General features: G+C 53.1%; 2 protein-coding genes across 3 annotated transcripts in view; one reads left to right on the forward strand and one right to left on the reverse strand.

Annotated features, from left to right (window-relative positions):
• The first annotated feature begins 12,755 nt into the window (after window positions 1–12,755).
• LOC132833983 (C-X-C chemokine receptor type 3-2-like) lies at window positions 12,756–51,205 on the forward strand. Of its 2 annotated transcripts, none has more exons than XM_060852692.1 (2): window positions 12,756–12,825; window positions 36,321–38,564. In XM_060852692.1, the coding sequence occupies exons 1-2, from the start codon at window positions 12,784–12,786 to the stop codon at window positions 37,377–37,379; spliced, it is 1,101 nt and encodes a 366-aa protein (XP_060708675.1). In that variant the 5' UTR covers window positions 12,756–12,783; the 3' UTR covers window positions 37,380–38,564. The 2 variants fall into 2 exon arrangements, with proteins under 2 accessions (XP_060708675.1, XP_060708676.1); XM_060852693.1 differs by lacking the exon at window positions 36,321–38,564 and adding an exon at window positions 50,001–51,205 and having other exon boundaries at window positions 12,761–12,825.
• Window positions 51,206–59,192: 7,987 nt separating this feature from the next.
• The window catches only part of LOC132833987 (fish-egg lectin-like), a 16,674-nt gene continuing 5,074 nt past the window's right edge, over window positions 59,193–70,792 (reverse strand). Inside the window, exons 2-4 of the mRNA XM_060852698.1 lie at window positions 67,341–67,568; window positions 61,595–61,934; window positions 59,193–59,461 (exon numbers count right to left, since the gene is read on the reverse strand). Of these exons, the coding sequence (XP_060708681.1) occupies window positions 59,320–59,461; window positions 61,595–61,934; window positions 67,341–67,568 (710 nt within the window). The 3' untranslated portion in view covers window positions 59,193–59,319. The remainder of the gene's footprint in view (window positions 59,462–61,594; window positions 61,935–67,340; window positions 67,569–70,792) is intronic.

Consider the following 70,792-nt stretch of genomic DNA (forward strand, 5'->3'; position numbering starts at 1 on the left):
CCTTCTCTCTCTCTCTCTCTCGCTATATCTCTGAAACACTGCATTCTCTCTCTCCCTTTCTCTCTCTCTCTCTTTGTGAAGCTGCATTCTCCTTCTCCTTCTCCCTCTCTCTCCTCTCTCTCCCTCCCCCTCTCTCCCTCTCCTTCTCTCTCTCTCCCCATCTTTCTCTCCCCCATCCCTCCCTCTCTCCCTCCTCTCTCTCCCTCTCCCTCTCTCCCTCCTCTCTCCCTCTCTCCCTCTCTCCCTCTCCCTCTCTCCCTCCCTCCCTCTCTCCCTCTCTCCCTCCCTCTCTCTCCCACCCCTCTCTCCCTCTCCCTCTCTCCCTTTCGCCCTTTCCCCCTCTCTCTCCCTCCCTCCCTCTCTCCTTCTCCCTCCCCTCTCTCCCTCCCTACCTCTCCCTCTCACTCTCTCCCTCCCCCTCTCACTCTTCTTCTCTCCCTCTCTCCCTCCCCTCTTTCCCTCTCTCCCAACCCTCTCTCTCTCTCCCTCTCCACCACACTCTCCCTCTCCCTCTCTCTCTCTTTCCCCCTCTCCCTCTCTCCCTCACTCCCTCTCCCTCTCCCCCCTCCTTCTCTCTCTCTCCCTCTCCCGCCCCTTTCTCCCTCTCTCTCTCTCCCTCTCCCTCTCCCTCTCCCCCTCTCACTATCTCCCTCTCTCCCTCTCCCTCTCTCTCTCCCTCGCTCCCTCTCCCTCTCCCCCTCTCACTATCTCCCTCTCTCCCTCTCCCTCTCTCTCTCCCTCTCTCCCTCTCTCTCCCTCTCCCTCTCACTCTCCCTCGCTCCCTCTCCCCCTCTCACTATCTCCCTCTCACCCTCTCTCCCTCTCCCTCTCACTCTCCCTCGCTCCCTCTCCCTCTCCCCCTCTCACTATCTCCCTCTCTCCCTCTCCCTCTCTCTCTCCCTCTCTCCCTCTCTCTCCCTCTCCCTCTCACTCTCTCTCGCTCCCTCTCCCCCTCTCACTATCTCCCTCTCTCCCTCTCCCTCTCTCTCTCCCTCTCCCCCTTTCTCTCTCTCTGGATGGCCAACTGGTCTCTGCCACTGACATTATGGTCTCCTCAGAAGGCCCCAGAAGCTTCCAGAAGAAAGCTTTGCGGGTGAATCCTGTTTTGATCCCTTTTTTGATGGTTTTCTGTAACTTCCTGTAATTCTGGCCAATCAGGGAGATACAATGTTGTACATTGAAACAAGATGAATATGAGTACTGCAGATGCTGGAGATCAGAGTCAAGGTTAGAGCGGTGCTCAAGAACAGTCCATCTTCCATAGTTACACCGGCACCACTCCCCACCTCTTCCTCCGCTACGTTGATGACTGCATTGGCGCCACCTCGTGCTCCCACGAGGAGATTGAGCAATTCATCAACTTCACCAACACATTCCACCCTGACCTTAAATTTATCTGGACCATCTCTGACACCTCCCTCCCCTTCCTGGACCTCTCCATCTCCATTAATGACGAACGACTTGACACTGACATTTTTTACAAACTCACCGACTCCCACAGCTACCTGGATTACGCCTCTTCCCACCCTACCTCCTGCAAAAATGCCATCCCGTTTTCCCAATTCCTCCGCCTCCGCTGTATCTGCTCCCAGGAGGACCAGTTCCACCACAGAACACACCAGGTGGCCTCTTTCTTTAGAGACCGCAATTTCCCTTCCCACATGGTTAAAGATGCCCTCCAACGCATCTTGCCCACATCCCGTACCTCCGCCCTCAGACCCCACCCCTCCAACCGTAACAAGGACAGAACGCCCCTGGTGCTCACCTTCCACCCTACCAACCTTCGCATAAACCAAATCATCCGCCAACATTTCCGCCACCTCCAAACAGACCCCACCACCAGGGATATATTTCCCTCCCCACCCCTCTCCGCCTTCCGCAAAGACCGTTCCCTCCGTGACTACCTTGTCAGGTCCATGCCCCCCTACAACCCACCCTCCCAGCCTGGCACCTTCCCCTGCCACCGCAGGAACTGTAAAACCTGTGCCCACACCTCCTCCCTCACCTCTATCCAAAGCCCTAAAGGAGCCTTCCACATCCATCAAAGTTTTACCTGCACATCCACCAATATCATTTATTGTATCCGTTGCTCCCGATGCGGTCTCCTCTACATTGGGGAGACTGGGCGCCTCCTAGCAGAGCGCTTTAGGGAACATCTCCGGGACACCCGCACCCATCAACCACACCGCCCCGTGGCCCAACATTTCAACTCCCCCTCCCACTCTGCCGAGGACATGGAGGTCCTGGGCCTCCTTCACCGCCGCTCCCTCACCACCAGATGCCTGGAGGAAGAACGCCTCATCTTCCGCCTCGGAACACTTCAGCCCCAGGGCATCAATGTGGACTTCAACAGCTTCCTCATTTCCCCTTCCCCCACCTCACCCCAGTTCCAAACTTCCAGCTCAGCACTGTCCCCATGACTTGTCCCACCTGTCCATCTTCCTTCCCACCATCCACTCCATCCTCCTCTCTGACCTATCACCTTTACCCCCACCTCCATTGCCTATTGCACTCTCAGCTACCTTCCCCCCAGTCCCACCCCCTCCCATTTATCTCTCCACCCTGGAGACTCCCAGCCTCATTCCTGAAGAAGGGCTTATGCCCGAAACGTCGATTTTCCTGCTCCTCGGATGCTGCCTGACCTGTTGTGCTTTTCCAGCACCACTTTAATCTTGACTTTGAAACAAGAGTCAATGATTTGGACAGCTTGCTTCTGTTGGCCCTTTGTGGAGTAGGACCTGGTCTCTTTCTGTCTGTGTCCTCCTTTGTTGATAATTTGATGGGAATATGTCTGTCCAGAATAACGATTGGCTTTTACATTATGCTCACGTCGTTAGCACCTGGTTACTATGTTTACACTGTGTGTGTGTGTGTGTGTGTGTGTGTGTGTGTGTGTGTGTGTGTGTGTCTGTCTGTGTCTGTGTCTGTGTATGTCTGTGTGTGTGTGTGTCTGTGTATGAGTGTGTCTGTGTGTGTGCGTGTGTGTCTGTGTGTGTGTATGTGTGTCTGTTTGTGTGTGTCTCTGTGTGTGTGTCTGTGTGTGTGTGTCTGTGTGTGTGTATCTGTGTGTGTGTGTCTGTGTATATCTGTGTGTGTCTGTGTGCATGTGTGTGTCTGTGTGTGTGTGTGTCTGTGTGCCTGTATGTGTGTGTCTGTGTGTGTGTGTATCCGTGTCTGTGTGTGCCTGTGTGTATGTGTGTGTGTGTGTGCGCCTGTATGTGTGTCTGTGTGTGTGTTTGTGTGTGTGTCTGTGTGTATGTGTCTGCATGTGTGTCTGTGTTTGTCTGTGTGTCTGTGTGTGTCCGTGTGTGTGTGAGTCTGTGTATGTGTGTCTGTGTGTGTGTGTGTCTGTGTGTGCCTGTATGTGTGTGTGTGTCTGTGCCTGTGTGTGTGTCTGTGTGTGTGTGTCTGTCTGTGTGTGTGTCTGTGTGCATGTGTGTATCTGTGTGTATGTGCCTGTGTGTGTGTCTGTGTGTGTGTCTATTTGTGTGTGTCTGTGTGTGTGTCTGTGTCTGTGTGTCGGTGTGTGTGTGTCTGTGTGTGTGTGTCTGTGTGTGTGTCTGTGTGTGTGTCTGTGTGTGTGTCAGTGTGTGTCTGTGTGTGTGTGTGTGTGTGTTTGTGTGTGTGTCTGTGTGTGTCTGTGTGTATGTGTCTGCGTGTGTGTCTGTGTGTCTGTGTATGTCTGTGTGTGTCTGTGTGTGTGTGTGAGTCTGTGTATGTGTGTCTGGGTGTGTGTGTCTGTGTGTGTGCCTGTATGTGTGTGTGTGTGTGTCTGTGCCTGTGTGTGTGTGTCCGTGTGTGTGTGCCTGTGTGTGTATCTGTGTGTATGTGCCTGTGTGTGTGTGTGTCTGTGTGTGAGTCTATTTGTGTGTGTGTGTGTGTGTGCGTGTGTCTGTGTGTCGGTGTGTGTGTGTCTGTGTGTGTGTGTGTGTCTGTGTGTGTGTGCCTGTGTGTGTGTGTCTGTCTGTGTGTGTCTGTATGTGTGTGCCTGTGTGTGTGTGTCTGTGTGTGTGTCTGTGTGTGTGTGTCTGTGTGCGTGTGTGCCTGTGTGTGTATCTGTGTGTGTGTGTGTATCTGTGTGTGTGTCTGTGTGTGTCTGTCTGTGTGTGTGTGTGTCTGTGTGCGTGTGTGTGTCTGTCTGTGTGTGTCTGTGTGTGTGCCTGTGTGTGTGTCTGTGTGTGTGTATGTGTCTGTGTGTGTGTGTGTCTGTGTGTGTGTGTGTCTGTGTGTGCCTGTGTGTGTCTCTCTGTGTGTGTCTGTGTGTGTGTGTCTGTGTGTGTGTGTGCCTGTGTATGTGTGTGTGTGTCTGTGTGTGTGTGTGTGTGTCTGTGTGTGTGTGTGCCTGTGTGTGTGTGTGTGTGTGTCTGTGCCTGTGTGTGTATCTGTGTTTGTGTGTGTGTGTATCTGTGTGTGTGTCTGTGTCTGTGTATCTCTGTGTGTGTGTATCTGTGTGTGTGTCTGTATCTGTGTGTGTGTCTGTGTGTGTGTCTGTGTCTGTGTATCTCTGTGTGTGTATCTGTGTGTGTGTCTGTGTCTGTGTGTGTGTGTGTCAGTGTGGGTTTCTTTGTGAGTTCAGAGTTTCACTTGGCCAATGTGCCCAGCATCCTTTGCGGTTTGGCCAAGTTGGTCATCTATCAGGAGATGCTACAGCACTTCCACCACACGCACAGAGACTGTGTCGGTCTCAGTCAGCAAAGGGAGTATTGGCAATGTGGAGATAAAGGGCAGACAGCCGAGAATGAGGGCCAATGGGTATTCTGCAGGCTGGAGGCCAGTTTGCAGTGAGATTGCCTGGGGTCAGTGTTGAGGCACTTGTGTTTCCTGTTATTATATTAATGATCTGGATCTCGGTGTGGTAGGGCAATTTCAAAGTTTGCAGATGGCACAAAATTTGGACAAATTATCAAATATGAAAATTGCGGTCTGGAACCACTGAGCAACAGTGGGGCATCATGGTGGCTCATTGGTTAACACTGCTGCTAGGGACCTGGGTTCGATTCCAGCCTCGGGCAACTGTCTGTGTGGAGTTTGCACATTCTCCCCCAATCTGCGTGAGTTTCCACCAAGTGCCCCAGTTTCCTCCCAAAGTCCAAAGAAGTGCAGGTTCGGGTGGATTGGCCATGCTAAATTGTCCCATAGTGCCCAGGGATGTGCAGGTTAGGGTGGATTGGCCATGCTAAATTGTCCCATAGTGTCCAGGGATGTGCAGGTTAGGGTGGATTGGCCATGCTAAATTGCCCCATAGTGCCCAGGGACGTGCAGGTTAGGGTGGATTGGCCATGCTAAATTGTCCCATAGTGCCCAGGGATGTGCAGGTTAGGGTGGGATTGGCCATGCTAAATTGTCCCATAGTGCCCAGGGACGTGCAGGTTAGGGTGGATTGGCCATGCTAAATTGTCCCATAGTGCCCAGGGATGTGCAGGTTAGGGTGGGATTGGCCATGCTAAATTGTCCCATAGTGCCCAGGGATGTGCAGGTTAGGGTGGATTGGCCATGCTAAATTGTCCCATAGTGCCCAAGGATGTGCAGGTTAGGGTGGATTGGCCATGCTAAATTGTTCCATAGTGCCCAGGAATGTGCAGGTTAGGGTGGATTGGCCATGCTAAATTGTCCCATAGCGCCCAGGGATGTGCAGGTTAGGGTGGATTGGCCATGCTAAATTGTCCCATAGTGCCCAGGGATGTGCAGTTTAGGGTGGATTGGCCATGCTAAATTGTCCCATAGTGCCCAGGGATGTGTAGGTTAGGGTGGATTGGCCATGCTAAATTGTCCCATAGTGCCCAGGGATGTGCAGGTTAGGGTGGATTGGCCATGCTAAATTGTCGCATAGTGCCCAGGGATGTGCAGGTTAGGGTGGATTGGCCATGCTAAATTGTCCCATAGTGCCCAGGGATGTGCAGGTTAGGGTGGATTGGCCGTGCTAAATTGTCGCATAGTGCCCAGGGAAGTGCAGGTTAGGGTGGATTGGCCATGCTAAATTGTCGCATAGTGCCCAGGGATGTGTAGGTTAGGGTGAATTGGCCATGCTAAATTGTCGCATGGTTTGGGTACCCCCAGGGTCACTCAGCTCCTGGTCTCATTCCAGCCTTGGGTCAGACATGGACAAAAGAGCTGAATTCCAGAGGGGGAGGGGAGAGGGACTGCATCCGACATCAAGGCTGCATTCAACCGAGGGTGGCATCACAGAGCCTGGGCAAAACGGGAATCAGTGGGTATCGGGGGGTGAACTCTCCCGTGATGAGAGTTATACCTGGCACACAGGAAGAACTGAAGCAGTGCAGGTTCAAATGAACACTGTCCAAGCTTAGACCGACAATGGGCAAGTTACAGTCGTGTCACACAAAGGCCAGGCAGGCTATGACCATTATCAGTAAGAGACAATCTAACCACAGCGCCATGACCTTCAATGCTGTTACCATCACAGAAACCCCCAGTATCAACATCCTGGGGATTACTGTTAACCAGCAGCAAAACATGACCAGCCAGGATCTCACTCAATGGTGGAACAGCGTGAGGGGCCGAATAGTCTTCTATTCTGTGTTCCTATAGAAATACAACGTCCAGAAAGGCAGGTCAGAGACCAGGAATCTTGCAGAGACTTTGTTCAACTCCTCTCCTGACTCCCCCCAAAGCCTGTCCCACCATCGACAAGGCTCAAGGCAGGAGGGGGAGGGAATACTCCCCACTTGCCCCTGGATGGGGGCAGCTCCAACAACACTCGAGAATCTCGATACCATCCAGGGACAAAGCAGCCCCCGCTGGATTGGCCCCACACCCACAAACATCCCCTCCCTCCCCGCACCCCCCCTCAGTAACAGCAGTGTGTACCATCCCCTCCCTCCCCCCCACCCCCCCCCTCAGTAACAGCAGTGTGTACCATCCCCTCCCTCTCCCCACGCCCCCTCAGTAACAGCAGTGTGTACCATCCCCTCCCTCTCCCCACGCCCCCTCAGTAACAGCAGTGTGTACCATCCCCCCTCTCCCCACGCCCCCTCAGTAACAGCAGTGTGTACCATCCCCTCACCCCCCACCGACACTCAGTAACAGCAGTGTGTACCATCCCCTCCCTCCCCCCCTCCCCCCCTCAGTAACAGCAGTGTGTACCACCCCCTCCCTCCCTCCCCCAACCCCCCTCAGTAACAGCAGTGTGTACCACCCCCTCCCTCCCCCAACAACGCTCAGTAACAGCAGTGTGTACCATCCCCTCCCTCCCCCACCCACCCTCAGTAACAGCAGTGTGTACCATCCCCTCCCTCCCCCCACCCCCCCTCAGTAACAGCAGTGTGTACCATCCCCTCCCCCTCCCCCCCTCAGTAACAGCAGTGTGTACCACCCCCTCCCTCCCTCCCCCACCCCCCCTCAGTAACAGCAGTGTGTACCATCCCCCTCCCTCCCCCCACCCCCCCTCAGTAACAGCAGTGTGTACCATCCCCTCCCTCCCCCACCCCCCCTCAGTAACAGCAGTGTGTACCACCCCCTCCCTCCCTCCCCCACCCCCCCTCAGTAACAGCAGTGTGTACCATCCCCCTCCCTCCCCCCACCCCCCTCAGTAACAGCAGTGTGTACCATCCCCTCCCTCCCCCACCCCCCCTCAGTAACAGCAGTGTGTACCATCCCCTCCCTCCCCCCACCCCCCTCAGTAACAGCAGTGTGTACCATCCCCTCCCTCCCCCCACCCCCCCTCAGTAACAGCAGTGTGTACCATCCCCCTCCCTCCCCCCCACCCCCCCCCTCAGTAACAGCAGTGTGTACCATCCCCTCCCTCCCCCCACCCCCCCTCAGTAACAGCAGTGTGTACCATCCCCTCCCTCCCCCCCCACCCCCCCTCAGTAACAGCAGTGTGTACCATCCCCTCCCTCCCCCCACCCCTCCCTCAGTAACAGCAGTGTGTACCAGCTACAAGACCCACTGCAGAAACTCTCCAAAGACCCTCAGGCAGCACCTTCCAAACCCACGGCCACTTCCATCTGGAAGGACAAGGGGCAGCAGGTACATGGGAACAACACCCCCCTGCAAGTTCCCCTCCCCTCACCATCCCGACTTGGAAATATATCGGCCTGGGTCAGAATCCTGGGATTCCCTCCCTCAGGGGCATTGTGGGTCTACCCACAGCACATGGACTGCAGCGGGTCAAGGAGGCAGCTCACCCCCACGTTCTCAAGGGGGGCAACTAGGGACAGAGGTAATAAATACTGGGCCTAGCCAAGGACCCCCATGTCCCATAACTGAATGAAAGAAAAAACATAGTTAACATGTCAGGGGGCAGGGTTGAAAGATGACCAAATGAATCAATGCGAACCTGGGGACGTACTCTCCCGTTATTAGAGGTCTACCTGACTTACAGGAAGAATTGAAGCAGTGCATGTTGCTGACCAGGTTAGAGTGGATGGGGGTGGTGAGGGGGCAGTTAGTTGGGACAATGCAGAGTAACGCCAACAGCGTGGGTTCAATTCCTGCCCTACCAGGGGTCACCTCGTGTGGTGACACTCAGTTTCAATCCACCCCCCCGCCCCACACTCTGCTCCTCTCTGCCGAGATAGTGGCCTGAAGCCCTCAGGGTGGACTGCGCTCACAGAGAACCACATCCTGTGAGAAGGTGTGAGATATCGCCGTCAACCCCAGTCTGTGGAGAAGGAACTGGCAGAGAGGCAATGCCACGGAATGGGGAAGTTCAGTGAGGAGGAGGAAATGGAGGTTACACTGGCAGCCAGCCGGACAGAGAGCAAGAGAGAGAGAGAGAGAGAGCAACGAGAGCTGTGTTGTAGAGCTGAAGGGAAGACAGTGCACACACCAGGGGCTGGACTCCAGCTAGAATCAAACAATCCCTATCATGTGGAAACAGGCCATTCGGCCCAACAAGTCCACACCAAGTGAGTACCCATCCAGAACTATTCCGCTAACCCCTGATAAATCCACCCTAACCTGCACATCCATGGGCACTATGAGACAATTTAACATGGCCAATCCACCCTAACCTACACATCCCTGGGCACTATGAGACAATTTAACATGGCCAATCCACCCTAACCTACACATCCCTGGGCACTATGGGACAATTTAGCATGGCCAATCCACCCTAACCTGCACATCCCTGGGCACTATGGGACAATTTAGCATGGCCAATCCACCCTAACCTGCACATCCCTGGGCACTATGGGACAATTTAGCATGGCCAATCCACCCTAACCTGCACATCCCTGGGCACTATGGGACAATTTAGCATGGTCAATCCACCCTAACCTGCACATCCCTGGGCACTATGGGACAATTTAGCATGGCCAATCCACCCTAACCTGCACATCCCTGGGCACTATGGGACAGTTTTCCACGGCCAATCCACCCTAATCTACAAATCTCTGGACACTATGGGACAGTTTCCCATTGACAAACCACCCCAAACTGCACATCCCTGGACACTAAGGGACAACTTAGCATGGCCAATCCACTCTAATCTACACTTCCCTGGGCACTACGGAACAATTTAGCATGGCCAATCCACCCTAACCTGCACATCACTGAGCACTATGGGACAATTTCCCATGGCCAATCCACCCTAACCTGCACATCACTGAGCACTATGGGACAGATTCCCATGGCCAATCCACCCTAATCTGCGCATCCCTGGGCAGTAATTGACAATTTAGCATGGCAAATCCAACCTAACCTGCACATCTCTGAGCACTATGGGACAAGTTAGCATGACCAATTCACCCTATCCTGGACATCACTGGGCACGATGGAACAATATAGCATGGCCAATCCACCCTAACCTGCACATCCCTGGACACTATGGGACACTTTCCCATGGCCAATCCATCTAACCTGCACATCCCTGGACATTATGGGACAATTTAACATAGCAAATCCGACCTAACCTGCACATCCCTGGGCACTATGGGACAATTTAGCATGGCCAATCCACCCTAACCTGCACATCCCTGGGCACTACGGAACAATTTAGCATGGCCAATCCACCCTAACCTGCACATCACTGAGCACTATGGGACAGATTCCCATGGCCAATCCACCCTAATCTGCGCATCCCTGGGCAGTAATTGACAATTTAGCATGGCAAATCCAACCTAACCTGCACATCTCTGAGCACTATGGGACAAGTTAGCATGACCAATTCACCCTATCCTGGACATCCCTGGGCACGATGGGACAATATAGCATGGCCAATCCACCCTAACCTGCACATTCCTGGACACTATGGGACACTTTCCCATGGCCAATCCATCTAACCTGCACATCCCTGGACATTATGGGACAATTTAACATAGCAAATCCGACCTAACCTGCACATCCCTGGGCACTATGGGACAATTTAGCATGGCCAATTCACCCTAATCTGCACATCCCTGGGCACTATGGAACAATTTAGCATGGCCAATCCGCCTTAACCTACACATCCCTGGGCACTATGGGACAATTAAGCATGGCCAATCCACCCTAATCTGCACATCCCTGGGCACTACGGAACAATTTAGCATGGCCAATCCACCCTAACCTGCACATCCCTGGGCACTACGGAACAATTTAGCATGGCCAATCCACCCTAACCTGCACATCCCTGGGCACTATGGGACAATTTAGCATGGCCAATCCACCCTAACCTGCACATCCCTGGGCACTACGGAACAATTTAGCATTGCCAATCCACCCTAACCTGCACATCCCTGGGCACTATGGGACAATTTAGCATGGCCGATCCACCCTAAACGTCACATCCCTGAAAACTATGCGACAATTTAGCATGGCCAATCCACCCAACCTGCACATCCCTGGACACTATGGGACAGTTTAGCATGGCCAATCCACCCTAACCTACTCATCCCTGGACACTATGGGACAATTTAGCATGGCCAATCCACCCTAACCTGCACATCCCTGGGCACTACGGAACAATTTAGCATGGCCAATCCACCCTAACCTGCACATCCCTGGACACTATGGGACAGTTTAGCATGGCCAATCCACCCTAACCTGCACATCCCTAGGCACTATGGGACAAGTTAGCATGGCCAATTCACCCTATCCTGGACATCCCTGGGCACTATGGGACAATTTAGCATGGTCTATCCACCCTAACCTGCATATCCCTGACCACTATGGGACACTTTCCCATGGCCAATTCACCCTAACCTGCACATCCCTGCACACTATGGGACAGATTCCCATGGCCAATCCACCCTAACCTGCACATCCCTGGGCACTATGGGACAATTTAGCATAGCCAATTCACCCTAACCTGCACATCCCTGGGCACTATGGGACAATTTAGCATGGCCAATCCACCCTAACCTGCACATCCCTGGGCACTATGGAACAATTTAGCATGGCCAATCCACCCTAACCTGCACATCCCTGGGCACTATGGGACAATTTAGCATGGTCAATCCACCCTAACCTGCATATCTCTGGGCACTATGGGACAATTTAGCATGTCCATTTCACCTGACCCGCACATCTTTGGATTGTGGGAGGAAACCCACGCAGACTCAGGGAGAATGTGCAAACTCCACACAGACAGTCGCCCGGGGCTGGAATCGAACTGTGGCCCAGCCACTTTCTGAATCCTCTCCATCTGAGTAATACCCTTACTGTAGCCAGGTGACCAGAACTGGCCACAGGACTCTGCACGGTAAAATAGCCAAGGTCCCTTCCCTGGGCTCGGGGAGCCCAGACCTAGAGGGGCAGAATTTTGGGGTGAGAGGGGAAAGATAATAAAAGGGACCTAAGGGGCAGCTTTTTCATGCAGGGGGTGGTACGTGTATGGAATGAGCTGCCAGAGGAAGTGGTGGTGGCTGGTACAATGACAACATTTAAGAGGCATTTGGATGGGTACATGAATAGGAAGGGTTTGGAGGGATATGGGCCGGGTGCTGGCAGGTGGGACTTATATTGGATATCCAGACAGCATGGACAGGTTGGAGTGAAGGGTCAGTTTCCAGCTGTATGTCTCTCAAATAGACAGGCAGGAGGGTGGGGGAACACAGCAAGGCAGGCAGCATCAGGAGGGACAGGCAGGAGGCTGGGGGAACACAGCAAGGCAGGCAGCATCAGGAGGGACAGGCAGGAGGCTGGGAGAACACAGCAAGGCAGGCAGCGTCAGGAGGGACAGGCAGGAGGCTGGGAGAACACAGCAAGGCAGGCAGCGTCAGGTGGGACAGGCAGGAGGCTGGGAGAACACTGCAAGGCAGGCAGCATCAGGAGGGACAGGCAGGAGGCTGGGAGAACACAGCAAGGCAGGCAGCATCAGGAGGGACAGGCAGGAGGCTGGGAGAACACTGCAAGGCAGGCTGGAAAAGTACAGCCGGTCAGGCAGTATCCAAGGAGCAGAAGAGTCCACATTTTGGGCTTAAGCCCTTCTTTGGATTCTATCGAGAGGTGTAGGAGCCAATTTTGAGCTGGGACGTCCAAAGCCTAAAATCACACATCTCCCGGTTACTGTCCAACAGGTTCGTTTGGAAGCACAAGCTTTCACAATTGGATTCTATCATGTTAGGGATACACCTCATCAATGTTAGCGATCAGATATAAGGAGCCAATTTCTGGAGAATTTTCTAACCGTTGTATTTGAGTGATTAGGAGATGTTGACAACTCTCCAAAGGGCAACTGACTTGCAACTAAGAAATCTCGCTTAGCGCCTCGAAGTCATGACTCATTTCGGCTCAACATGTGGTCAGGAAGTTCGAGTGTAGTTTAAAATAAACTAGATCTGCTTTTCGATTCAATTTACACTCTCAGCTGCCTGCATCGAAGACCACCACGGCGTTATCATGGACAATTCGACAGAGCAGTCACTGTTGGAGTTTACATCGGTGAGACAGTTTTCTCAAATTCCATTTGATTTAACAATTGCTTTTGCCTTAACAGGACGGTATTGAGCTGGATTGATTTATTAATATTTCTCAGGGTCATCACTAAGTTGGCATTGAACTCATCGGTGAGTTAAAATTATTTCACCAGTCCACGAATATTTTAAAAATTGATTGGATGTCATTCTAAAAAAGGAGGAGCTCAGGAATTGTCCAAATCCCTGCATTTTTGCAGGAGATGGAACCATGTTGTTTGTAAGGAAATTGCTACTCTAAAGTTATCCCTACACACATTTTGACACATACTTTGTGGAGCTTGTGGTGTGGTCTAGTGTCTGTTTGAGGAGAGTTGAAAATGTGTTGCTGGTTAAAGCACAGCAGGTCAGGCAGCATCCAAGGAACAGGAAATTTGACGTTTCGGGCATAAGCCCTTCATCAGGAAGCCCTTCTATTTGAGGAGAACCAGTTTTTGAGCACAATAATTGGAGGAATTGTTCTTAGCTCAGGAGGAGACCCTCTTCAGCGTGCTGTGTCTGTGCAGAATCTGACATTGGTCCCCATTCCTGGAACTGTTCCTCTGATTTTGCACCTACCCTCCCCACCAACTTCTTTCTTTGGAAGGTCCTTGGACAAGAATTCCCTTTCAGTGCAGCCTGTCCCACCGCACAGTGAGTCTCTGGGTCAAAACACAAATTCAGAGAATCCCTGCTGTGTGGAAACAGGCCATTCAGCCCAACAGGTCCATACCAACTCCTTGGGGGAGTAACCCACCCAGACCCATTCCCCCCCCCCTTCGCTCTACAGTTACCTCTGACTAACGCACCTAAGCTGCACACAACAGGACAATTTCCCATGGCCAAAAACTCTAATTTGCACATCCCTGGGACAATTTAGCATGGCCAATCCACCCTAACCTGCATATTTTTGGATTGTGGGAGGAAACCCACACAGACACAGGGAGAATGTGCAAACTCCACACAGACAGTTGCCTGAGGCTGGAATCGAACCTGGAACCCTAGTGCTGTGAGGCAGTATGCTAATCACTGAGCCACTGTACCATACCAGCTCTGCACCTCTCCATTCCCCACCTCTGGTCCTTTGCCCAATTCGTGCCGACCTGTGGCCCTCTGGTGCCTGATTCTCCTGCCTCTGGAGAACGGGGACTCCCACATAGGCTGTACCAGACCCCATCAAAATAACAGCCCTTTATCACAGCACCCACACTGCTCTCAGAGGTACAGTACTCAACCAGCTCCAAGATTAACTCCCAGAGATAGGGAGGGGGTGTAGAGGCTGGAGGGGGTTACAGAGATAGGGAGGGGGTGTAGGGGCTGGAGGGGGTTACAGAGATAGGGAGGGGGTGTAGGGGCTGGAGGGGGTTACAGAGATAGGGAGGGGGTGTAGGGGCTGGAGGGGGTTACAGAGATAGGGAGGGATGTAGGGTCTGGAGGGGGTTACAGAGATAGGGAGGGGTGTAGGGGCTGGAGGGGGTTACAGAGATAGGGAGGGGGTGGAGGGGGTTACAGAGATAGGGAGGGTTAAACAGTTGTGTGTTTGTGTGTGTGTGAGAGAGAGTGTGTGTGTGTGTATGTGTGTGTGAGAGTATATGTGTGAGTGAGTGTGTGCGTGCGTATGTGTGTGTGTGTGAGTGTGAGTGCGTGCGTGTGTGTATGTGCATGCGTGCATGCATGTGTGAGTGTGTGTGTGTGTGTGTGAGAGAAAGTGAAGATGATGGGACAATACTGAGTCATTCTCATCCTTTGGATATCTATACTTAGCTGCACAGATGTTCTGTACAGAGTGTTCCGTACAGAGTGAAGAAATACTCTCTCCCTGTGTTAAATTTGGGTTGTTTGAATGCTGGGGGGAGGGAGTGGGGTGCTGGGAACTGTGAATCCACAGGACAGATGCATCCTCCCAGCTGTCAGTCAGATATTCCCCACATCCTGCTCCTGCTGTGCTCAGGCAGAGAGGATTCACCTTCATGTTTGGGATCAGGAGTTGGTGAAGGGGTGGTCATACAGGAGGGAGAACCAAACTTGTGGCAGATGCTGCACATCAGGAGAATGCAGGCTCACCCTGACCTGCTCTCAGGACAGCAGGAGGTCAGTGGTGGGTTACCTCTCTCTTGACAAAAGGACCAGCAGGGAGGACGGGTTGCGGATGAGAGTGGAGATCCAGGAGAGAGATTAGCAGAAACAGCAAAGGGTGAAGGTGCGAGAGAAAAGGAGGAGGTGACAGGACATTAACACAACAGGAGACGTGGCGAGAGAACGTGTGATTGACAATTATCACCTACACTGACTTTCTGATGACCCGGTACTGAGTCCCGAAGGCTGTGTGTCACTGGGCAAGGTGGTGTTTGTCAGAAGCTACGTTTTGATAAATAGGAAGGGCTTACACAGTTCACGGTGGTGCCCCAGGGAGTGTTTTTGAACAGAGAGACCGAGGGCTGCATGTACATGGAATCACAGTTGGGCAGTAGGGTTACGAAGGGGTTTTCATGCTTGCCTTCAAAGTTCAGACCTTTGAGTAACGGAGTTGGGGATGGCATGTTGAGGTCGTACAGGACATTGGAGAGGCCTCTGAGGGTCACACTTCACCTCGACAAAAGTGCAGAGTCTGGAGGGAGGTTACAGGGATAGGGAGGGGGTGTAGGGGCTGGAGGGGGTTACAGAGATAGGGAGGGGGTGTAGAGTCTGGAGGGGGTTACAGAGATAGGGAGGGGGTGTAGGGGCTGGAGGGGGTTACAGAGATAGGGAGGGGTGTAGGGGCTGGAGGGGGTTAGAGGGATAGGAAAGGGGTGTAGGGGCTGGAGGGGGTTACAGGGATAGGGAGGGGTGTAGGGGCTGGAGGGGGTTACAGATATAGGGAGGGGGTGTAGGGGCTGGAGGGGGTTACAGGGATAGGGAGGGGGTGTAGGGGCTGGAGGGGGTCACAGAGAAAGGGAGGGGGTGTAGGGGCTGGAGGGTGTTACAGAGATAGAGAGGGAGTGCAGGGGCTGGAGGAGGTTACAGAGATAGGGAGGGGGTATAGGGGGTGGAGGACGTTTCAGAGATAGGGAGGGGGTGTAGAGGTTCAAAATTGGCTCCTCCACATCTCAATAGAATCCAATGAAGGCCTTATGCCCAAAATGTCGACTCTTCTGCTCCTTGGATACTGCCTGACCGGCTGTACTTTTCCAGCCTGCCTTGCTGTGTTCCCCCAGCCTCCTGCCTGTCCCTCCTGATGCTGCCTGCCTTGCTGTGTTCTCCCAGCCTCCTGCCTGTCCCTCCTGATGCTGCCTGCCTTGCTGTATTCCCCCAGCCTCCTGCCTGTCACTCCTGATGCTGCCTGCCTTGCTGTGTTCTCCCAGCCTCCTGCCTGTCCCTCCTGATGCTGCCTGCCTTGCTGTGTTCTCCCAGCCTCCTGCCTGTCCCTCCTGATGCTGCCTGCCTTGCTGTATTCCCCCAGCCTCCTGCCTGTCACTCCTGATGCTGCCTGCCTTGCTGTATTCTCCCAGCCTCCTGCCTGTCCCTCCTGATGCTGCCTGCCTTGCTGTGTTCCCCCAGCCTCCTGCCTGTCCCTCCTGATGCTGCCTGCCTTGCTGTATTCCCCCAGCCTCCTGCCTGTCACTCCTGATGCTGCCTGCCTTGCTGTGTTCTCCCAGCCTCCTGCCTGTCCCTCCTGATGCTGCCTGCCTTGCTGTGTTCTCCCAGCCTCCTGCCTGTCCCTCCTGATGCTGCCTGCCTTGCTGTATTCCCCCAGCCTCCTGCCTGTCACTCCTGATGCTGCCTGCCTTGCTGTATTCTCCCAGCCTCCTGCCTGTCCCTCCTGATGCTGCCTGCCTTGCTGTGTTCCCCCAGCCTCCTGCCTGTCCCTCCTGATGCTGCCTGCCTTGCTGTATTCCCCCAGCCTCCTGCCTGTCACTCCTGATGCTGCCTGCCTTGCTGTATTCCCCCAGCCTCCTGCCTGTCCCTCCTGATGCTGCCTGCCTTGCTGTGTTCCCCCAGCCTCCTGCCTGCCCCTCCTGATGCTGCCTGCTTCGCTGTGTTCTCCCAGCCTCCTGCCTGTCTATTTGAGAGACATACAGCTGGAAACTGACCCTTCACTCCAACCTGTCCATGCTGTCTGGATATCCGATAGAAGTCCCACCTCCTAGCACCCGGCCCATATCCCTCCAAACTCTTCCTATTCATGTACCCATCTAGATGCCTCTTAAATGTTGTCAAGGTACCAGCCTCCACCACTTCCTCTGGCAGCTCATTCCATACACATACCACTCCATGCGTGAAAAAGCTGCCCCTTAGGTCCCTTTTATTATCTTTCCCCTCTCACCCCAAAATTCTGCCCCTTTAGTTCTGGGCTCCCCCAGCCCAAGGAAGAGACCTTGGCTATTTTACCGTGCTGAGTCCTGTGTCCAGTTCTGGTCACCTGGCTACAGGAAGGGTATTACTCAGATGGAGAGGATTCAGAAAGTGGCTGGGCCACAGGTTCGATTCCAGCCTCGGGCGACTGTCTGTGTGGAGTTTGCACATTCTCCCTGAGTCTGCGTGGGTTTCCTCCCACAGTCCAAAGATGTGCAGGTTAGGGTGGATTGGCCATGCTAAATTGTCCCATAGATCCCAGGGATGTGCAGGTTAGGGTGGATTGGCCATGCTAAATTGTCCCATAGTGCCCAGGGATGTGCAGGTTCGGGTGGATTGGCCATGCTAAATTGTCCCATAGTGCCCAGGGATGTGCAGGTTAGGGTGGATTGGCCATGCTAAATTGCCCCATAGTGCCCAGGGATGTGCAGGTTAGGGGGGATTGGCCATGCTAAATTGTCCCACAGTGCCCAGGGATGTGCAGGTTAGGGTGGATTGGCCATGCTAAATTGTCCCATAGTGCCCAGGGATGTGCAGGTTAGGGTGGATTGGCCATGCTAAATTGTCCCATAGTGCCCAGGGATGTTTAAGTTAGGTGCATTAGTCATGGTTTAATGTAGAATTAGGGAATGGTTCTGGGTGGGTTCCTCTTCAGAGGGTCAGGGTGGGGTTTTCGGGCTGAAGGGCCTGTTTCTGTAAGGTAGGGAATCTAATCTGATCGATGTTCCTCATGACGATAAACTGAGCCGTCCGATACTGGGGCTACCTGTGGAATCTTGCTGTGTGCTCTTTCGACCGCACTGTTAGCACCTCACTGCCCCCGGACCATGTGTGTTTCCCCCTCTGGAGCTCTCCGTTCCAGTTCTGGTCATCCAGTTGGCGCTGGAGCGGGTTCAGGCGAGATTCGCCAGGGCAGATGGTTTGAGTTATTAGCTGAGAAAGGCTGAGACTATTTTCCCTGGAACCTCAGACACCAACCAGAGTCGTGGGTGTGTAGGGGGTGGGGTGGGGGGGCAGGTGCTACAGAAATGCAAATGCAAAGGGACTGTTTTGTAAATTTCTAAGAACTGAATCTCAGTTTCCTAGTAGGTTCATTTGCAAAGCGACGCACCCTATACCCTGCTGATAAATTGACGGTCTACTGTCTCAGATTCTTGGCATGAAATCGTCAACAGCTTAAAAGGTTCCATGACTGCGCACACTTTCAGTGGCATTTTAGATGCTGTTTCTCAGGTGAACTTGGGGACGCTCGTGCTAAGTTCAGAGGCTCAGCAGTCTCCTCGGATGCTGTGCTCTTCAGCAACAATAATCCAGAAACATCGCCATCTGCCCACACATTGCGCCCTGACTCAGCAGGTTCCACAGCACCTCAATTCCGATGACACGTTAACACTTTCTGACTCATTCTCAGACACGGTGGACAGAAATTATTAGTGGCCAAAATTTGTAAGAGGATCCGGAAGATGTTGGGACCCACAGCCGACAGCGCAGGAGGGGGAAAACAAGCCAGGAGAGATAGCAGAGGCAAAGGGGTTTGGGGAGGGAGGTACTGAGCTCAGTAACATCCACCCCCACCCCCTTGCGTGGGCCCCAGTGAGGGGGTGATGGGATTCGGGGGATGTTCCAGATAGGCTGGGATTGGAGGGGGTTACAGAGATAGGGAGTGGGTGTAGGGACTGGAGGGGGGTTACAGAGATAGGGAGGGGGTGTAGGGGCTGGAGGGGGTTACAGAGATAGGGAGGGGGTGTAGGGGCTGAAGGGGGTTACAGAGATAGGGAGGGGGTGTAGGGGCTGGAGGGGGTTACAGAGATAGGGAGGGGGTGTAGGGGCTGGAGTGGGTAACAGAGATAGGGAGGGGGTGTAGGGGCTGGAGGGGGGTTACAGAGATAGGGAGGGGGTGTAGGGGCTGGAGGGGGGTTACAGAGATAGGGAGGGGGTGTAGGGGCTGGAGAGGGTAACAAGAGATAGGGAGGGGGTGCTGGTAACAGAAGATGGCTCCCAGTCCTGTCTTGCTATCTGTCAGAGTACATCACCGTTTGATGGATTTGGGATCTCCCCTCCATGCTGCGTTTACATCGTGTTAACCCTCAGCTGAAGACTGTGCGTGTGGAGGAATAGTGAGCTGCTAAATTACGGACCCTCCCTGCATACTCGCACCGTGATAATGATGATATGAGATCCCCATCTCTGCATCTAGACCTTTGACTTACTATTGCTCAGCACTGAGTCTGCCCTTCCTACCTGCACAGCATCGGTGCTGCAGATACCACTCCAGCCTGTTTCGTCAGCTGCTTGTCCCTGACCACAGGCTGGGGGGGGCCACCTCAGTCAGTGCCGAAACACCTGGCTGTACCCCTCGCTGTTGACTCTCGCTCTGTCTGTCTGCATCTGGAACCTGGCTTCACAGTCCCACTGCCCTCCAACACCAGGTTACCCGCTCCTGTGTGAGATGTCCCGATGAATTTCCCCAACTTGCTTCTGAAAGTGAGCGATTGCCCACCTGGAACTGACCAACTCCTCTAAATTAAGAAGGATCACACCCTCCCTGATACTTATACCCACAGAATATGATTTGCGATTCAATGAAGGAATGAAGCTCTGACCCTCCGACAGTGCCCACTCCCTCAGCATTGACCCTCCCACAGTGCGGCACTCCCTCAGCACTGACCCTCCGACAGTGCCCACTCCCTCAGCACTGACCCTCCAACAGTGCGGCACTCCCTCAGCACTGACCCTCCGACAGTGCCCACTTCCGCAGTACTGACCCTCCGACGGTGCAGCACTCCCTCAGTACTGACCCTCCGACAGTGTCCACTCCCTCAGCATTGACCCTCCGACAGTGCCCACTCCCTCAGCATTGACCCTCCCACAGTGCCCACTCCCTCAGCATTGACCCTCCCACAGTGCCCACTCCCTCAGCACTGACCCTCCCACAGTGCGGCACTCCCTCAGCACTGACCCTCCGACAGTACCCACTCCCTCAGCACTGACCCTCCGACAGTGCCCACTCCCTCAGCACTGACCCTCCGACAGTGCCCACTCCCTCAGCACTGACCCACCGACAGTGTGGCACTCCCTCAGCACTGACCCTCCGACAGTGCCCACTCCCTCAGCACTGACTCTCCGACAGTGCGGCGCTCCCTCAGCACTGACTCTCCGACAGCGCAGCACTCCCTCAGCACTGACCCTCCCACAGTGCGGCACTCCCTCAGCACTGACCCTCCGACAGCGCGGCACTCCCTCAGCACTGACCCTCCGACAGCGCGGCACTCCCTCAGCACTGACCCTCCCACAGTGCGGCATTCCCTCAGCACTGACCCTCCGACAGCGCAGCACTCCCTCAGCACTGACCCTCCGACAGTGCCCACTCTCTCAGCACTGACCCTCCCACAGCGCGGCACTCCCTCAGCACTGACCCTCCGACAGTGCGGCACTCTCTCAGCACTGACCCTCTGACAGTGCGGCCCTCCCTCAGCACTGACCCTCCGACAGTGCCCACTCCCTCAGCACTGACCCTCCGACAGTGCTCACTCCCTCAGCACTGACCCACCGACAGTGTGGCACTCCCTCAGCACTGACCCTCCGACAGTGCCCACTCCCTCAGCACTGACTCTCCGACAGTGCGGCGCTCCCTCAGCACTGACTCTCCGACAGCGCAGCACTCCCTCAGCACTGACCCTCCAACAGTGCCCACTCTCTCAGCACTGACCCTCCCACAGCGCGGCACTCCCTCAGCACTGACCCTCCCACAGTGCGGCACTCTCTCAGCACTGACCCTCTGACAGTGCGGCCCTCCCTCAGCACTGACCCTCCGACAGTGCCCACTCCCTCAGCACTGACCCTCCGACAGTGCTCACTCCCTCAGCACTGACCCACCGACAGTGTGGCACTCCCTCAGCACTGACCCTCCGACAGTGCCCACTCCCTCAGCACTGACTCTCCGACAGTGCGGCGCTCCCTCAGCACTGACTCTCCGACAGCGCAGCACTCCCTCAGCACTGACCCTCCCACAGTGCGGCACTCCCTCAGCACTGACCCTCCGACAGCGCGGCACTCCCTCAGCACTGACCCTCCGACAGCGCGGCACTCCCTCAGCACTGACCCTCCCACAGTGCGGCATTCCCTCAGCACTGACCCTCCGACAGCGCAGCACTCCCTCAGCACTGACCCTCCGACAGTGCCCACTCTCTCAGCACTGACCCTCCCACAGCGCAGCACTCCCTCAGCACTGACCCTCCGACAGTGCGGCACTCTCTCAGCACTGACCCTCTGACAGTGCGACCCTCCCTCAGCACTGACCCTCCGACAGTGCCCACTCCCTCAGCACTGACCCTCCGACAGTGCGGCACTCCCTCAGCACTGACCCTCCGACAACGTGGCATTCCCTCAGCACTGATCCTCCGACAGTGTGGCACTCCTTCAGCACTGACCCTCCGACAGCGCGGCACTCCCTCAGCACTGACCCTCCGACAGTGCGGCACTCCCTCAGCACTGACCCTCCGACAGTGCCCACTCCCTCAGCACTGACCCTCCGACAGTGCGGCACTCCCTCAGCACTGACCCTCCGACAGTGCGGCGCTCCCTCAGCACTGACCCTCCGACAGTGCGGCACTCCCTCAGCACTGACCCTCCGACAGTGCGGCACTCCCTCAGCACTGACCCTCTGACAGTGCGGTGCTCCCTCAGCACTGACCCTCCGACAGCGCGGCATTCCTTCAGCACTGACCCTCCGACAGTGCGGCACTCCCTCAGCACTGACCCTCCGACAGTGTGGCACTCCCTCAGCACTGACCCTCCGACAGTGCCCACTCCCTCAGCACTAACCCTCCGACAGTGTGGCACTCCCCAGGGATTGAACTGTGATAGTTACTCAAGATTTTGCCATCATGTGTCTGGGGACAGATCGCCTGTTTCGGTATTTCCTGCATGTGTTTTTTGTCTTAAAAGTACTCGGGTTTTGCATAGCATTTGTTTGATTTCAGTTCATGAGGAGGGAGTCAGGGAGAATCACTCCCATTGGAGCAGGTGAATGTTCATGGGGAGGCTGAGTGAATGTGTTTGGAATCTCCCTGGGGGCATTTATTGAGTCGATGAGGTTGAGACTGTTCCCAGGGCCAGGACACTCCATCACCAGAGGGACACAGATTGGAGGGAATCAGGGAAAAGTACTAGGGGAGGTGAGGGGTGTCGGAGAATTTGTTTCTGCCTGTGGAAACGGGGGATATCCTGGAAAAGGGAGAGGAGTGAATGATGTGGGAAGTGTTGGGGGGAGTGAGAGAAATCTTTCCCAGAGCTATTGCACCAACCCCCAGCCTTCTGTGCGTCTCCTCCAGACTGTATCATCCAATTGCACTGTAGGTGGTTACTCAGGGTTCAGACGGAAATCAGAGCAGATGATGTTTTGCTAAATCTCTTGGTGCCAGTGAGTGTGTGTGTGTGTGTGTGTGTGTGTGTGTGTGTGTGTGCGCGCCTCTGGGTGTGTGTGTGTGTGTCTGTGTCTCTCTGTGCATGCATGTGTGTGTGTCTGTGTGGGTGAGTGTCTGTGTGTGTGTGTGTCTGTGTGTGTGTGGGTGTGTGTGTGTGTGTGTGTCTGTGTGTGTGTGTGCGTGAGTGCCTCTATGTGTGTGTGTGTGTGTGAGTGCCTCTGGGTGTGTGTGTGTGTGTGTCTGTGTCTCTCTGTGCGTGCATGTGTGTGTGTCTGTGTGTGTGTGTGTGTCTGTGTGTGTGTGCGTGCGTGTGTGTGTGCGTGCGTGTGTGTGTGTGCGCGTGTGTGTGTGTGTGTGAGTGTCTGTGTGTGTGTGTGTGAGTGTGTTGTTGAAATCCAAAGCCAGCCAATTTTCCATAACAATATCTCATCACTCTTCAGAAACCCCCCACTGAAATACAGAAGTGGATTTTACTCAATAACTGATGCCTCCTCAGTTTCACTTGTCCACTTGCTTCGCAATCTTCCAACCCACACACACTAGACATGCACACGCACACACTCACCCACACACTCACACACACACACACACACTCACACACTCACACACACACACTCACACACACACACTCACACACACACACACACACACACTCACCCACACACTCACACATCCCCCCCCACACGCACACACACACTCACACACACACGCACACACACACACTCACACACATCCACACACAATCACACACACACACACACACACTCAGACATGCACACGCACATACTCACCCACACACTCACACATCCCCCCCCCACACACACACACACATCCACACTCACACCTGGAATCGATATGGTGGCTGTGTGTGTCTCTCTCCACAGATGTTACCAGACCTGCTGAGTTTCTTCAATCCTTCCTGTCTTTCTTTGTTTCCAATCTCTGGCATCTGCAGTTCTTTGCTCTGTCCCATTTATCCCTCCTCTCTGCTCTCTGTCACTTAGGCAATCTTTTGTCTATGCTAAAATGTTGCCCCTTATACTGTGTGTTCTTATCTGGTGTAGTCCCCTTAATATTATTAAACATGTCTTCAGAATCTACATACAGGTTATCCCATAGATCCCCGCTATCCACTCTGAATGTTACTTGATTCAAAATTCTCCAATTGAAGAGTTAACCATAAAATGATAAGAAACGGGAGTGGGAAGAGATCGTTCGGCCCATCGAGCCTGGTGCCCCATTGCACAGGATTGTGGCTGATCCGACGTTCCTCACCTCCCCTTTCCCGTGATTCCCCGACTGATCGGGAATCTCTCTCTCTCAGCTTTCAATATACACAGGACCCTGCCCCCACCCCCCACAGCTCTCTTGTGGTAAGGTGTTCCAAAGACCCGCCACCCTCTGAGAGGGGGGATTCCTCCCCATCTCCATCTGAAATTGGTGGCCCCTTTATTCAGAGACGGTGCCCCCCTGGGCCCTAGCCTCTCCCATGGGGAGGGGAGTAACACCCTCCCAGCATTGACCCTGTCCAGCCCCCTGTTTGCTTCAGTCAGATCCTCCTCTCATTCTCTCTAAACCCCCAGGGAGTAGAGTCCCAACCTGTTCAGCCTTTGCTCATGAGACTATCCCTCCATCCCAGGGACCCCCCCCCCTCTCTGAGCTGCCTCCAATGAAATGATATCTTTTTGTGATTTACCTTTCACAAAACCATGATGACTCAGCCTGCTCACATTTGTTCTAAACTCCTTAATAATGGAATTTGGCGTCATCCCAATGTTAAGGCCCATGGCTGCTGTCTGTCATCAGGCCTTTTGTTTTGGATCAGGTTGTGTTTATTCCAGATCTGCTGATATCTTTCCAGAACTAAATACGTTTTGGAAAGCTGTAGCGAACACACTGGGGTCCCTGAGATGTAGGAGCCTGAATCGAGCTGGAGACTGGAGAGATGTAGCTCACCGAGCCCTGAAGCTTTTCTGACCCAACAATTTTTCATAATAACGATTGCTTTAAATTCGTCCCTCTCGAACCATCCCTGCTTGAATTTCAATTTCCTTTGAGAACTTTTCCAAAATTGTCACCCACGAAGGCAGGTGTAAAATGCCTTTCCTAACCTTCCATTTTCAATTCTTCACACGTTCGCTCTCCCTCAATGAGCTTTAGTTGCTCCTTTCCTGAACAAATACTTGCAGAAACTCTTACTATCTTTTGTTAATTACTAGCACGCTTTCTCCCTCATTATTTATTATCTGTTAAGGAGTCACAGAGTCAGAGAGATGTACAGTGCAGAAACATGACCCATGACGAGTGTGTGCGTACTTGTATTGTGCTCCTATCAATTTAAATCGATTCTGAACTTCCTTATTTGGACAGAGATAATGCATTCACGTGAAAGATTTTTTTTTCTTTTTTTGTGTCAAATCATTTGCTGAGTTATCAAATACTTCCTTAAAAGTCTGCCTCAGCAGATATACCCAACCTTTGCTCGACATCAATACCCTGGACTTAGTTTTAAATCATGGATTTTGTGCTTGTCCCAATCAGAGGAAAAATCAGGCTCTGCTACATTGTCACCTTGTTGCTCCTAACTCAAAAAGTTATAGATTAATCCTGATCCTGATGATTTAATTCCTCTGTAGGCTGCAGGCTACACAGCTCCTAGAAAATGTCCCAAAAACTTTCTGTCAACTCAGTTGAGGTGGAATCCCTGTTTCAGTGGGACAGTGTAGGCCTGGAGTATCAGAGAATTAGCTGTGGGAGTCTGTACTTGATTCAATTACTCTGTTGCAAGACATCCAGAGATCATTTCTTGTTCAATTCTGGTTGAGGCAGTGGAGAGGAATCATCTAGAAATGGCTGTCTTTATTCTTTCATGGGAGGCCCCTGGCTGGGCCCAGTATTTATGTCCCTAGTTGCCCCCCTTGAGAAGGTGGGGGTGAGCTGCCTTCTTGACCCGCTGCAGTCCATGTGCTGTAGGGTAGACCCACAATGTTCCTGAGGGAGGGAATTCTGACCCAGGAAGGAACGGCCGATATATTTCCAAGTCGGGATGGTGAGGGGAGGGGAACTTGCAGGGGGGTGGGGTTCCCATGTACCTGCTGCCCCTTGTCCTTCCAGATGGAAGTGGCCGTGGGTTTGGAAGGTGCTGCCTGAGGGTCTTTGGTGAGTTTCTGCAGTGGGTCTTGTAGCTGGTACAACACTGCTGTTACTGAGGGGGGGGGTGGGGGGGAGGGAGGGGATGGTACACACTGCTGTTACTGAGGGGGGGTGGGGGGAGGGAGGGGATGGTACACACTGCTGTTACTGAGGGGGGGTGGGGGGAGGGAGGGGATGGTACACACTGCTGTTACTGAGGGGGATGGGGGGAGGGAGGTGATGGTACACACTGCTGTTACTGAGGGGGGTGGGGGGAGGGAGGGGATGGTACACACTGCTGTTACTGAGGGGGGTGGGGGGAGGGAGGTGATGGTACACACTGCTGTTACTGAGGGGGGTGGGGGGAGGGAGGGGATGGTACACACTGCTGTTACTGAGGGGGGGTGGGGGGTGGGGATGGTACACACTGCTGTTACTGAGGGGGGTGGGGGGAGGGAGGTGATGGTACACACTGCTGTTACTGAGGGGGGTTGGGGGAGAGAGGGGATGGTACACACTGCTGTTACTGAGTGTCGGTGGGTGGAGGGAGGGGATGTTTGTGGGTGTGGGGCCAATCCAGTGGGGGCTGCTTTGTCCCTGGATGGTGTTGAGCTTCTCGAGTGTTGTTGGAGCTGCCCCCATCCAGGGGCAAGTGGGGAGTATTCCCTCCCCCTCCTGCCTTGGGCCTTGTCGATGGTGGGACAGGCTTTGGGGGGAGTCAGGAGGGGAGTTACTCGCTGCAGGATTCCCAGCCACTGAGCTGCTCTTGGAGCCGCTGTGTTTATGTGGTGGGTCCAGTTGGGTTTCTGGTCAATGGTAACCCCCAGGATGGTGACATTGGGGGATTCAGTGATGGGAACACCGTGGAAGGTCAAGGGGCGGTGTTTCGATTGTCATTTGTTGGTGTTGGTGATCGTCTGACAGTTGTGTGGCATGAATTGGTATCGTCCAGACCTTGTTGCATTTAAACTTTTGAAGCCCAAGGTCTCAATGACGAGGAGAGCAGCAGCGAATGACATAAAAGGACAAATGCAGAATATTGCAGCAGTGTGTGGCCATTCAGCCCCTCACTTCTGGTCCTGCTATTCAATAAGATCCACAGAAAGGGAACTGGATAGCGAGAGAGAGAGAGACAGCGATGGATTGTGGAGAGACAGAGAGATAGATGGAGATGGTGAAAACAGCGAGGGAGGAGAGGAGAGGTGACGATTAGAAACCGGTTCAGACTGTTTCTCTCCCCACAGTTGCTGGCCGAGTCTCTGCAGTGTTGTGTATGTATGATTGAGATTTGGGGCATTCATAGGATATGGTTTTGATGATAAGGAGTGAGCACGGTGTTTGAGGGTGAGTGTGGGACTAGTTTCAAAACAGAATACCAGATATTGTAAATTAACCAGATACCAAAAGTCCCACTGCAACTAGAACCCACAATCCCTGGCTTACACAGCCAGTGCTCTAGCCCCTGAGCTATGAAGCCAGCGATAGTATGCTGCTTGTTTCTCCAGTCCATGTTGTCGGTGTGAGAATGTGTATCTGAGAGTGTATATGTGTGTGTGTTTGTGAGAAATTGTGTGTGTGTAGGTGTGTGTGGGTGTGTCGATGTGTGTAGGTGTGTGTGAGTGCGACAGTGTGTGAGTGTGTGTGTGGGTGTGTGTGTGAGTGTGTGTGTGGGTGTGTGTGTGTGTGTGGGGGATGTGTGTGTGAGTGTGTGCACGTGTGTGTGTGTCTGTGTGAGTATGTGTGTGGGGTGTGTGTGTGTGTGAGTGTGCGTGTGAGTGTGTGTGTGGGGTGTGTGGGTGTGTGTGGGTGTGTGAGTGTGTCTGTGTGGGGTGTGTGTGGGTGTGTGTATGTATATGAGTGTGTGTGTGAGAGTGTGTGTGTGGGTGTGTGTGAGTGTGTGTGGGTGTGAGTGTGTGTGGGGTGTGTGGGGGTGTGGGGGTGTGTGGGGGTGTGTGGGGTGTGTGTGTGTGTGAGTGTGTGTGTGTGAGAGTGTGTGTGTGTGAGTGTGTGTGTGTGTGAGTGTGTGTGGGTGTGAGTGTGTGTGGGGTGTGTGGGGGTGTGGCGTGTGTGTGTGTGTGTGTGTGTGTGTGAGTGTGTGTGTGTGTGGAGGTGGGGAACCAGGTGAACATTGACCTGGTGATCTGTCCTTGCAGCCTCTAACCTGCTTTTGAAGCCGCTGTGTGTATATCGGCGAGTCCTGTTCAGTTTCTGCTCAATGGTAACACTGAACCGCCCACACCCTGGCAGTGGGGGATGCTCTGTGTTGAGCTGCTGAGTAAATTGGGCTCATATTTCTTCGGATAAAAAGTGAGGTCTGCAGATGCTGGAGATCAGAGCTGAAAATGTGTTGCTGGTTAAAGCACAGCAGGTCAGGCAGCATCCAAGGAACAGGAAATTCGACGTTTCGGGCCAGAGCCTGATGAAGGGCTGTGGCCCGAAACGTCGAATCTCCTGTTCCTTGGTTGCTGCCTGACCTGCTGTGCTTTAACCAGCAACACATTTTCAGCTCATATTTCTTTGGAGTTTGGAACAAAGAGAGAGGTCTCCATAAGTCTGAGGGACTGGGGGGGCGAGGGAATGATTTACTGGGAGGAGCTGGGAAGTGGGAGAACACATGCTGGAATAGAACTGTTGAACCATAGATGTGATGGAGCACAGAACGAGGCCCTTCGATCCATCTCATCCATGCTGACCCAGGGGATGGACCATTTGGCACTGAAGTGAGGAAAACCCATGACACTACATTTAACTAATCCCTTCTGCCTGCCCTCGGTCCATATCCCTCCTTTCCTTGTGTTTATCTAAAAGCCCCTTAAATGCCCCCAGCGTCCCTGCCTCCACCACTCCAGACAGTGTGTTCCACACTCTTATCCCTCTCTGGGTAAAAAAACCTGCCCCTCACATCTCCTTTGGGCTTTCCCCCTCTCACCTTAAATACCACCCCCCAAGATTTAGACATTCCAGCTCTGGGAGAAAGATTTTGTCTGTCAATCCTATCTGTGCACCTTATAAACTTCTATCAAGCCTCCCCTCAGCTTCCAGAGAAAACACCCAGCGTTTTTCTAGCCTCTCCTTATCACCCCTCCCCTCAAATCCAGGCAGCATCCTGGTCAAACCCCCTCCTGCACCATCCCCCAAAACCCTGCACGTCCTTCCTGTCATGGGGTGACCAGAATTGAACGCAGAACTCTGAGTGCGGCCTAGCCTGAGGCTCAGGAAACCTGACATTCTGACTGTCGGAGATAGTTTTACCGACATGGGCCTGCTCTCCATGCAGCAGTGAAGGCACAGGGTGGTTTAGGAACAGAGTTACAGCAGCTGGCCATTCAACCCTTCAAGCATGCTTGACCATTCATGGCTGATTTGTAGCCTCACTCCATATCCCTGCCTTGAGACCAATCCCTTAACAACATTACTCGTTCAAAATTCCTCGATCTCAGATTTAACTCAACATCCATCACCCTTTGAGGGACTTCCACCCATTGTGTGTGCAAATGCTTCCGAACATCTCTCCCTGAACATCCCAATCCTAATTCTCAGGCAACTCCACTTGGTTCCTCCAAACTGCGGGAAAATCAACTCTGTCGTTTCCTGTTAAGACCTCGATGGGGTCACCTTCTTAACCTTCCAAACTTCAGGGAGATGACGGCCGGGTTTGGATAATCATAATGTAACCCCAGTTCATCGTTCTGGCAAACGTGCACCACCCCTCCCTGTCCAAAGCGTCGTTTATTTGATATGGTCGCACTCAGAACAATCCTGAGAGAATACAGGAAGCAGAAACGTTGTTCCCACTGGTGAAGGAGTTGAGGGGAATTACCACAGAGACAAGGACCCCAGACCCGAGGGAGGCACATGTTTGTTGACTTTGGAGTGAAGCTAACAGCTGCCGATGATGCGGATGAGGTTGCACACAACTTCGTTTCAGCACCATCAGCAAATATCTGACCAACGTTTGACGCAAGGGGTGGTCTGCATGACTCAGTTACTTTGTGCCCACTTCCACTTCTCCCTAAGCTCTGGGAACATTCAACAAGTTACAGAGCCCAGACTGGCTTCATTTAAAACGTTTGGGGGTTGGCATGTTGGAGTTAGATACAGAGTAAAGCTCCTTCTACACTGTCCCCCCATCAAACACTCCCAGGACAGGGACAGCACGGGGTTAGGTACAGAGTAAAGCTCCCTCTACACTGTCCCCCCATCAAACACTCCCAGGACAGGGACAGCACGGGGTTAGATACAGAGTAAAGCTCCCTCTACACTGTCCCCCATCAAACACACCCAGGACAGGGACAGCACGGGGTTAGGTACAGAGTAAAGCTCCCTCTACACTGTCCCCCCATCAAACACTCCCAGGACAGGGACAGCACGGGGTTAGATACAGAGTAAAGCTCTTTCTACACTGTCCCCCATCAAACACTCCCAGGACAGGAACAGCACGGAGTTAGATACAGAGTAAAGCTCCCTCTACACTGTCCCCCCATCAAACACTCCCAGGGACAGGGACAGCACGGGGTTAGATACAGAGTAAAGCTCCCTCTACAGTGTCCCCCCATCAAACACTCCCAGGACAGGGACAGCACAGGGTTAGATACAGAGTAAAGCTCCCTCTACAGTGTCCTCCCATCAAACACTCCCAGGACAGGGACAGCACAGGGTTAGATGCAGAATAAAGCTCCCTCTACACTGTCCCCCATCAAACCCTCCCAGGACAGGGTGAGGTCACTGTCCCACTGCTATGTCTTACTAATATCTCAGAGCAGAGGTCTCTCTCCCTACGGGATGGTCCCCTGATATTTGGTAACTATATGAAAATAAATAGCACTCAAGATAAGGTAGATAAAATAAACAGCCTGCACCACTTCCTCTGGCAGCTCATTTCTTACACACATGAGTGAAAATGTTAGGCCTCTTTTATATCTTTCCCCTCTCACCCTAAACCTATGCCCCTCTAGTTCTGGACTCCCCCACCCAGGGAAAAGACTTTGTCTATTTATCTCTCCATGCCTCTCATAATTTTGTACACCTCTATAAGGTCACCCCTCAGCCTCCGACGCTCCAGGGAAAACAGCCCCAGCCTGTTCAACCTCTCCCTGTAGCTCAGATCCTCCAACCCTGGCAACATCCTTGTAAATCTTTTCTGAACCCTTTCAAGTTTCACTACATCTTTCCGATAGGAAGGAGACCAGAATTGCACGCAATATTCCAACAGTGGCCTAACCAAGTCCATTATCTGCAGTTCTCGGTTTTGTTGATGCACGCTATGTTTTCTGAGGACATAATCTGTTTTCGACAAGTAAATCTTAGCAGGACTTATACACTCAATGGTAAGGACCTAGGGAGTGTTGCTGAACAAAGAGACCTTGGAGTGCAGGTTCATAGCTCCTTGAAAGTGGAGTTGCAGGTAGATAGGATTGTGAAGAAGGCGTTTGGTATGCTTTCCTTTATCGGTCAGAGTATTGAGTACAGGAGTTGGGAGGTCATGTTGCAGCTGTACAGGACATTGGTTAGGCCACTGTTGGAATATTGCGTGCAATCCTGGTCTCCTTCCTATCGGAAAGATGTAGTGAAACTTGAAAGGGTTCAGAAAAGATTTACAAGGATGTTGCCAGGGTTGGAGGATCTGAGCTACAGGGAGGGGCTGAACAGGCTGGGGCTGTTTTCCCTGGAGCGTCGGAGGCTGAGGGGTGACCTTATAGAGGTTTATAAAATCATGAGGGGCATGGATAGGGTAAATAGACAAAGTCTCTTCCCTGGGGTTGGAGAGTCCAGAACTAGAGGGGCTTAGGTTTAGGATGAGAGGGGAAAGATATAAAAGGGACCAAACATTTTCACTCTGATGTTTATAGAATGAGCTGCCAGAGGAAGTGGTGGAGGCTGGTACAATGACAACATTTAAGAGGCATCTGGATAGGTATATGAATAGGAAGGGTTTGGAGGGATATGGGTCGGGTGCTGGCAGGTGGGACTAGATTGGGTTGGGATATCTGGGTCAGCATGGACGGGTTGGACCGAAGGGTCTGTTTCCCTGCTGTACATCTCTCTGACTCGGTGAATCTGCCAGTCCTGTATCCAGATTAGCATGTTTACCCCCCTCCTAACTTGACCAGCACAGATGTGATGGGCCAAAGGGCCTTTCTCTGAGCGGTGGATCTCTATAACTCTACAATCCCCAGCACAATAGCCTTTTCAGTGATTCCCTTCTGAGAGTCGAAGAGCAGAATATCTATGGGGTGTGTCTGAAGCACAACCTAGTCTTCCCATCGTGGAATTCTCTTTAATTCCTCATCTTCACCCAAACCCAACGGGACCTCCCGGGCTCCCTGGTGGGGCTTTGAAACATTGAGGTTTGAGCTTTGAGCTTTGAAGCTTTGAGCTCCTCCTGAAATTCCGGTTACATGGATGTGAAACGCTCAGATGACCTTTTCTTTGGTCAATACCTCAGCGCACGACCTGTGTCCCTGGGGCCCCTCAAATCTCTTTGGTCTGCCACTGTTTTAAAGTCTTCCCCGTTTCCGAATATTCTCGTTCTCTGCCTTTCTCGTCCCATTGTGGTCTTACAGCCCGATGAATGTGTCGCTGGAAAAGCGCAGCAGGTCAGGCAGCATCCGAGGAGCAGGAGAGTCGACATTTCGGGCATAAGCTCTTCATCAGGAATGTTTATGTCCAAAACGTCGACTCTCCTGCTCCTCGGATGCTGCCTGACCTGCTGCGCTTTTCCAGCACCACAATCCCGACTCTAGCTTTTATTAAATAGAGGGATCGAGTTCCGGAACCATAAGGTTATGCTGCAGCTGTACAAAACTCTGGAGTGGCCGCACTTGGAGTACTGTGTACAGTTCTGGTCATCGCATTATAAGAAGGACGTGGAAGCTTTGGAAAGGGTGCAGAGGATGTTGCCTGGTATGGAGGGAAGGTCTTACGAGGAAAGGCTGAGGGACTTGAGGCTGTTCTTGTTAGAGAGAAGAAGGTTGAGAGGTGACTTAATAGAGACATACAAGATAATCAGAGGGTTGGATTGGGTGGACAGGGAGAGCCTTTTTCCAAGTATGGGGACAGTGAGCACAAGGGGGAGCATAGCTTTAAATTGAGGGGTGATAGATATAGGATAGAGGTCAGAGGTAGTTTCTTTACTCAGAGAGTAGTAAGGGTGTGGAATGTTTTGCCTACAACGGTAGTAGATTCGCCAACTTTAAGTCGTCATTGGACAGGCATATGGACGTACATGGAATAGTGTAGGTTAGATGGACTTCAGATTGGTATGACAGGTCAGCGCAACATCGAGGGCCGAAGGGCCTGTGCTGCGCTGCAATGTTCTATGTTCTAATCTCCAGGACTTGCGGTCCTCACTTTCTCCCACTCTGATACTGACCAGGCCAGACACCCTCCCTCAAAATATTTTACAAAGGTAACTCAGAGTCTCAGGTTTTGTTTTTGTAAATTTGGGTGTAATGTGGATTTTCCAGGTGTGATACAGCCCACCAAATCACTCAGCTTTAAGCCAAACAGAATCTATTTAGACCCGATGGTTAAAATGCGAACAGCTGAAAATAGAATTTAGAATAACTATTGGAAAACTGAACCGACCCAATATAGTGACTTAACTAATTACATGCTGACTTTCCCAAACATCTCTTTCTGATCTTCTACACCACCCACACATCTAACTACACCACCCCCACCCCCTCCCCACCCCCATTAACCTCACCGACAACAGAGGAGCCTGTCCTCCTGAGAGTGTGAGGCCAGCCTACTGAAGGCACAACAAACGCCCTCCCGGACGACAGCCTTCGAGGTAGCTGGTGTTGCCCCCCCCTCAGGAATCTTCCGGAAGTGTCTGGAATCCACCCTCACTAAGGCAAGAAGCCGGTGAAATATTGGAGAGAGAGAGAGAGAGAGAGAGAGATCGGTCCCCACGGTGATGGAGTGAGGAACTTGAACAGAAGGTGAGATGAACGCATCATTTCGAAGTTGAGATGACTCCCTACTCCGAAGATCTTTGGCAACACTCTGGAAGGAGGGAGAGCCCCATGGTGAAATCTTCAATCTCTTCGTCTTCCACCGCCCAACAAATCCTGAAGATTTGACCGAATTTTGGCATGCCTAACCATTCCTGATGAAGAGCTTATGCCTGAACTGTCGACTCTCCTGCTCCTCGGATGCTGCCTGACCGGCTGTGCTTTTCCAGCGCCACATGTTTTGACCCACTTTCTCCCACCCAATAAGGCCCTTGCTCCAAGGATCCACTCAGCTGCTGTCCCACCCAGTCCCAGGTGATGATGCAGAAAGCGTGTCTCTCAATCTGCGCCGTGCCACCTCAGTCAGTGAAATAGGAGCAGGAGGAGGGCCCCTTGAGTGCGGCCTGATCTAAAATTGCCTTAGCTACGCTAGTCCGCCACCTCCCTCCAAAACCCTAACCCCAACCACCTTCGCCCCTGAACTTCCCTTTTCCCTTGTGGACGGTTACTGCTCTCGCTGGAGCCCTCAGGAAATGGAGTACCACTGAAGGAGAGAAAAGAAAAACTCCTCTCGACTTCCAATTCTCCGTCTGGAAGTGGCGTCCGAACGCTCCACAGAACCCTTGAAGATGAATCCGTCCTCTCCAGCTTTTCCCATGGCCTCTCCCTGGCCCTTTGAGGCCTAACATTTGGATCCCAAATCCCGCTGCGGTTGAGACTGAGTGAGGATTCCGTTCTCCCTTACCTTCCTGTCTGCCTCCCGTTCCTGAGGAAGGTCGTTAGTTTGACTTAAAAGCTACCCTGGGCTTCATTGACTCTCTATAATCCCTAACAGTGGCCAGGCAGGAAGGAGTTAGAAACGGTGGGACTGAAGTCACTTGTAGGCCACCGGGGGGTGCCGTTGGCTCGATTTCACGGGTCAAAGTCAACAGGGGGTATGTGGGACGGCCTGGGAAGCTTTCACAAGTTCTGGGTCAGTGAACCTGCCCCTCCCACTGCCTCCAGGGCAATCAAATGGTTCCCGGTGCATTCCATTTGGAGCTGAGCTGGCGAGAAGTGAAGCATCCTGGGTAGACTCCGATGCCAGTCCATCTTGACGCCGCCACCAAAATGGCCGCCGTGTCCCGGCTCGTCCTTTCTGGGGTTTCCCTGCCTTCCTGTAGCCACTGGCGCAGTTTCCCGCAGTGGGCGCCCCCACACCAGCCTGAAGTACCATAGGCATATGCCAGTAAACGGGCATTGATGTGCGGATGTCAAGCATGGTGCCAGAAATCTTACCACCGGCAGCGTCTCCCTGCCACACGGCCATGTAACCGGTCTCTGCTTCCCCGCAACTTTGGAGACTGTGGGAGGCCATTCAGCCCCTTGAGTGTGTTCTTGCTATCCATCGAAAACACAGCAAAATCATATCCAGGAGGGTAGTGGTGTCTTTGTCACTTTAGTCGCTCTGGCTTCAAATCCCACAGTGACGGATTGGCAGAGTTTGAACTGGAATTGAATGAAATGACCGTGTGAGAAAAGCAGCCCTTTAAGAAAGGGATTCTGCCGGTCAGGCTCGCACGTGACTCCAGACCCACAGCCGTGGGGTTGACCCTTAACTGCCCTTAGTGGATGGCCCAGCTCAAATCTGAAGCCTTTGTTCCCCGCCCCCAACAGAGGGAAGCACTGACCCTCCCTTGAATGTCTTGCGCTCTTTGACCATCACAAACCCTAGCGATGAGACCCCTAGACTTTAGGCCTGAAAGAATCTGAGGTGATCTTATTCAACTCGCCTTCAGATGGTAGCATGGTGGCTCAGAGGTCAGCACTGCTGCCTCACAGCGCTAGGGACTCAGGTTCGATTCCAGCCTCAGGCGACTGTGTGGAGTTTGCACATTCTCCCCGTGTCTGCATGGGTTTCCTCTGGGTGCTCCGGTTTCCTCCCACAATCCAAAGTTGTATAGGTCAGGGTGTGTTGGCCATGCTAAATTGTCCCATAGTGTCCAGGGATGTGCAGGTTGGGGTGGATTGGCCATGCTAAATTGTCCCATAGTGGCCAGGGATGTGCAGGTTAGGGTGGATTGGCCATGCTAAATTGCCCCATAGTGCCCAGGGATGTGCAGGTTAGGGTGGATTGGCCATGCTAAATTGTCCCATAGTGGCCAGGGATGTGCAGGTTAGGGTGGATTGGCCATGCTAAATTGTCCCATAGTGCCCAGGGATGTGCAGGTCAGGGTGGATTGGCCATGCTAAATTGTCCCATAGTGCCCAGGGATGTGCAGGTCAGGGTGGATTGGCCATGCTAAATTGCCCCATAGTGCCCAGGGATGTGCAGGTTAGGGTGGATTGGCCATGCTAAATTGTCCCATAGTGCCCAGGGGTGTGTAAGTCCGGTGCATTAGTCAGGGGTAAATATGAGGTAGGGGAATGAGTCTGGGTGGGTTAGTCTTTGGAGGGTCAGTGTGAATTTGTTGGGCCGAAAGGCCTGTTTCAACACTGTCAGGATCCTGTGATTCACATAAGGGGGAGTGGAAGGGCAAACTCCCCCTGAATTAAATTACCAAAGACTCCCTTCAGGAGGCGCTTCGAGAGTGCAATGGAGAGTGATGTCCCAAAGTCACGAAATAACACTTTTTTTTTCTGTTTCTTTTTTAAAGGAATACTACTATGATGACTTTGATCTCTCTGACCTTGTGGTTAGTCAACCGTGCAGGCCCATTGTAGTTGAAAACTTTGTGCGAGTCTTTGTCCCCATCCTGTATTCCCTCGTCCTCCTCTTGGGTGTTCTGGGCAACATGATGGTAATTCTCATCATCGGCCGCCTCAGGTCTGCGAGGAGGACTCTCACAGACACCTTCATCCTCCACTTGGCAGGAGCCGATCTCCTCCTGGTCCTCACCCTCCCGTTCTGGGCAGTCGAGGCGGTCATGGGTTGGACGTTTGGCACCACCATGTGCAAGCTGATCGGCGCCATCTTCGCCCTGAACCTGTACAGCAGCATCCTCTTCCTGGTCTGCATCAGCTTTGACCGGTACCTGGCCATCGTCCACGCCATCCACATGTACCGCAAACGCAAGCCCGTCTACGTCCACCTGGCCTGCATCGTGGTCTGGTCTTTCTGCCTCCTGCTGGCCACCGTTGACCTCATCTTCCGCGACGTGTACACCTCTAGCTACCTCAACACCAGCGTCTGCACCTACATGTTCCACCCAGACAGCGCCGCAGCCTGGAAACTCACCATCGTCGCCACCCATCACGTCATTGGCTTCTTTGTGCCAATGGCCGCCATGTTGTACTGCTACTGCCTGATCTTCAAGACCCTGTGCCGTGCTCACATGCTGGAGAGGCAGAAGACCCTCAAGGTGGTGGTCGCCCTGGTAGTGGTCTTCGTCGTCTGCTGGTTGCCCTACAACGCCGTGCTCTTCGTCGACACCCTCCAGTCCCTGGGCGCCATCCGGCCCGACTGCTCTGGCCTCAACGTCCTGGACATCAGCCGCACGGTCACCCAGAGCCTGGGCCTGGTCCACTGCTGCCTGAACCCCCTCCTCTACGCCTTCATCGGGGTCAAGTTCCGCCGAGAGGTGCTCAGCCTCCTGGCCCATGTCGGTTGCCCGACTGGGAGGTTGGCATCGGGGAGGCACTCCGGGAAACTCAAGCGCACCATCTCCGCCATCTCGGACTCCGAGACCTCCACCTCGCACTCCGTGATATGGTAGCACAGCGCGTTCTCTCCCCCCCCCCCCCCTGACTCCTTCGCGCCCCCTTCCCCCAACACCCCAACGCCCCCAAACCTTCCCACCTCACGGAGTCCACAACCTCATCCCACCAATCCATCGCCAACAAAATCTCTCCACCCAACTGAGCAGACACACCATTGAGCAGACCACCGTGTGAATTTGGAGAGGAGGGAGGGGGGGGGCCGAGGGGCAGGGAGGTGGTGGGGGGGGTGGTGAGACAATTTGTTTCATCAGAATGTGCCCCGTCTCTGTCCCCCCCTCTCCAACCCCCCCCCACACACACTCCTGGTGCCAACATGATGTCCAAGAGTGACTCCAAGAGCAGTTTGTCAGGTTGCCCGCTGTGCTGGCAAGTTTGTTCTCAGACTATCCCGTCTACACACTCAGTTACCTCGTCAGTCAGAAGGATAAGACTACCAGCTGTACCCACAACCCTGAGCGACAAAACATCCTCTCAAAAATGGCTAGAACGTTCAAACTCTTCCCGGGATCTCTGAGGTCGACACTTCCGCTAACGGGAATGCGACTCCCCCCCTCTCTCCCCTCATCACCTCCTTAGGATGTCTTTTACAAAAAGTTTCCCTCCACGTCCCAGAGGATCTTGGGCCTGTTCTCTCATGAGAGAAGAAGAGAGGGGGATAAGGAGATGACAGGGGCCGAGGATGAAGGGAGAGGAGGGGAAGCAGAGTCGTTTATGGTTGGTGAGAGAATAGATCCTGTGCCCCTGTGCAGCTAAGTTGAAATCACTCTCTCTCTCACACACACACACACACGAGCAATTTACAATGAGTGAATACTGGAATCTGTTAGCGCAGGAGTGCACAGTTATCATGAACTTTGTGATGTTACTCAAAGGACATATGTAACTGCCTTGTGAAGGATGCCACAAATCATCTGTGAACCAGAGAAAATTTAGCAACCCCCCCTCAAAGCCATTTGGCAGTAACTCCTCTCACATTCCAGCAGACCCCCCCTCCCCACGGAATCCCCACTCCCTAGCCGTGCCCCCCTGCAACCACACCTCCCCCCATCCCCGGTGGGCTGGCTCACATGGACTGCCACCCATTCACGGTTAGTGGCAACGGTGGTATTCAACTGTGGGCATCCTCACAGCAGGGTGGATACCAGTCCCTGGAGGGGGGGTGGGCGCGAGGGGGAGTTGGAGGAGGGGGTGCTTTTCCAAAATGAGCCAGTTCTGGATGTTGGTGTCTCTTGCGGAACAGGGAGGGTCGTTTTCAGATGTTTCGTCACCATACTGGGTAAGATCATTAGTGAGCCTCTGAATGAAGCCAAGCAAGGCAAGATGGTGGGGGGGAGGAGAGGGGCTGAATGGCCTCCTCATGGATTGGATGTTCAGACACTTTGGCAGCTTTTGTAAGACTTTAACCTCTGAGCCAGACAGCAGTATCCCTGTACGGATCCCCCTGTCTAACCTGTTAGTGGGCGGCACGGTGGCACAGTGGTTAGCACTGCTGCCTCACAGCGCCAGAGACCCGGGTTCAATTCCCGCCTCAGGCGACTGACTGTGTGAGAGTTTGCACGTTCTCCCCGTGTCTGCGTGGGTTTCCTCCGGGTGCTCCGGTTTCCTCCCACAATCCAAAGATGTGCGGGTCAGGTGAATTGGCCATGCTAAATTGCCTGTAGTGTTAGGTAAGGGGTAAATGTAGGGGTATGGGTGGGTTGCGCTTCGGCGGGTCGGTGTAGACTTGTTGGGCCGAAAGGCCTGTTTCCACACTGTAAGTAATCTAATCTAATCTATAAACCTGTAAGCATTAATGATACACAACGTTTCTAAGTGACTATTGCAAACTATTCTCAAGTGAGTTCTATTCCTAGTTCCACTGCGGTTGGTGTGCATAAGTGTTCCGATGTCTGGCATTCCTAAACAGGCAGCGAGACCAGACTGTACACAGAATGCCACTGCGTGTATATAGTGTCTTTACTTTCTGTGGCCTCTTCATTTGTAATCACACAGCAATAAAGCAATCCTTGGAATGTCACTGTTGTTGTGGCCTCACTATCAGTACAGGAGAGGGCGCGCTGCAATGAGGGACGTACTGTGCACAGCGATTGGGAGACATTGTAGAGGGACCTACAATGCCGCAGGAAATAGGATCAGGGGTAGGCCATTCAGTCCATCGGGCCTGCTCTCCCCTTCCACAGGATTGTGGCTGATTTGATGACCCCTTTCCTGTGATTCCCCGACTGATCGGGAATCTCTCATGGCCTTCAATATACACAGGGACCCTGCCCACAACCACACAGCTCTCTCTGGGTAGGAATTCCAAAGATCCACCACCCTCTCCCTCCCCATCTCTGTCTGAAATTCGTGCCCCTTTATTCTGAGACGGTGTCCTCTGGGTCCCAGCCTCTCCCACTGGGAGGGGGGGAATACTGCTCAGCATTGACCCTGTCCAGCCCTTCACAATCACCTTTACTCTGTATCTAACCCCGTGCTGTCCCTGTCCCTGGGAGTGTTTGATGGGGGACAGTGTAGAGGGAGCTTTACTCTGTATCTAACCCCGTGCTGTCCCTGTCTTGGGAGTGTTTCATGGGGGACTGTGTAGAGGGAGCTTTACACTGTGTCTAACCCTGTGCTGTCCCTGTCCTGGGAGTGTTTGATGGGGGACAGTGTAAAGGGAACTTTACTCTGTGTCTAACCGTGTGCTGTCCCTGTCCCTGAGAGTGTTTGATGGGGGACAGTGTAAAGGGAACTTTACTCTGTGTCTAACCGTGTGCTGTCCCTGTCCCTGGGAGTGTTTGATGGGGGACAGTGTAGAGGGAGATTTACTCTGTAACTAAATCCGTGCTGTCCCCATCCTGGGAGTGTTTGATGGGGACAGTGTAGAGGGAGCTTTGCTCTGTATCTAACCCTGTGCGGTCTCTGACATGGAGTGTTTGATTGGGATAGTGTAGATGGAGCTTTACTCTGTATCTAGCCCCGTGCTGTGCGCATCCTGGGAGTGTTTGATGGGGGGACAGTGTAGAGAGAGCTTATCTCTGTATCTAACCCTCTGCTGTCCCTGTCCTGGGAGTGTTTGATGGGGGACAGTGTAGAGGGAGCTTTACTCTGTATCTAGCCCCGTGCTATGCGCATCCTGGGAGTGTTTGATGGGGGACAGTATAGAGGGAGCTTTACTCTGTACCTAAACCCGCGCTGTCCTCGGCCTGGGAGTGTTTGATGGTGGACAGGGTAGAGGGAGCTTTACTCTATATCTTACTGTGTGCTGTCCCAGTCCTGGGAGTGTTTGATGTGGGACAGTATAGAGGGAGCTTTACTCTGTGTCTAACCCCGTGCTCTCCCTGTCCTGGGAATGTTTGATGGGGGACAGTGTGGAGGGAGCTTTACTCTGTATCTAAACCCGTGCTATCCACGTCCTGGGAGGGTTTGGTGGGGGGGTCAGTGTAGAGCGAGATTTACTCTGTATCTAACCCTGTGCTGTCCCTGTCCCTGGGAGTGTTTGATGGGGGACAGTGTAGAGGGAGCTTTACTCTGTATCTAACCCCATGCTGTCCCTGTCCCTGAGAGTGTTTGATGGGGGACAGTGTAGAGGGAGCTTTACTCTGTATCTAACCCCATGCTGTCCCTGTCCCTGAGAGTGTTTGATGGGGGACAGTGTAGAGGGAGATTTACTCTGTATCTAACCCCGTGCTGTCCCTGTCGTGGGAGTGTTTGATGCGGGACACTGTAGAGAGAGCTTTACTCTGGATCTAACCCTGTGCTGTCCATGTCCTGGGAGTGTTTGATGGTGGTCAGGGTAGAGGGAGCTTTACTCTGTATCTTACTGTGTGCTGTCCCTGTCCTGGGAGTGTTTGATGGGGGACCGTGTAGAGGGAGCTTTACTCTGTGTCTAACCCTGTGCTGACCCTGTCCTGGGAGTGTTTGATGGGAGACAGTGTAGAGGGAGCTTTACTCTGTGTCTAACCCCTTGCTGTCCCTGTTTTGGGAGTGTTTCATGCTGACCGTGTAGAGGGAGCTTTACTCTGTGTCTAACCCCGTGCTGTCCCTGTCCTGGGAGTGTTTGATGGGAGACAGTGTAGAGGGAGCTTTACTCTGTGTCTAACCCCGTGCTGTCCCTGTCCTGGGAATGTTTGATGGGGGACAGTGTAGAGGGAGCTTTACTCTGTATCTAACCCTGTGCTGTCCCTGTCCTGGGAGTGTTTGATGGGGGACAGTGTAGAGGGAGCTTTATTCTGTGTCTAACCCCGTGCTGTCCCTGTCCTGGGAGTGTTTCATGGGGGACCGTGTAGAGGAAGCTTTACTCTGTGTCTAACCCTGTGCTGTCCCTGTCCTGGGAGTGTTTGATGGGGGACAGTGTAGAGGGAGCTTTATTCTGTGTCTAACCCCGTGCTGTCCCTGTCCTGGGAGTGTTTCATGGGGGACCGTGTAGAGGAAGCTTTACTCTGTGTCTAACCCCGTGCTGACCCAGTCCTGGGAATGTTTGATGGGGGACAGTGTAGAGGGAGCTTTACTCTGTATCTAAACCCGTGCTGTCCCTGTCCTGGGAGTGTTTGGTGGGGGACAGTTTAGAGGGAGCTTTATTCTGTATCTAACCACGTGCTGTCCCTGTCCTGGGAGTGTTTGATGCGGGACACTGTAGAGAGAGCTTTACTCTGTATCTAACGCCATGCTGTCCCTGTCCCTGGGAGTGTTTGATGGGGGACAGTGTAGAGGGAGCTTTACTCTGTATCTAACCCCGTGCTGTCCCTGTCCTGGGAGTGTTTGATGGTGGACAGGGTAGAGGGAGCTTTACTTTGTATCTAACCCTGTGCTGAACCTGTCCTTGGAGTATTTGATGGGGGACAGTGTAGAGGGAGATTTACTCTGAATCTAACCCCGTGCTGTCCCTGTCCTGGGAGTGTTAGATGGTGGACAGTGTAGAGGAAGCTTTACTCTGTATCTAACCACATGCTCTCCGCTTCCTGAGAGGATTGGATGGGGGACAGTGTAAAAGGAGCTTTACTCAGTATCTAACCCTGTGCTGTCCCTGTCCTGGGAGTGTTTGATGGCGGACAGTGTAGAGGGAGCTTTACTCTGTATCTAACCCCATGCTGTCACTGTCCTGGGAGGGTTTCATGGGGGACAGTGTAGAGAGAGCTTTACTCTGTATCTAACCCCGTGCTGTCCCTGTCCTGGGAGTGTTTGATGGGAGACAGTGTAGAGGGAGCTTTACTCTGTGTCTAACCCCATGCTGTCCCTGTCCTGGGAATGTTTGATGGGGGACAGTGTAGAGGGAGCTTTACTCTGTATCTAAACCTGTGCTATCCACGTCCTGGGAGGGTTTGGTGGGGGGTCAGTGTAGAGGGAGCTTTACTCTGTATCTAACCCTGTGCTGTCCCTGTCCTGGGAGTGTTTGATGGCGGACAGTGTAGAGAGAGCTTTACTCTGTATCTAACCCCATGCTGTCACTGTCCTGGGAGGGTTTCATGGGGGACAGTGTAGAGAGAGCTTTACTCTGTATCTAACCCCGTGCTGTCCCTGTCCTGGGAGGGTTTCATGGGGGACAGTGTAGAGAGAGCTTTACTCTGTATCTTACTGTGTGCTGTCCCAGTCCTGGGAGTGTTTGATGGGGGACAGTGTAGAGGGAGCTTTACTCTGTATCTAACCCCGTGCTGTCCCTGTCCTGGGAGTGTTTGATGGTGGTCAGGGTAGAGGAAGCTTTACTCTGTATCTTACTGTGTGCTGTCCTAGTCCTGGGAGTGTTTGATGGTGGTCAGGGTAGAGGGAGCTTTACTCTGTATCTTACTGTGTGCTGTCCCAGTCCTGGGAGTGTTTGATGGTGGACAGTGTAGAGAGAGCTTTACTCTGTATCTAACCCCGTGCTGTCCCTGTCCTGGGAATGTTTGATGGGAGACAGTGTAGAGGGAGCTTTACTCTGTGTCTAACCCCATGCTGTCCCTGTCCTGGGAATGTTTGATGGGGGACAGTGTAGAGGGAGCTTTACTCTGTATCTAAACCTGTGCTATCCACGTCCTGGGAGTGTTTGGTGGGGGGTCAGTGTAGAGGGAGCTTTACTCTGTATCTAACCCTGTGCTGTCCCAGTCCTGGGAGTGTTTGATGGTGGACAGTGTAGAGGGAGCTTTACTCTGTATCTAACCCCGTGCTGTCCCTGTCCTGGGAATGTTTGATGGGGGACAGTGTAGAGGGAGCTTTACTTCGTATCTAACCCCGTGCTGAACCAGTCCCTGAAGTATTTGATGGGGGACAGTGTAGAGGGAGCTTTACTCTGTCTCTAACCCCATGCTGTCCCTGTCCTGGGAGTGTTTGATCGGGAGACAGTGTAGAGGGAGCTTTACTCTGTATCTAACCCTGTGCTGTCCCTTTCCTGGGAGTGTTTGATGGGGGACAGTGTAGAGAGAGCTTTACTCTGTATCTAACCCCGTGCTGTCCCTGTCCTGGGAGTGTTTGATGGGGGACAGTGTAGAGGGAGCTTTACTCTGTATCTAACCCCGTGCTGTCCCTGTCCTGGGAGTGTTTGATGGGGGACCGTGTAGAGGAAGCTTTACTCTGTGTCTAACCCCGTGCTGACCCAGTCCTGGGAGGGTTTGATGGGGGACAGTGTAGAAGGAGCTTTACTCTGTATCTAACCCCGTCCTGTCCCTGTCCGGGGAGTGTTTGATGGGGGACAGTGTAGAGGGAGCTTTACTCTGTATCTAACCCCGTGCTGTCCTTGACCTGGGAGTGTTTGATTGGGATAGTGTAGAAGGAGCTTTACTCTGTATCTAACCCTGTGTTGTCCCTGTCCTGGGAGTGTTTGATGGGGGACAGTGTAGAGAGAGCTTTACTCTGAATCTAACCCCATGCTGTCCCTGTCCTGGGAGTGTTTGATGGGGGACAGTGTAGAGCGAGCTTTACTCTGTATCTAACCCCATCCTGTCCCTGTCCTGGGAGTGTTTGATGGGGGACAGTGTAGAGGGAGCTTTACACTGTATCTAACCCTGTGCTGTCCCTGTCCTGAGAGTGTTTGATGAGGATAGTGTAGAGAGAGCTTTACTCTGTATCTGACCCCGTGCTGTCCCTATCCAGAGAGTGTTTGATGGGGATAGTGTAGAGGAAGCTTTACTCTGTATCTGACCCTGTGCTGTCCCTGTCCTGGGAGTGTTTGATGGGTATAGTGTAGAGGGAGCTTTACTCTTTATCTGACCCTGTGCTGTCCCTGTCCTGGGAGTGTTTGATGTGGGGACAGTGTAGAGGGAGTTTTACTCTGTATCTGACGCTGTGCTGTCCCAGTCCTGGGAGGGTTTGATGGAGGGCAGTGTAGAGGGAGCTTTTCTCTGTATCTTACCCCAGTCTGTCCCTGTCCTGGGAATGTTTGATGGGGGACAGTGTAGAGGGAGCTTTACTCTGTATCTAAACCTGTGCTATCCACGTCCTGGGAGGGTTTGGTGGGGGGTCAGTGTAGAGGGAGCTTTACTCTGTATCTAACCCTGTGCTGTCCCTGTCCTGGGAGTGTTTGATGGCGGACAGTGTAGAGAGAGCTTTACTCTGTATCTAACCCCATGCTGTCACTGTCCTGGGAGGGTTTCATGGGGGACAGTGTAGAGAGAGCTTTACTCTGTATCTAACCCCGTGCTGTCCCTGTCCTGGGAGGGTTTCATGGGGGACAGTGTAGAGAGAGCTTTACTCTGTATCTTACTGTGTGCTGTCCCAGTCCTGGGAGTGTTTGATGGGGGACAGTGTAGAGGGAGCTTTACTCTGTATCTAACCCCGTGCTGTCCCTGTCCTGGGAGTGTTTGATGGTGGTCAGGGTAGAGGAAGCTTTACTCTGTATCTTACTGTGTGCTGTCCTAGTCCTGGGAGTGTTTGATGGTGGTCAGGGTAGAGGGAGCTTTACTCTGTATCTTACTGTGTGCTGTCCCAGTCCTGGGAGTGTTTGATGGTGGACAGTGTAGAGAGAGCTTTACTCTGTATCTAACCCCGTGCTGTCCCTGTCCTGGGAATGTTTGATGGGAGACAGTGTAGAGGGAGCTTTACTCTGTGTCTAACCCCATGCTGTCCCTGTCCTGGGAATGTTTGATGGGGGACAGTGTAGAGGGAGCTTTACTCTGTATCTAAACCTGTGCTATCCACGTCCTGGGAGTGTTTGGTGGGGGGTCAGTGTAGAGGGAGCTTTACTCTGTATCTAACCCTGTGCTGTCCCAGTCCTGGGAGTGTTTGATGGTGGACAGTGTAGAGAGAGCTTTACTCTGTATCTAACCCCGTGCTGTCCCTGTCCTGGGAATGTTTGATGGGGGACAGTGTAGAGGGAGCTTTACTTCGTATCTAACCCCGTGCTGAACCAGTCCCTGAAGTATTTGATGGGGGACAGTGTAGAGGGAGCTTTACTCTGTCTCTAACCCCATGCTGTCCCTGTCCTGGGAGTGTTTGATCGGGAGACAGTGTAGAGGGAGCTTTACTCTGTATCTAACCCTGTGCTGTCCCTTTCCTGGGAGTGTTTGATGGGGGACAGTGTAGAGAGAGCTTTACTCTGTATCTAACCCCGTGCTGTCCCTGTCCTGGGAGTGTTTGATGGGGGACAGTGTAGAGGGAGCTTTACTCTGTATCTAACCCCGTGCTGTCCCTGTCCTGGGAGTGTTTGATGGGGGACCGTGTAGAGGAAGCTTTACTCTGTGTCTAACCCCGTGCTGACCCAGTCCTGGGAGGGTTTGATGGGGGACAGTGTAGAAGGAGCTTTACTCTGTATCTAACCCCGTCCTGTCCCTGTCCGGGGAGTGTTTGATGGGGGACAGTGTAGAGGGAGCTTTACTCTGTATCTAACCCCGTGCTGTCCTTGACCTGGGAGTGTTTGATTGGGATAGTGTAGAGGGAGCTTTACTCTGTATCTAACCCTGTGTTGTCCCTGTCCTGGGAGTGTTTGATGGGGGACAGTGTAGAGAGAGCTTTACTCTGAATCTAACCCCATGCTGTCCCTGTCCTGGGAGTGTTTGATGGGGGACAGTGTAGAGCGAGCTTTACTCTGTATCTAACCCCATCCTGTCCCTGTCCTGGGAGTGTTTGATGGGGGACAGTGTAGAGGGAGCTTTACACTGTATCTAACCCTGTGCTGTCCCTGTCCTGAGAGTGTTTGATGAGGATAGTGTAGAGAGAGCTTTACTCTGTATCTGACCCCGTGCTGTCCCTATCCAGAGAGTGTTTGATGGGGATAGTGTAGAGGAAGCTTTACTCTGTATCTGACCCTGTGCTGTCCCTGTCCTGGGAGTGTTTGATGGGTATAGTGTAGAGGGAGCTTTACTCTTTATCTGACCCTGTGCTGTCCCTGTCCTGGGAGTGTTTGATGTGGGGACAGTGTAGAGGGAGTTTTACTCTGTATCTGACGCTGTGCTGTCCCAGTCCTGGGAGGGTTTGATGGAGGGCAGTGTAGAGGGAGCTTTTCTCTGTATCTTACCCCAGTCTGTCCCTGTCCTGGGAATGTTTGATGGGGGACAGTGTAGAGGGAGCTTTACTCTGTATCTAAACCTGTGCTATCCACGTCCTGGGAGGGTTTGGTGGGGGGTCAGTGTAGAGGGAGCTTTACTCTGTATCTAACCCTGTGCTGTCCCTGTCCTGGGAGTGTTTGATGGCGGACAGTGTAGAGAGAGCTTTACTCTGTATCTAACCCCATGCTGTCACTGTCCTGGGAGGGTTTCATGGGGGACAGTGTAGAGAGAGCTTTACTCTGTATCTAACCCCGTGCTGTCCCTGTCCTGGGAGGGTTTCATGGGGGACAGTGTAGAGAGAGCTTTACTCTGTATCTTACTGTGTGCTGTCCCAGTCCTGGGAGTGTTTGATGGGGGACAGTGTAGAGGGAGCTTTACTCTGTATCTAACCCCGTGCTGTCCCTGTCCTGGGAGTGTTTGATGGTGGTCAGGGTAGAGGAAGCTTTACTCTGTATCTTACTGTGTGCTGTCCTAGTCCTGGGAGTGTTTGATGGTGGTCAGGGTAGAGGGAGCTTTACTCTGTATCTTACTGTGTGCTGTCCCAGTCCTGGGAGTGTTTGATGGTGGACAGTGTAGAGAGAGCTTTACTCTGTATCTAACCCCGTGCTGTCCCTGTCCTGGGAATGTTTGATGGGAGACAGTGTAGAGGGAGCTTTACTCTGTGTCTAACCCCATGCTGTCCCTGTCCTGGGAATGTTTGATGGGGGACAGTGTAGAGGGAGCTTTACTCTGTATCTAAACCTGTGCTATCCACGTCCTGGGAGTGTTTGGTGGGGGGTCAGTGTAGAGGGAGCTTTACTCTGTATCTAACCCTGTGCTGTCCCAGTCCTGGGAGTGTTTGATGGTGGACAGTGTAGAGAGAGCTCTACTCTGTATCTAACCCCGTGCTGTCCCTGTCCTGGGAATGTTTGATGGGGGACAGTGTAGAGGGAGCTTTACTTCGTATCTAACCCCGTGCTGAACCAGTCCCTGAAGTATTTGATGGGGGACAGTGTAGAGGGAGCTTTACTCTGTCTCTAACCCCATGCTGTCCCTGTCCTGGGAGTGTTTGATCGGGAGACAGTGTAGAGGGAGCTTTACTCTGTATCTAACCCTGTGCTGTCCCTTTCCTGGGAGTGTTTGATGGGGGACAGTGTAGAGAGAGCTTTACTCTGTATCTAACCCCGTGCTGTCCCTGTCCTGGGAGTGTTTGATGGGGGACAGTGTAGAGGGAGCTTTACTCTGTATCTAACCCCGTGCTGTCCCTGTCCTGGGAGTGTTTGATGGGGGACCGTGTAGAGGAAGCTTTACTCTGTGTCTAACCCCGTGCTGACCCAGTCCTGGGAGGGTTTGATGGGGGACAGTGTAGAAGGAGCTTTACTCTGTATCTAACCCCGTCCTGTCCCTGTCCGGGGAGTGTTTGATGGGGGACAGTGTAGAGGGAGCTTTACTCTGTATCTAACCCCGTGCTGTCCTTGACCTGGGAGTGTTTGATTGGGATAGTGTAGAAGGAGCTTTACTCTGTATCTAACCCTGTGTTGTCCCTGTCCTGGGAGTGTTTGATGGGGGACAGTGTAGAGAGAGCTTTACTCTGAATCTAACCCCATGCTGTCCCTGTCCTGGGAGTGTTTGATGGGGGACAGTGTAGAGCGAGCTTTACTCTGTATCTAACCCCATCCTGTCCCTGTCCTGGGAGTGTTTGATGGGGGACAGTGTAGAGGGAGCTTTACACTGTATCTAACCCTGTGCTGTCCCTGTCCTGAGAGTGTTTGATGAGGATAGTGTAGAGAGAGCTTTACTCTGTATCTGACCCCGTGCTGTCCCTATCCAGAGAGTGTTTGATGGGGATAGTGTAGAGGAAGCTTTACTCTGTATCTGACCCTGTGCTGTCCCTGTCCTGGGAGTGTTTGATGGGTATAGTGTAGAGGGAGCTTTACTCTTTATCTGACCCTGTGCTGTCCCTGTCCTGGGAGTGTTTGATGTGGGGACAGTGTAGAGGGAGTTTTACTCTGTATCTGACGCTGTGCTGTCCCAGTCCTGGGAGGGTTTGATGGAGGGCAGTGTAGAGGGAGCTTTTCTCTGTATCTTACCCCAGTCTGTCCCTGTCCTGGGAGTGTTTGATGGGGGACAGTGTAGGGGGAGCTTTACTCTGTAGCTAACCCCGTGCTGTTCCTGTCCTGGGAGTGTTTGATGCGGGACAGTGTAGAGAGAGCTTTACTCTGTATCTAACCCCGTGCTGTCCCTGTCCTGGGAGTGTTTGATGGGGGACAGTGTAGGGGGAGCTTTACTCTGTATCTAACCCCGTGCTGTCCCTGACCTAGGAGTGTTTGATGGGGGACAGTGTAGGGGGAGCTTTACTCTGTATCTAACCCCGTGCTGTCCCTGACCTAGGAGTGTTTGATGGGGGACAGTGTAGGGGGAGCTTTACTCTGTATCTAACCCCGTGCTGTCCCTGACCTAGGAGTGTTTGATGGGGGACAGTGCAGAGGAATTTAAAGATCATACAGCATCAGTTACTGTCCAACAGGTTTATTTGGAAGCAGTAGCTTTCGGAGCGCTGCCCCTCTGTCAGGGAGCTCCTGGGGCAGGATCATGGGACACCGAATTTATAGCCAAAGATCATAGTGTTGTACAACTGATGTGATGTATTGAACAAACCTAGATCACTGTTTAGTCTTTAATCACTGAGAATGGTGATGCAGCACTCTGTTCATTAATATGGAAATCCCCGAACTTCTAATCCAGTCACATGTCCGAGATAATTTAAAGTTTAATTGAGAAAAAACAGTGAGATCTCAGCTGAGACAATGCATTAAAGTTGGAGAGAGTGAGAACTGCAGAACCGAGTCGAGGGAGTGATGCTGGAAAAGCACAGCAGCTCAGGCAGCCTCCGAGGAGCAGGAGGGTGGAGCTTTCGGGCATAAGCCCTTCATCAGGAATGCCTTAAAGGTGTGAGGTTAGAGTCTGTCTGTAGGCCAGCCTCGAGTCAGACTGGTTCTATTTCCGAAGAAGGAATTGGTACAAGGTCCACATGGACCGACTGCCTCCAGACTTCGAACAAATGTCTCCGGAGCGGACTCTGGTTTGAGTCCAGCTGTCTGTGGGAGAGTGGACGATAAAACCTGGTTAAAACTGGAGCCTGACGGGGCTGGGCTGGTCGAACCGGTAAATGCACCATAACGAGCCTTTTCCGTTTTCTAAAAGGTCGATTACGAATATCTGGAAAGTGACTTCATGTTTGCACAGCCTTGCAAGCCCATTACCATCGGCAACTTCAACAGCCTCTTCATCCCCATCATCTACTCGCTGGTCTTTGTGCTGGGAGTCGGCGGCAACGGACTCCTCATCTTCGTCATCGCTCGCTACCGGCACTCCAGGACGCACACCGACACCTTCATCCTGCATCTGGCGGTCGCCGATCTCATCCTGGTGGTCACCCTGCCCTTCTGGATGGCGGAGGCGGTGGGCGGCTGGTTGTTTGGGGCTGCCATGTGTAAGATAACGGGCGGGATCTTCGCCCTGAACCTGTACAGCAGCATCCTCTTCCTGGTTTGCATCAGCTTTGACCGGTACCTGGCCATCGTCCACGCCATCCAAATGTACCGTAAACGCAAGCCCGTCTACGTCCACCTGACCTGCATCGTGGTCTGGTCTTTCTGCCTCCTGCTGGCCATCGTTGACCTCATCTTCCGCGACGTGTACCAGCCCAGCTATTCGCCCCTGAAAGCCTGCACCTACTCCTTTGGGGTGGAGAGCGCCGAGGGCTGGAAGATGGCACTACGCCTGGTTCACCATTGTCTGGGCTTCTTCCTGCCCGCCTCTGCCATGCTGTACTGCTACTGCCTGATCTTCAGGAGCTTGTGGGGCAGCACGGTCTTCGAGAGGCAGAAGACCCTCAAGGTGGTGGTCGCCCTGGTAGTGGTCTTCGTCGTCTGCTGGTTGCCCTACAACGCCGTGCTCTTCGTCGACACCCTCCAGTCCCTGGGCGCCGTCCGGCCCGACTGCTCTGGCCTCAACGTCCTGGACATCAGCCGCACGGTCACCCAGAGCCTGGGCCTGGTCCACTCCTGCCTGAACCCCCTCCTCTACGCCTTCATCGGGGTCAAGTTCCGCAGAGAGGTGCTCAGCCTCCTGTCGGACGCTGGATACCAGAGGGGTTCACACAGGGTCAGCCGTCAGATCAGCAAGGAGGGCCAGAGCTCGTCCGTGTTCTAACCCCCCGACACTCCCTCCCTATCTCTGTAACCCCCTCCAGCCCCGACACCCCCTCCCTATCTCTGTAACCCCCTCCAGCCCCTACACTCCCTCCCTATCTCTGTAACCCCCTCCAGCCCCTACACCCCTCCCTATCTCTGTAACCCCCTCCAGCCCCTACACCCCCTCCCTATCTCTGTAACCCCCTCCAGCCCCTACACCCCCTCCCTATCTCTGTAACCCCCTCCAGCCCTGACACCCCCTCCCTATCTCTGTAACCCCCTCCAGCCCCTACACCCCCTCCCTATCTCTGTAACCCCCTCCAGCCCCGACACCCCTCCCTATCTCTGTAACCCCCCTCCAGCCCCTACACCCCCTCCCTATCTCTGTAACCCCCCTCCAGCCCCTACACCCCCTCCCTATCTCTGTAACCCCCCCTCCAGCCCCTACACCCCCTCCCTATCTCTGTAACCCCCCTCCAGCCCCTACACCCCCTCCCTATCTCTGTAACCCCCCCTCCAGCCCCTACACCCCCTCCCTATCTCTGTAACCCCCTCCAGCCCCTACACCCCCTCCCTATCTCTGTAACCCCCTCCAGCCCCTACACCCCCTCCCTATCTCTGTAACCCCCTCCAGCCCCGACACCCCCTCCCTATCTCTGTAACCCCCTCCAGCCCCTATACTCCCTCCCTATCTCTGTAACTCCCTCCATCCCCTACACACCCCTCCCTATCTCTTTAACCCCCTCCATCCCCTACACCCCCTCCCTATCTCCTTCACTGCCCCCAGTGCCGAATCTCGATTATTCCCGGATCCCCCTCGCTCTGCAATTGGTGGCTTCAGCTGCCTCCTGGTCCTGAGCTCAGGATGATTCCCCATACCCCCCAAATCCTCTACCCTTCCCCCACTCCTCACTCTCATGGATGCTCTTCCTCTGTCTCCTCCTTCATAACACTCGTTCGAACTGACCTCTCTATCTGAGGCCTTGATCACCTGATCTAACATCTTGTCATGTGACTCGAGTTCAAATTATGCTTAGGTCATTGCCACTGAGACATTTTTGAGATATTGTTGTAACATTAAAGGTGCTTTATGAATTCAGGGTATTGTTACTGTCATCTTTGAACAGTTTGATGCGGTCAAGTCCATGTTGACGTCAATGAAAGTTCTGATGTTAGTGTGAGGCCTAGTTTTGGAAAGCTCAGTCAAGATGGCCAAGCCCTCACCTCCTTCCAAGATGGCTGACTCTTGACCTCTTCCAAAATGACTGACCCCTCACCTCCTTCAAAAATGGCTGACCATACACCTTCTTCTAACATGGCTGACCCCTCATCTCAGTCCAACATGACCAACCCCACATTTCAGTCCAAAATGGCTGACATCTCAACTGAGTCCAAAATGGCTGGCACCTCACCTCAATCCAAAATGGCTGACCCCTCATCTCAGTCCAAGATGGCGGACACCTCATTTCTGTCCAAGATGAAGGACACCTCATCTCTGTCCAAGATGGAATACACCTCATCAGTCAAAGATGGCCAATCTATCACGTCAATCCAAAATGGCTGACCCCTCATCTCAGTCCAAGATGGTGGACACCTCATCTCCGTCCAAGATGGCCAATCTATCACCTCAGTCCAAAATGGCTGACCCCTCATCGCAGTCCAAGATGGCAGACACCTCATCTCAGTCCAAGATAGCCAAACCATCACCTCAGTCCAAAATGGCTGACCCCTCATCCCAGTCCAAGATGGTGGATACCTCATCTCAGTCCAAGATGGTTGACCCCTCGTCCTGAGACTGTGGTCCACCAATGGCCTGTAAGCTCTGTTTCTGCGCTGTGTGATTCTGCAGCAGAGCGAGGGCAGGATGAATTGCTCTCTGTGACTAATTAGCATCAAACAGTGCCGCATTTTCACCATCGACATGACTCAGATCACCCCGAACGCCACCCAACACCAGAAAGTGCAGTCCATTTCAAACCTCTCAGCTCTGGATACCCATCTCAGAGTTGGAAGATCAAAGCATTTTCGAAAGAATGCTCCCCTGTCAAAGATATCGTCTTTGGAATTCACTGACGAAAAATAAAACACCCACTATTTTCGTCAGACCTCAGCATGAGAAAAGCTCTCTCTACACTTTTACCCACATCAAACACTCCCAGGGACAGGGACAGCACGGGGTTAGATACAGAGTAAAGCTCCCTCTACACTGTTCCACCATCAAACACTCCCAGGGACAGGGACAGGACGAGGTTAGATACAGAGTAAAGCTCCCTCTACACTGTTCCCCCATCAAACACTCCCAGGACAGGGACAGCACGGGGTTAGATACAGAGTAAAGCTCCCTCTACACTGTTCCACCATCAAACACTCCCAGGACAGGGACAGCACGAGGTTAGATACAGAGTAAAGCTCCCTCTACACTGTCCCCAATCAAACATTCCCAGGACAGGAACAGTACAGGGTTAGATACAGAGTAAAGCTCCCTCTACACTGTCCCTCATTAAACACTCCCAGGTCAGAGGCAGGGGTTAATACTGAGTAAAGCTCCCTCTACACTGTTCCACATCAAACACTCCCAGGACAGGGACAGCACGGGGTTAGATACAGAGCAAAGTTCCCTCTACACTGCCCCCCATTAAACACTCACAGGACAGAGACAGCACAGGGTTAGAACAGAGTAAAACTCCCTCTATAGTGTCCCCCATCAAATGTTCCCAGGACAGGCACAGCACGAGGTTAGATACAGAGTCAAGCTCCCTCTACAGTGTCCCCCATCAAACACTCCCAGGACAGGGACAGCACAGGGTTAGATACAGAGTAAATCTCCCTCTACAGTGACTCCCATCAAACACTCCCGGGACAGGGACAGCACGGGGTTAGATACAGAGTAAAGCTCCATCTACACTGTCCCCCATCAAACATTCCCAGGACAGGGACAGCACGGAGTTAGATACAGAGTAAATCTCCCTCTACACTGTCCCCCATCAAACATTCCCAGGACAGGGACAGCACGGAGTTAGATACAGAGTAAATCTCCCTCTACACTGTCCCCCATCAAACATTCCCAGTTCAGGGACAGCACGGGGTTAGATACAGAGTAAAGCTCTCTCTATACTGTCCCCCATCAAACACTCCCGGGACAGGGACAGCACGGGGTTAGATACAGAGTAAAGCTCCATCTACACTGTCCCCCATCAAACATTCCCAGGACAGGGACAGCACGGAGTTAGATACAGAGTAAATCTCCCTCTACACTGTCCCCCATCAAACATTCCCAGGACAGGGACAGCACGGAGTTAGATACAGAGTAAATCTCCCTCTACACTGTCCCCCATCAAACACTCCCAGGACAGGGACAGCACGAGGTTAGATACAGAGTAAAGCTCCCTCTACACTGTCCCTCATCAAACACTCCCAGGGACAGGGACAACACGGGGTTAGATACAGAGTAAAGCTCCTTCTACACTGTCCCCATCAAACACTCCCAGGACAGGGAGAGCACGGGGTTAGATACAGAGTAAAGCTCCCTCTACACTGTTCCACATCAAACGCTCCCAGGACAGGGACAGCACAGGGTTAGATACAGAGTAAAGCTCCCTCTACAGTGTCCCCCTTTAAACACTCCCAGGAAATGAACAGCACGGGGTTAGATATAGAGTAAAGCTCCCTCCACACTGTCCCCCCATCAAACACTCCCAGGACAGGGACAGCACAGGGTTAGATACAGCGTAAAGCTCCCTCTACACTGTCCCCCATCAAACACTCCCAGGACAGTGTCAGCACGGGGTTAGATACAGAGTAAAGCTCCCTCTACACTGTCCCTCATCAAACACTCCCAGGACAGGGACAGCATGGGGTTAGATACAGAGTAAAGTTCCCTCTATACTGTCCCCCATCCAACACTCCCAGGATAGGGACAGCATGGGGTTAGATACAGAGTAAAGCTCCCTCTACATTGTCCCCCATCAAACACTCCCAGGACAGGGACAGCACAGCATTTTGATTCAAGAATGCACTGCAGTGCCTCCAGTGGTTGGGTGGTGTAATCACAGAGTGTCATGTTGACAAGGGAACTGACTGTGAAAGACATTCATGAAGAATGTAGCTCACTGGCTCAGTGGTTAGCTCAGCTGACCCACGCCGCCAGGGACCAGGATTTGATTCCAGCCCCAGGCGACTGTCTGTGTGGAGTTTGCACATTCTCCCCGTGTCTGTGTGGGTTTCCACCAGGGGCTCCGGTCTGCTCACACAATCTAAAAATATGCATGTTTGGGTGGATTGGCCATGCTAAATTGTCCCATAGTGCCCAGGGATGTGCAGGTTGGGGTGGATTGGCCATGCTAAACTGTCCCATAGTCTCCAGGGATGTGCAGGTTGGGGTGGATTGGCCATGCTAAACTGTCCCATAGTCTCCAGGGATGTGCAGGTTAGGGTGGGTTGGCCATGCTAAATTGTCCCATAATGTCCAGGGATGTGCAGGTTAGGGTGGATTGGCCATGCTAAATTGTCCCATAGTGTCCAAGGATGTGCAGGTTAGGGTGGATTGGACATACTAAATTGTCCCATAGTGCCCGGGGATGTGTAGGTTGGGGTGGATTGGCCATGCTAAACTGTCCCATAGTCTCCAGGGATGTGCAGGATGGGGTGGATTGGCCATGCTAAACTGTCCCATAGTCTCCAGGGATGTGCAGGTTAGGGTGGGTTGGCCATGCTAAATTGTCCCATAGTGCCCAGGGATGTGCAGGTTAGGGTGGATTGGCCATGCTAAACTGTCCCATAGTCTCCAGGGATGTGCAGGTTGGGGTGGATTGGCCATGCTAAACTGTCCCATAGTCTCCAGGGATGTGCAGGTTAGGGTGGGTTGGCCATGCTAAATTGTCCCATAATGTCCAGGGATGTGCAGGTTAGGGTGGATTGGCCATGCTAAACTGTCCCATAGTGCCCAGGGATGTGCAGGTTGGGGTGGATTGGCCATGCTAAACTGTCCCATAGTCTCCAGGGATGTGCAGGTTAGGGTGGGTTGGCCATGCTAAATTGTCCCATAGTGTCCAAGGATGTGCAGGTTAGGGTGGATTGGCCACGCTAAATTGTCCCATAGTGCCCGGGGATGTGTAGGTTAGGGTGGATTGGCCATGCTAAACTGTCCCATAGTCTCCAGGGATGTGCAGGTTGGGGTGGATTGGCCATGCTAAACTGTCCCATAGTCTCCAGGGATGTGCAGGTTAGGGTGGGTTGGCCATGCTAAATTGTCCCATAGTGCCCAGGGATGTGCAGGTTAGGGTGGATTGGCCATGCTAAATTGTCCCATAGTGCCCAGGGATGTGCAGGTTAGGGTGGATTGGCCATGCTAAATTGTCCCATAGTGCCCAGGGATGTGCAGGTTAGGGTGGATTGGCCATGCTAAATTGTCCCATAGTCTCCAGGGATGTGCAGGTTGGGGTGGATTGGCCATGCTAAACTGTCCCATAGTCTCCAGGGATGTGCAGGTTAGGGTGGGTTGGCCATGCTAAATTGTCCCATAATGTCCAGGGATGTGCAGGTTAGGGTGGATTGGCCATGCTAAATTGTCCCATAGTGTCCAAGGATGTGCAGGTTAGGGTGGATTGGCCATGCTAAATTGTCCCATAGTGCCCGGGGATGTGTAGGTTAGGGTGGATTGGCCATGCTAAATTGTCCCATAGTGTCCAGGGGTGTGCAGGTTAGGGAGGATTAGCCATGCCAAATTGTCCCATAGTGCCCAGGGATATGCAGGTTAGGTTGGATTGGCCATGCTAAATTGTCCCAAAGTGCCCAGCGATGTGCAGTTTAGGGAGGATTAGCCATGCCAAATTGTCCCATAGTGTCCAGGGATGTGCAGGTTAGGTTGGATTGGCCATGCTAAATTGTCCCATAGTATCCAGGGATGTGCAGGTTAAGATGGATTGGCCATGCTAAATTGTCCCATAGTGCCCAGGGATGTGCAGGTTAGGGTGGATTGGCCAAGCTAAATTGTCCCATAGTGCCCAGGGATGTGCAGGTTAGGGTGGATTGGCCATGCTAAATTGTCCCATAGTGTCCAGCGATGTGCAGGTTCGGGTGGCCTGGCAATGCTATATTGTCCCATAGTGCCCAGGGATGTGCAGGTTAGGGTGAATTGGCCATACTAAATTTTCCCATAGTGTCCAGGGATGTGCAGGTTAGGGTGAATTAGCCATGCTAAATTGTCACATAGTGCCCAGGGATGTGCAGGTTAGGGTGGATTGGCCATGCTAAATTGTCCCATAGTGCCCAGGGATGTGCAGGTTTGGGTGAATTGGCCATGCTAAATTGTCCCATAGTGTCCAGGGATGTGTAGGTTAGGGTGGATTGGCCATGTTAAATTGTCCCATAGTGCCCAGGGATGTGTAGGTTAGGGTGGATTGGCCATGCTAAAATGTCCCATAGTGCCCAGGGATGTGCAGGTTAGGGTGGATTGGCCATGCTAAATTGTCCCATAGTTTCCAGGGATGTGCAGGTTAGGGTGGATTGTCCATGCTAAATTGTCCCATAGTGCCCAGGGATGTGCAGTTTAGGGTGGTTTGGCCATGCTAAATTGTCCCATAGTGCCTGGGGATGTGTAGGTTAAGGTGTATTGGCCATGCTAAATTGTCCCACATATCCAGGGATGTGCAGGTTAGGGAAGATTTGCCATGCTAAATTGTCCCATAGTATCCAGGGATGTGCTGGTTAAGATGGATTGGCCATGCTAAATTGTCCCATAGTGCCCAGGGATGTGCAGTTTAGGGTGGATTGGCCATGCTAAATTGTCCCATAGTGTCCAGCGATGTGCAGGTTCGGGTGGCCTGGCAATGCTATATTGTCCCATAGTGCCCAGGGATGTGCAGGTTAGGGTGAATTAGCCATGCTAAATTGTCCCATAGTGCCCAGGGATGTGCAGGTTAGGGTGGATTGACCATGCTAAATTGTCCCATAGTGCCCAGGGATGTGCAGGTTTGGGTGAATTGGCCATGCTAAATTGTCCCATAGTGTCCAGGGAATGTGCTGGTTAGGGTGAATTGGCCATGCTAAATTGTCCCAAAGTGTCCAGGGATGTGTAGGTTAGGGTGGATTGGCCATGTTAAATTGTCCCATAGTGCCCAGGGATGTGTAGGTTAGGGTGGATTGGCCATGCTAAAATGTCCCATAGTGCCCAGGGATGTGCAGGTTAGGGTGGATTGGCCATGCTAAATTGTCCCATAGTTTCCAGGGATGTGCAGGTTAGGGTGGATTGGCCATGCTAAATTGTCCCATAGTGTCCAGGGATGTGCAGGTTGGGGTGAATTAGCCATGCTAAATTGTCTCACAGTGCCCAGGGATGTGCAGGTTAGGGTGGATTGGCCATGCTAAATTGTCCCATAGTGCCCAGGGATGTGCAGGTTAGGGTGGATTGGCCATGCCAAATTGTCCCATAGTGTCCAGGGGTGTGCAGGTTATGGTGAATTGGCCACGCTAAATTGTCCCCTAGTGCCCAGGGATGTGCAGGTTAGGGTGGATTGGCCATGCTAAATTGTCCCATAGTGCCCAGGGATGTGTAGGTTAAGGTGGATTGGCCATGCTAAATTGTCCCATTTTGCCCAGGGATGTGTAGTTTAGGGTGGATTGGCTGTGCTAAGTTGTCCCATAGTGCCCAGTGGTGTGCAGGTTAGGGTGGATTGGCCATGCTAAATTGTCCCATAGTGCTCGGGGATGTGTAGGTTAAGGTGGATTGGCCATGCTAAATTGTCCCATTGTGCCCAGGGATGTGTAGGTTAGGGTGGATTGGCTGTGCTGAGTTGTCCCATAGTGCCCAGGCGTGTGCAGGTTAGGGTGGATTGGCTGTGCTGAGTTGTCCCATAGTGCCCAGGGATGTGCAGGTTAGGGTGGATTGGCCATGCTAACTTGTCCCATTGTGCCCATGGGTGTGCAGGTTAGGGTGGATTGGCCATGCTAAATTGTCCCAAAGTGTCCAGGGATGTGTAGGTTAGGGATGATTGACCATGCTAAATTGTCCCATATTATCCAGGAATGTGTTGGTTTGGGTGAATTGGCCACGGGAAATTGTCCCATAGTGCCCAGGGATGTGCAGGTTCGGTAGAGTGATAGTGTCGGGGATTGTGTCTGGGTGGTTACTCTTCTGATGGATAGTGCTGTGTCTCAGGGACAACTTCCGTCTGTTGAAGAAATGACAGTGGCTGAAACTGAGTCAGGGTCACATTTTATTTGCATGGCTGTAGACACAGGAACTGACACACAGAGGGTCTCCTTCTCAAAATCTCCACCACAATTCAGCCGCGGGTGACCCTCCGCACCGGAGTCAGCAGCACACTCCGTCAGCGGCATCGGAGAATATTGCCGTTCCGCTCCACCAGCCACATGATCCCGAGGTCGACAGACACATGCCGGAAGCTCCTCCGAAGGAAGTGCACTTTGACCCATCTCCTCCCTTCAGGTTTGCAATGACAAATGCCAATCCTGCAGAATGAAGGCAGGCGGGTCAACATCACGTCGCGGGTTTTACCCATCCCTCAGCCGAATGCTCGCGGAACCACGGCCGCACCGAAACGCCAGCGAGACGAATAACATGGCCAATCAACTCTAACCTAGACATCCCTGGGCACTATGGGACAATTTAGCACGGCCAATCCACCCTAACCTGCACATCCCTGGGCACTATGGGACAATTTAGCACGGCCAATCCACCCTAACCTACACATCCCTGGGCACTATGGGACAATTTAGCATGGCCAATCCACCCTAACCTACACATCCCTGGGCACTATGGGACAATTTAGCATGGCCAATCCACCCTACCCTGCACATTCCTGGACACTATGGGACAATTTAGCATGGCCAATCCACCCTAACCTGCACATCCCTGGGCACTATGGGACAATTTAGCATGGCCAATCCCCCCTAACCTGCACATCCCTGGACACTATGGGACAATTTAGCATGGCCAATCCACCCTAACCTGCACATCCCTGGGCACTATGGGACAATTTAGCATGGCCAATCCACCCAAACCTACACATCCCTGGGCTCTACGGGACAATTTCCCATGGTCAATCCACCCTACCTGCACATCCCTGAACACTATGGGACAATTTAGCATGGCCAATCCACCCTAACCTGCACATCCCTGGGCACTATGGGACAATTTAGCATGGCCAATCCACCCTAACCTACACATCCCTGGGCACTATGGGACAATTTAGCATGGCCAATCCACCCTAACCTGCACAGAGAAACAGCCGGATTTTTGTAGTCCCCATCCTCATATCGTCCTGGGACTTACCATTCCCGGGTTGATTGAAAGATCTGACATCTCCTGCTGTGAGAAGGCTTCAGAAAGATCCACTCGTTCACTGATGTGCTCCCCAATGAATTGTCACTCGTATAATACCTCACACTGACCCTCCGACAGTGCGGCGCTCCCTCAGCACTAACCCTCCAACAGTGCGGCACTCCCTCTGCACTGACCCTCTGACAGTGCGGCACTCCTTCAGCACTAACCCTCCGACAGTGTGGCGCTCCCTCAGCACTGACCCTCCGACAGTGCGGTACTCCCTCAGCACTAACCCTCCGACAGTGCGACACTCCCTCAGCACTGACCCTCCGACAGTGCAGCACTCACTCAGCACTGACCCTCCGACAGTGCGGCACTCCCTCAGCACTGACCCTCCGACAGTGCGGCACTCCCTCAGCACTGACCCTCCGACAGTGCGGCACTCCCTCAGCACTGACCCTCCGACAGTGCGGCACTCCCTCAGCACTGACCCTCAGACAGTGCGGCACTCCCTCAGTACCGCCCCTTGCATTATGTATGAGTGTGTTGGTGACACAGCTGGTGAGTGAGTGTGAGTTAGAGTGAGGCAGTGAGTGTGTCTCCCAGGATGTAACTGGAAATGTGTTGCTGGAAAAGCGCAGCAGGTCAGGCAGCATCCAAGGAACAGGAGAATCGACGTTTCGGGCATGAGCCCTTCATCAGGAATGAGGAGAGGGTGCCAAGCAGGCTAAGATAAAAGGTAGGGAGGAGGGACTTGGGGGAGGGGTGATGGAGATGTGATAGGTGGAAGGAGGTCAAGGTGAGGGTGATAGGCTGGAGTGGGGTGGGGGCGGAGAGGTCAGGAAGAAGATTGCAGGTTAGGAGGGCGGTGCTGAGTTTGAGGGTTGGGACTGAGACAAGGTGGGGGGAGGGGAAATGAGGAAACTGGAGAAATCTGAGTTCATCGAAGTGTGTTCTCTATCAGGAGAGATTGGATAAACCTGCCTTATTTGTGTGAGGGAAGTATTTGACCCAGAGGGTGGTCTCTGTTTGGTCATGGGGAGCTGGTGACGCAGCTTATGATTGGAAGGTTGAAGCTGCTTTTAGACAGACACACGGACAGGACAGGGAACAGCCGGATTCAGACGGTGGACAGGGTTAGTTTGGGACAGTATCACGGTTCACTCAGACACAGGTGGGCCGAAAGGCCTGCGTTTCCGAAAGGAGTACAGGCCGGACCTGTTCGTTCATGATCGAGGGCGCGTCACCTGCTTTCGGAACGGATCCCCTCCCTGTCCCGCACCCCCTCCCCCGACGTCGCCGCACCCGGAGTGCCGTACCTGCGAAAGACCCGACCTCGGCGGTCTATGCCGTAGACGGCGCCGTCTGTGCCGACCTCCACCATCAGGAAACGGCCGCCAACCTTCCGCCAGTGAGTCCCGGTGCACGACATGGGACGGACGTTTAACCGGCAGAAGACCTGACCGGCCGGATTGACCCCCCAGCAGGTTCGGGGACCACACGAGTAGTACTTCATCTTCCCCCGGATGACTTTGTACCTCGGGCTGTTGTGATTGGCCGCTGAGACGGCGGCCATCTTGTTGGAGCAGAAGACATCATTGCGTCTGTCCACTCCAACTAAAATCTGGTCCCCACCAGCGTCCACCTGGGTCAGCTCTCCTGTTGGGACGGGGAACACACGTTACATTCTCCTGAAGAAACAGGGCAATGGCCTTTTGATTATACACCTTTTGATTTTTTTTTGCACAAATCTTTATTCAGTTTCCACCACTAAGAAGAAAGGAGACACCCGGGTGGCCAGAGACAAGCAGTGCCCTTCACATCAAAGGGCAATGCTGTGTGATCAGACAGTGAAGGGGAGGGCAGGGATTAACTCAAAATAGAGTTGGAGGGGGAAATGATGCACTCCACTCCCTGCGGCACCCACCTCTCCCCGAACAACTCCAGGGTGTTGGTGGACACCGCGTGCTCCTTCTCCAAGGACACCCGGGCCCTAATGTAACCGCGGAAGAGGGGCAGGCAGTCGGCCCTCACGACCCCCTCCACGGCCCGCTGCCTGGACCTGTTTATGGCCAGTTTGGTCAGGCCCAGGTGCGGACCCACGAGGAGGTCTTCAGACCTGCCCTCCCTCCTCCGCACCGGGTGCCCGAAGATCAGGAATGTGGGACTGAAGTGCAACTAAAAGCAGAGGAGGAGGTTTTTGAGAAAATCAAAGAGGGAGTGCAAACGCCCACACCCAATATACACATGGTCCACGGACTCCACAGCACCACAGAACAAGCAGTTGGGCTGGGAGTCCGTGAACCACCGCAATCTGCGGTTGCAGGGGACTGCTGCGTGCAACACCCTCCACCCCAGATCCCCGAGAGAAAGGGGGAGGACTCCCACGTAGAGGGCCCTCCACTGGGGATCCCCACTGCCCAGTGGCAAATATACAGCTTTTGATCACACAGTCTCCTTCACCATCATTGGATCTTCCAGGGTCCCTCGCTATCACTCAGAAATGAGGCACTAAAGGGAAAAGCACATTGGGTGGCTCTGGGGAACAATGGACGAAGACCACAATGCATTTGGATGTGAACACAGGAGGTGCAGTTAGTGAGATAGCACTGACCCTCCGACAGTGCGGCACCCCCTCAGCACTGACCCTCCGACAGTGCGGCACTCCCTCAGCACTGACCCTCCGACAGTGCGGCACTCCCTCAGCACTGACCCTCCGACAGTGCGGCACCCCCTCAGCACTGACCCTCCGACAGTGCGGCACTCCCTCAGCACTGACCCCCCATCAGTGCGGCACTCCCTCAGCACTGACCCTCCGACAGTGGGGCACTCCCTCAGCACTGACCCTCTGACAGTGCGGCACTCCCTCAGCACTGACCTTCTGACAGTGCGGCACTTCCTCAGCACTGACCCTCTGACAGTGCGGCACTCCCTCAGCACTGACCCTCCGACAGTGCGGCACTCCCTCAGCACTGACCTTCTGACAGTGCGGCACTCCCTCAGCACTGACTTCCTGACAGTGCGGCACTCCCTCAGCACTGACCCTCTGACAGTGCGGCACTCCCTCAGCACTGACCCCCCGACAGTGCGGCACTCCCTCAGCACTGACCTTCTCACAGTGCGGCACTCCCTCAGCACTGACCCTCCGATGGTGCGTCAATCCCTCAGAATTGGAGGTGTATTGGACAGCGAAGAGGGTTACCTCAGATTACAACAGGATCTGGACCAGATGGGCCAATGGGCTGAGAAGTGGCAGATGGAGTTTAATTCAGATAAATGCAAGGTGCTGCATTTTGGGAAAGCAAATCTTAGCAGGACTTATACACTTAATGGTAAGGTCCTAGGGAGTGTTGCTGAACAAAGAGACCTTGGAGTGCAGGTTCATAGCTCCTTGAAAGTGGAGTCGCAGGTAGATAGGATAGTGAAGAAGGCGTTTGGTATGCTTTCTTTTATTGATCACAGTATTGAGTACAGGAGTTGCCTTTCCAAAATGCAGCACCTCGCATTTATCTAAATTAAACTCCATCTGTCACTCCTCGGGCCATTGGCCCATCTGTTCGAGATCCCGTTGTAATCTGAGGTAACCCTCTTCTCTCTGGTTTGATTAGATTCCATTCCCTACAGTGAGGAAACAGGCCCTTCGGCCCAACAAGTCCACACCGACACTCCGAAGAGGAGTAACCCACCCAGACTCATTTCCCTCTGACTAATGCACCTAACACTATGGGACAATTTCCCATGGCCAATCCACCCTAACCTGCACATCCCTGGGCACTATGGGACAATTTAGCATGGCCAATCCACCCTAACCTGCATATCCCTGGGCACTATGGGACAATTTAGCATGGTCAATCCTCCCTAACCTGCACATCCCTGGGCACTATGGGACAATTTCCCATGGCCAATCCACCCTAACCTGCACATCCCTGGGCACTATGGGACAATTTAGCATGGCCAATCCACCCTAACCTGCACATCCCTGGGCACTATGGGACAATTTAGCATGGCCAATCCACCCTAACCTGCACATCCCTGGGCACTATGGGACAATTTAGCATGGCCAATCCACCCTAACCTGCATATCCCTGGGCACTATGGGACAATTTAGCATGGCCAATCCACCCTAACCTGCACATCCCTGGACACTATGGGACAATTTAGCATGGCCAATCCACCCTAACCTGCACATCCCTGGGCACTATGGGACAATTTAGCATGGCCAATCCACCCTAACCTGCACATCCCTGGACACTATGGGACAATTTAGCATGGCCAATCCACCCTAACCTGCACATCCCTGGGCATTATGGGACAATTTAGCATGGCCAATCCACCCTAACCTGCACATCCCTGGACACTATGGGACAATTTAGCATGGCCAATCCACCCTAACCTGCACATCTTTGGACTGTGGGAGGAAACCGGAGCACCCGGAGTAAACCCACACAGACACGGGGAGAATGTGCGAACTCCACACAGACAGTCGCCCGAGGCTGGAATTGAACCTGGGTCCCTCATGAAATCGTTCCCTCATTTGTTGCCTGTTGCCGATGTTGTTCCTGCTCTGTTAAAAGGACATTGGCTGGTTCTCTTATGGGTGTGATCAAAAACTGACGTTCCCCACCGAGAAAGCCCAATTCGGGTCAGCCACGAGGTGCCTGACTCTGGGATGGGGTCCTGTCCGTCCCGCCATTAATGCCTGATGGAGTCATGATGAAGGTTTGAACCTGCACTGAGGAGGAACACCCAAAAAGGCAGGTGGTTATTCGAGTGTCGTGGATGATGTGACACTGGGACACGTCGCGGGGGTTAATGGGAGATTACCCGAGGTAATGGGAGATGCTGAAAATGTGTTGCTGGAAAAGCGCAGCAGGTCAGGCAGCATCCAAGGAACAGGAGATTCGACGTTTCGGGCATAAGCCCTTCATCAGGAATGAGGAAAATTTGTCCAGCAGGCTAAGATAAAAGGTAGGGAGGAGGGACTTGGGGGAGGGGCGATGGAGATGTGATAGGTGGAAGGAGGTCAAGGTGAGGGTGATAGGCCGGAGTGGGGTGGGGGCGGAGAGGTCAGGAAGAAGATTGCAGGTTAGGAGGGCGGTGCTGAGTTCGAGGGATTTGACTGAGACAAGGTGGGGGGAGGGGAAATGAGGAAACTGGAGAAATCTGAGTTCATCCCTTGTGGTTGGAGGGTTCCCAGGCGGAAGATGAGGCGCTCCTCCTCCAACCGTCGTGTTGTTATGGTCTGGCGATGGAGGAGTCCAAGGACCTGCATGTCCTCGGTGGAGTGGGAGGGAGAGTTGAAGTGTTGAGCCACGGGGTGGTTGGGTTGGTTGGCCCAAGTGTTCCAGAGGTGTTCCCTGAAGCGTTCCGCAAGTAAGCGGCCTGTCTCCCCAATATAGAGGAGGCCACATCGGGTGCAGCGGATGCAGTAAATGATGTGTGTGGAGGTACAGGTGAATTTGTGGCGGATATGGAAGGATCCCTTGGGGCCTAGGAATGAGAGATGGCCAATGTGCTGCAGAATGTTAGAGAGGGTTTCTGACCATCCTAGAGTAACCTTGTGAAGGCTATGAATCAGTGAGCAATAATAACACTGCAGATCATGAGCAGGAAAGTACCCAGGAGATGCTGCATTCTCACCTGTCTACCTCAAAAAGCCAGACAACATCGAAAAAAAAAATTGAATCCTTTTGAAATGCTGATGTACAGTGCAAATTCCATCCACAGACTGCAGAATGAAGAAACAAGTATTTGAAGTAACACGTGAAAATAAAATCTAAAGAGTGGGAACAAAAAATGCTCGGAGATTGGCCGTTTGGTCAGAACTGAAAAGCCATCGGCCGTGTGGAGGGCAGCAAGAAGAGAGAGAGAGAGAGAGAGAGAGAGAGAGGTCGAAATGTGTGGAGAGATTAGTTGGTTGATAGGAGCTACAGGTGCGTGCGTGAGAGGGGTAGTGCAAGACAGATGAGGGTAATGGAACAGGACAGACAGACAGACAGACGGAGGATGACTGACCTGCTAGGATACAGACAGACAGAGACAAAGACGGAGGATGACTGACCTGCTAGGATACAGGCAGACAGAGACAAAGACGGAGGATGACTGACCTGCTAGGATACAGGCAGACAGAGACAGAGACGGAGGATGACTGATCTGCTAGGATACAGGCAGACAGAGACAAAGACGGAGGATGACTGACCTGCTAGGATACAGGCAGACAGAGACAGAGACGGAGGATGACTGATCTGCTAGGATACAGGCAGACAGAGACAAAGACGGAGGATGACTGACCTGCTAGGATACAGGCAGACAGAGACAGAGACGGAGGATGACTGACCTGCTAGGATACAGGCAGACAGAGACAGAGGGTGACTGACCTGCTAGGATACAGGCAGACAGAGACGGAGGATGACTGACCTGCTAGGATACAGGCAGACAGAGACAGAGGGTGACTGACCTGCTAGGATACAGGCAGACAGAGACGGAGGATGACTGACCTGCTAGGATACAGGCAGACAGAGACAGAGGGTGACTGACCTGCTAGGATACAGGCAGACAGAGACAGAGGGTGACTGACCTGCTAGGATACAGACAGACAGAGACGGAGGATGACTGACCTGCTAGGATACAGGCAGACAGAGACAGAGTGTGACTGACCTGCTCAGATACAGACAGAGACAGACAGAGGGTGACTGACCTGCTCGGATACAGACAGACAGAGACGGAGGATGACTGACCTGCTAGGATACAGGCAGACAGAGACGGAGGATGACTGACCTGCTAGGATACAGGCAGACAGAGACAGAGGGTGACTGACCTGCTAGGATACAGGCAGACAGAGACAGAGGGTGACTGACCTGCTAGGATACAGGCAGACAGAGACGGAGGGTGACTGACCTGCTAGGATACAGGCAGACAGAGACGGAGGGTGACTGACCTGCTAGGATACAGGCAGACAGAGACAGAGGGTGACTGACCTGCTCGGATACAGACAGACAGAGACAGACAGAGGGTGACTGACCTGCTCGGATACAGACAGACAGAGACAGACAGAGGGTGACTGACCTGCTAGGATCGCCCAGGAGCCATCAACCTGACGATAAAGTACCTGGTCCCTGCCTGCTCCCCAGACCCCTGTCGCACCCACAGTGACGTGGCGCAGATTCCCTGGAACTCTGGCCCAGGAATCGCTCCTTCTGGTGAAGACATTCCCTGTAAAATCCACCGCGTACACCTGGCCATTGCTCGCGTCGATTTGTTTCATCCGCCCCCTGACTTGTCTGCAGATGAGGGCTTGTGGACAAAGAGAAAGAGAGGAAGAGAGAGATCGTTTGTTCAAAAGCATCGTTCCCCCATCATTTTTTAGCTTATATTACTCACAGTGTGGAAACAGGCCCTTCGGCCCATCAAGTCCACACCGACCCGCAACCCACCCAGACCCATTCCCCTTCCCCTAACACTACGGGCAATTTAGCATGGCCAAGTCACCTGACCAGCACATTTTTGGACTGTGGGAGGAAACCAGAGCAAACCCACGCGGAGAATGTGCAAACTCCACACAGACAGTCCCCTGAGGTGGGAATTGAACCCGGGTCTCTGGCGCTGTGAGGCAGCAGTGCTAACCACTGTGCCACCCACACATAATTCAGAAGCATACCTCATAGATCTTTCCCATGGGACCACGCAGACGAGAGACACACTCCCTGGCTAACATTTACGGGAGAAGGGAGCAGAGGATTGTGATGGGGAGTTTCAATGTGGAAAGACAGGAGGGGGTATCTGGAAAGGTTGCATGGATTAGATGGGCCAAATGTCGTGTCTCCTAGCTGTGGCGCTATCTATCTGCGATTTTGGATTTTGAATAAGTGGCATATGGGTTTTTCCATCTGTCTGAAGGGAATAGAGTGTAAAGGTGGGGGTTTAGGAGGAGTAACAAGGGCAACAGGCAGGTGAGTAAGGCATTGGCGTGGACAAGTTGAGCAAAGTAACCCAACTCTCTCAATCCTGAATCGATTGTTAATTTGAGATCCCTGTAGATTTATAGAATGTTGGTATCTCGGGGGATAGGGGATGAATAGGAGGGTAGTGAATGTCAAACAGACTCGAGAGGCTGAATGGTCTCCCCCGTCCCTGAGCGCCGAGGGTCAATCCAGGTCATTCTGTTGGATATTGTCTTCCGAACGTTCCAGAGCACGGATGTGGAGGTCACTCTGTGCCTGAGAACACAGCAGTGAGGAAAATATTGCCCACCTCGGAGCAAACAAGGGCGGGCTTTCACTGAGGGGCAAATAAATCAAGGGGTTAGTTCCTGCCTCATGCCAAAATTACCATCGTCCCGTTGCCTGTTCAACCCTGAGGGACTCTCTGTGAACATCCAGGAGGAGGCAGACATCAGCACAGGCAGGCCCCAGAGGGTCAGGGAGGGCTCAGGGAGAGGTCAGGGGGTTTAGGGATAGAGCCAGGGTGTCACGGATGGTTAGGGAGGGGTTAGGAGGTCAGGGAGGGGTCAGAGAGGGTGAGGGAGGGGTCAGTGAGGGTGAGGAAGGGTTGGAGGCTAAGTGAGGGGTCAGTGAGGGTGAGTGAGGGGTCAGTGATGGTGAGTGAGGGTAAGTGAGGGGTCAGTGAGGATCAATGAGGATTCAGTGAAGGTGAGTGAGGGGTCAGTGAGTGATCAGTGAGGATTCAATGAGGGTGAGTGAGGGATCAGTGAGGGAGAGTGAGGGGTCAGTGAGTGTCAGTGATGGTGAGTGAGGGTGAGTGAGGGTGAGTGAGGGGTCAGTGAGTGGTCAGTGAGGGTGAGTGAGGGGTCAGTGAGGGTGAATGAGGGTGAGTGAGGGGTCAGTGAGTAGTCAGTGAGGGTGAGTGCGAGGTCAGTGAATGGTCAGTGAGGGTCAGTGCGGAATCAGTGAGAGTGAGTGAGGGGTCATTGAGTGGTCAGTGAGGGTGAGTGAGGGGTCAGTGAGGGAGAGTGAGGGGTCAGTGAGGGGTCAGTGAGGATTCAGTGAGGGTGACTGAGGGGTCAGTGAGGGTGAGTGAGGGTGAGTGAGGGGTCAGTGAGGGAGAGTGAGGGGTCAGTGAGGGGTCAGTGAGGGTGAGTGAGGGTAAGTGAGGGGTCAGTGAGTGGTCAGTGAGGATTCAGTGAGGGTGAGTGAGGGGTCAGTGAGGGGTCAGTGAGGATTCAGTGAGGGTGAGTGAGGGGTCAGTGAGGGTCAGTGAGGGGTCAATGAGGGGTCAGTGAGTGTTCCGTGGGGGTCAGTGAGGGGTCAGTGAGGGGGGGTTAGTGCGAATTTTCCCCTTTGATCCCACAGTTGAAGATATTCCTGTCGGAAATCAGGCACCATTCCGGACCCCACCCCCATCAGTCGTTAGCCCCCATCATTAGCCCTCACTCCTTAACCCCCAGGGGATTGTAGCCCAGTCTGTCCAACCCTCTCCTAACAGGACACCCCTCACTCCAGGTATCAATCCAGTTCCCCTCCTCTGAACCAGCTCCAAGCCCTTCCTTACAGAAGGAGACTAAACTGCACAGAGTATTAGGGATGCGGTCTCACCAATACCCTGCAGAACTGAACAGAACGTGTGTACTTTAACGTCCAATTCCTCACCTTCAGATGCCAGCACCTCACTCAGAACCTCCAGGCCAGGCCTACACTGAGCAAACAGGATGGTTTGGAACGACAGAGGAAGGATCAGCAAAGCCAGTCTGTCCACACCATAGAGATGTACAGCACGGAAACAGACCCTTCGGTCCAACCCGTCCATGCCGACCCAGATATCCCAACCCAATCTAGTCCCACCTGCCAGCACCCGGCCCATATCCCTCCAAACCCTTCCTATTCATATACCCATCCAAATGCCTCTTAAATGTTGTAATTGTACCAGCCTCCACCACTTCCTCTGGCAGCTCATTCCATACACATACCACCCTCTGTGTGAAAAAGTTGCCCCTTAGGTCTCTTTTATATCTTTCCCCTCTCACCCTAAACCTATGCCCCTCTAGTTCTGGACTCCCCCACCCCAGGGAAAAGACTTTGTCTATTTACCCTATCCATGCCCTACATGATTTTATAAACCTCTATAAGGTCACCCCTCAGCCTCCGACGCTCCAGGGAAAACAGCCCCAGCCTGTTCAGCCTCTCCCTGTAGCTCAGACCCTCCAACCCTGGCAACATCCTTGTAAATCTTTTCTGAACACTTTCAAATTTAAGTCAAAAACAAACATCCAACCACATCCTACCCCTCCTCAAAGTTTCAAAAAGCTGAGCGATTTGATTATCAAAACGTTGGAATAATGAGGGGAGAGTGCGGGAGAGAGAGGGAGGAGAGAGGGAACTGTGTGTGTGTGTGTGTGTGTGTGTGTGTGTGTGTGTGAGAGAGAGGGAGGAGAGAGGGGAGTGTGTGTGTGCGAGAGGGGAGTGTGTGAGAGAGAGGGAGGAGAGAGGGGAGTGTGTGAGAGAGAGGGAGGAAGGAGAGAGGGGAGTGTGTGAGAGAGAGGGAGGAAGGAGAGAGGGGAGTGT

The sequence above is a fragment of the Hemiscyllium ocellatum genome, chromosome 38, assembly GCF_020745735.1.
Source record: "Hemiscyllium ocellatum isolate sHemOce1 chromosome 38, sHemOce1.pat.X.cur, whole genome shotgun sequence".
Lineage (NCBI taxonomy): Eukaryota > Metazoa > Chordata > Chondrichthyes > Orectolobiformes > Hemiscylliidae > Hemiscyllium > Hemiscyllium ocellatum.

Bases quoted from the DNA above. Each gene is read 5' to 3' on its own strand.
- LOC132833983 (XM_060852692.1), top strand. From the start codon at position 12,784: ATGGACAATTCGACAGAGCAGTCACTGTTGGAGTTTACATCG. The intron at 12,826-36,320 runs GTGAGACAGTTT...TCTTTTTTAAAG, and splicing joins CACTGTTGGAGTTTACATCG to GAATACTACTATGATGACTT.